A 72,089-nucleotide genomic window follows, 5' to 3' on the forward strand; every position below is an offset into this window, starting at 1 on the left:
GGTGCATTTGATGAAGAGGGTGGATTTATCACTCGTACATCATCTTCATCATCTTTAGGCTTGATGTCTCCAACCGTAATGTTCTTCATAGCCTCCCTCAATGGTTCATCACCTACATCATCAAGATTCTCATGTGCTCCTTGGGAGTCATTAGATTCATCAAATTCTACATCATATGTTTCTTCACCAAGCCGGTGGCATGATTAAATACTCTATATGCTTTGGACTTTGATAAGTAACCAACAAGAAAACCAATATCACAACATCTTTGGAACTTCCCTAGGTGTTGCTGCTTCTTGTAGATGTAGCATTTGCAACCAAACACCCTAAAGAAGGAGATGTCCGGCTTCTTCCCATTGAGCAACTCATAAGGTGTCTTGCCAAGGAACTTTTGAAGGAATAGGCGGTTGGATGCATAACATGCGGTGTTGATTGCTTCCGCCCATAGAGCTTCGGGGGTGTTGTACTCATCTAGCATTGTCCTTGCAAGAGTGATCGAAGTCTAGTTCTTCCTCTCAACTACACCATTTTGTTGAGGAGTATAAGTTGCGGAGACTTCATGTTTGATTCTAACTTCATCACAATAAGCTTCAATGTTTGTGTTGTCAAACTCTTTGCCATTATCACTTCTAATTTTCTTGAGCTTCACTTCAAATTTATTTGGTGCTCTCTTGGCAAACTTTTTGAAGCAAGATGCAACGTCGGATTTGTCATGAAGGAAGAACACCCATGTATACCTTGAATAGTCATCCACAATCACAAGACAATAGAGATTCCCTCCCAAACTCTTGTATGTTGTTGGTCCAAATAAATCCATGTGTAGGAGTTCTAGCACTCTTGTGGTTGACATGAAGGCTTTGGTTGGATGAGTGTTTGCAACTTGCTTGTCGGCTTGACATGCACTACAAAGCTTGTCCTTCTCAAACTTCACATCCTTCAACCCTCTCACCAAATCATTCTTTATAAGCTTCTTGAGTGAGCTCATCCCAACATGAGCAAGTCTTCTATGCCATAGCCACCCAAGTGTTGTTTTGGTGAATAGGCAAGTCTTCAAATTTGCATCTTCGGAGGTGAAGTCAACTAGATATAAGTTGTTGTATCTAAATCCATTGAATATCACTTGATTGTCATCTACCTTGGATACAACAACCTCCTTCTCGGTGAACAAGCATTGGAAGCCAAGATCACACAATTGCCCAACGGATAGCAAGTTGAAGCTCAATGAAGCAACATAGAGCACATTGGAGATGGAATGATCATTTGATATTGCCACTTTGCCCAATCCTTTAACCTTGCCCTTTGAGTTATCTCCAAATGTTATTTTCTCTTGTCCATCTACCTCTTCATCTAGTGAGGTGAACATACGAGGATCACCGGTCATATGTTGAGTGCAACCACTATCAATAACCCAATGACTTCCACCGGTCTTGTAGTTCACCTACACACAAGAGATTCAAGCTTTAGGAATCCAAACTTGTTGAGGGCCGTTCATCTTCTCAATAAGTGACTTAGCCACCCAAATTTTCTTAGGCCTATTCTTGTTAGGGGGACCTAAGAACATGACTTTCATCTTTCCACTAGAGTCCTTTCTAAGCATGTAGTGAGCATTGAAGGTAAAGGGTCTAGCATGCTTGGGCAAGGGTTGTGGCGGTAGAGTTTGACACTCATGAGCAAAGTGGCCTTCTTGTCCATACTCAAAACATCTCTTTGGCTTTGGCTTTGACTTTGATTGTTGTTGTTGAACTTGAGCCTTCTTCTTCTCTATACTTGCCACATATCCAATGCCACTTCTATCCATCTTCATGACGGTGTTCATGAGTAGCTCACTTTAGAGATGCTTGCCTCTAGCAAACTTGCTCAATCCCACCTTGAGATGTTCTTTCTCTATCTTGAGCTTCTTGTTCTCTTCCTTGAGAACATCATTGTTATTTTCTTCCTTGAGCTTCTTGTTTTCTTCTTTGAGCTTCTTATTCTCAAGGATCAATTCTTTGTCATGATCAAGAGTTTCTAGCACAATGATGTTGTGGCTTTTCATCTCTTCAAGATCTTTCATGAGCTTCTCATTATCACTCTTGAGCTTAACATACTCATCATAGTCATTGCACTCAACCACTTGCTTGCCTTTGCCACTATATCCTTGCTCAATGCTCTCATCAATCAAATCATCACATGATGTAGCTATATCAATCTTAACAACATAGTTAGTAGCATCATGTGGCTCATTTGGTAAGAATTCTTGAGCAATAACAAGAGTATCATGATTGATCTTAAGAGTTGTATACTCATCTTTTAGCTTGTTGTGACTAGTGATGAGCTCATTGTGCACCCACTCAAGTTTATCATGTTTATCCTTAAGCTCTTTCTTAGAAGATTTGAGCTCCTTGAGTTTGGATGACATAGCATCATTTGCTTCTTTAAGCTCAACATTAGCCTTTTCTATTGTATCACATTTGCTAAAAGTGAATCATTCTTAGCATCTAGTTTTTCATTTTTAGCTCTACTCTTTCTAATGATCTTAGTGTATTGTCTTAATATTTTAACAAGATCATCATATGAAGGTGAATCATCATCATCATCGCTATCGCTATCATCATCACTAGCTTGCTCATCATCACTACTATCATCATTATTAGTTACCTTGCGTTCACCCTTGGTCATAAGGCATAGGTATGTAGAGGATGATGGCGGTGGTGGCGGTGAAGATGAGAGATAAATAGCTATGGCGGTCACCTTCTCATTGTCACTATCATCATCGGATGATCCACTAGACGAATCAATGTCCGTGAGCCAATCACCGACAATATAGGCCTTTCCACTCTTCTTCTTGTGGAAGTCTCTCTTCTTGCCATCTCTCTTCTTATATGGCTTGTTCTTCTTCTTTTCATCTTCTTCTTCATTGCTTGAGTCATCTTTCTTGCCCTTGTTCTTGTTCTTGAACTTGACTTTCTTGGGCTTTGTGCATTGATGAGCAAGATGGCCAAGTTTGCCACAATTGTAGCAATCCATCTCAGAGATTGGCTTTCTTCTTGAGCTAGTGAAGAACTTCTTCTTCTTGCCATCAAACTTGATGCCACTTTTGTTTAGCTTCTTTAGCATCTTGGCGGTCTTCTTCACCATGAGGGCAAGACTTTCTTCATCATCTTCTTCATCACTTGAGCTCTCATACTCAAGTCTTGCTTTGCCCTTATCTTGGCTAGCTTTGAATGCTAAGTCCTTCCCTTTCTTCTTTGTAGAGGATGAGCCATCTTGTGGGGTGATGTGCATGTACATCTCATGAGCATTGATCTTTCCCAAGATTTGTGTCGGTGTAGTGGCGGAAAGATCACCTTGATGTAGCATGGTCACGATGTGCCTATATTTGTCAATGGGGAGGACACTCAAGATCTTTCTCACAACGTCGGATGGTGACATTTGAGTAAGTCCAAGCCCATTGACTTCCTCTACAAGAACATTTAAACGAGAATACATCTCATTAGCACAAGCTCATTATTATTCATAGTGGGTTTGCTCTCCGGCCAATTAGATCTGTCAGCCCCAGCAAATAAGACAAGTAGGGGCGGATATGCTCTCCGGCTGCTACCACAAGCTCATTATTATTCATAGTAAAGGAATCATAGTTTTGCTTTGCTAGACAATGTTTTTGCTCATGGACATTTCTTGTGCCGTCATGGAGCTCTTGGAGTTTTAACCAAATTTCATGTGCCGTATTTAAAGTGAATACTTGGTTAAAAACATCCATACTAAGTGATTCAAACAAGCAATTTTTACCTCTAGCATTGAAGTGCATTCCTTTTTCATCACTCTTTGTGGGTTTTTCGAGATTTTTGATGGGTTTCATCCCATCACGAGTGACTCTCCATACACCCAAATCAACCGCCTCAAGGTGGCAAGCCATTCTAGCTTTATAGTATGGGAAGTTAGTGCCGTCAAAGTGCGGAGGCCTAGCGGTATCCATCCCAACCACTCTAAATAGCATCGGCTCAACGGCGGTTAAGCCAAAGGTCCAAATTGAGCCAACCGTCTCTGATACCAATTGAAGGGACCATGACGCCTAAGAGGGGGGGTGAATTAGGCAACTTAAAAATTCTAACTCTTAACTATGGCCTCTTTTTCTAACCTTAGCAAAACCTATGCAAAAGATAAACTATCTAAATGTGCAACTACGGTTTTGCTAGTGTATTGCTATCTCTACCGCAAACGTAGTAAAGTAATCAATGTAAATGCGGAAGCTAAAGAGCAAGGTAGAGATATGCAAACTCTCATCGATGACTCCGGTATTTTTACCAAGGTATCGAGAAGCGCGCAAGCTTCCCCCTAGTCCTCGTTGGAGCCCCTCGCAAGGAATCCCTCGCAAGGGCCAAGCTCCCGGTCAGGTAACTCCATGGATAGCCTCAGGCCTTCCCCACGCGCAAGTGGGTCTCTGACATACCTTCCGGCAAGCCTCTCCCGGAGCTCCCTACCGTCTTCACTATCAAGCTTCCGGCCAAAACGCCGCAGGCCTTGTTCCCTCCGGTACACGGTGACGGCCACACCACACACGCGGTTGGTGTGATCTCACAAGACTTCAAGCCCCTCCGATGTACAACAATGGTGCTCGCAAGCACCGGGTGGTAAGAGGTATGCAAACCTCACTAAACACTAGTCCTAAACCTAGAGCAAGCGCATAAGCGGTGGTCTAATCAACCTAAGCACTTCGCAAAGCACCTACGCTAATCACCTAATGAAACACTAAGCACTATGCAAGTGGAGATCACTAAAATGGTGTATCAACACCCTTGGTATGTTTCCTTAGCTCCACTACGCTCAAATGGCCGGTTGGGGGTTGTATTTATAAGCCCCACTGAGAAAGTAGTCGTTGGGGTTGAACTCCTGCAATTCTGCTACTGACCGGACGCATCTGGTCATCCCAACCATTGAGCCGGCAATATACTGGTCGGACGCTGGCCAGCGTCCGGTCGCCTGCCACAGGACGCGTCCGGTCACAGATTTGCCGCTCTGGAACCTTACTGTACTCGATCGGACGCTGCTGTCCTACGTTCGGTCGGTTGCCGCCAGCATCCGTTCAGTATCTGGTCTCCTATCTGCCGAGCCACTTGCCTAGCGTCTGGTCATAGCGTCCGGTCACTTGTCTAGCGTCCGGTCCAGCGTCTGGTCACCACAGTGAGCTCATCTCTTCACGATCTTGCATATGGCTTGGTTCCAATCTTCATGCTTCGACTTTGCTTAATATCTTGAGTCTTCTCTTGTGCTTCTAAGGTCTTTCTTAAGGTGTTGATCATCGGATCACCACGTCGCCTTCGTCCAAGTCACGTCTTGCACCCTATTGAACTACAAAATAAACACTTGCAAATTCATTAGTCTAATTTGGTTGTGTTAGTCATCAAACACCAAAATCCAAAGTAAATGGGCCAAGGGTCCATTTTCCTTACAAATATTGTGAGAAAGAATATGACCACATGTCTAGGTTTGTAGCTTGTTTTGTCCTACAGACATGTAGTCTGCTCAATTGAAATACACACGATCTTTACCAATACTATCATGCAAAAGATTAGTACTAATAAGAAATATATGCTCCCTTTCTTTGGATTCCACTTGTGTTCGAAAAGCAAAACTAGAGGAATATGGCATAACCACAGTGTTGATTTTACTGTCCTCTAGTTGGTCATTACTTTGCACAACAAAAGGAGAATTCGGATTTGTACAAATGTAAACTCGTTGTATTACATATTGTTCTTGGTTGTTATATTTGACAAAAACATGATATCTATGTCTAGAGAACTATGACAAATCAGCATATGCATAAGTTTCTCCTCTAAAGAACTAAGATTACATGGAACACCAAATTCAATGTAACCCAAAGTATTTAAAGAAGACAATAATTTTAGCTCATCAACTTCACTAGCATTATGAATAACAAGTTTATTGTCAGCACAAGTGTTCGATTTCAGCACACATATAGCATGATCATTCTTCAATGATTGCATGGGTATAACATAAATATCATCATGCAAGTCATCTTTGTCACAAGGAACATCAAGCAAATCATCTTGTGACAAAGGTAAATCAAGCGAAGGCTCTACTAAAATTTGCTCTATCATAGCATGATTGGTGGAAAAATTCAGCACATCAAGAGAACTCTCACCTTACATGAGTTTAGCATCATGGGCATTACCTTTGCTCTCATGTTCAGTAGGAGTAATAGTTGATGGTTCTGAATTGTCACATGAGGCTGTGAGCATCTCATTTTCTGTCTCGTCATCCTCGCTCTTTTGTACATTGCCCTACAAAAGGTTAGGGATAGCAGGAGGAATAACAAGAGATTGATCTAGTTGATGCACCTCATTATTTGAATTAATTACAAGAGATGGATTAACAAAATTTTCTCTCATAAGATCTTTCGTATCATTCCATGTGTGAGGTTTATCTAAAAAACTTAAAGACTCTCACCAAGTTGATGCAGATTGTCTCAAAACACCAGTTGTATTTTTAATTTTCCTCCATTCGCACATATAACTTTGTGCAAAAATATTAACTATTTTAGTTTCCCACTCAATGTACTCATCAGCATCAATACCATCATAAGTAGGCGGGGAAGAAAGAATAGATTGACCTGCGGGAGGAGGTGTAGCAGCAATAGTGCGTGGCTCATACATTATTGATGTCTCATATCGGTACCTGTTGTAACCTGTCATTATTAGCATCAAACAAGAAAACACACAAGTATGTATTTTCCTATCAGCTACTATAGGATGTAGTCAAGGAGTAAAGTCACACACTCTCAAGCGTCTTACCACAGTCTTACAAGTGTTCTTACCAAAGCAATAGGCGGTGCAATCGGTCGGTGACTGTGATACCATTATAGCTTGAGTGTAATAGTTGCAAGGCGAACCTGTACTTGGTTAGAAGAAAATGGAGCTTGGACAGGCATAATATAGTAGCAAGGAATAGCAATATTGGCAACTGAATAGCAAAGCTGAATAAGTATCCCGAGTGCTTGTCTTAGTTGCTAGCCTATTAACGTTCCAAGTACCAGATGTATCAAGTGATGTGAACAGTAGGAATATGATTAGAAACAAGGCGGAAATCAGCACACGCAAACATAGCTCAAATGGCGCTCTCTATGTGCTCCTCTAGATATTGTTCCACTTTTGCCCCTCTCTTTTTTTCTCTATTTTTGGGCTGTTGTTGTTTTTTTGGGATTCTTTGACTTTTTCTTTTTATTTTTTTGATCTTTTTTTCACTTAGGAGCACAAAAGAAGTAACCACAGAAAATATGAGCTTAAACAAGTGAAAGCGTGGCCTGTGAAAAATTCAGAAGACATGCTCAAAATTGACAAAAAGCTTGTGACCACGAAAAGAGGATCTTGTAATCAGTTTTTGACCAAAATAAAATTTTCCAAACCTGGCAAAGCCAGGGACGAACAGATCCAAAAAAAATTCTGATCAATTTTGATATATGGAACATCGAAATCCGAGTTTGTATGCGAAAACTAGACCAGTTTTGAGAACTGACTCCGAATTAGAGGATAAAACGGGAACAATGCGCGCAAAATTTATTGCGGCGGCTATGGATAGATGCAAATAGTGAAGATAAGTGTAACAAATTAGATGGCATGGACTAGGGTTTGATGGATACAATGGAAACACAACAAGATTTGAGGGTGTTCACGGATTATGATGAACAACAAAGGAAAAGACACAAACTAGACTAAAAACAATCTAAAACCAGCAACCAGAACTTACCCTAGGACACACACTCAACAGCGTGAAACAGAGACAAAATTGCACGGCACAACGAGGCTATTGGAGGTGGTGTATATATATATATTTTGCTTTTTGTGGACTATAGATAAAACAAAAATAGTAAACAATCTAAAAGGGAAAATAAAAGTATACCTAACGGGCAACAAGGTCTCTGATACCATTTGATGTAGACAAGGCCTGATCTTCCGATAGGTACGATAGCGTCGGTTGGTGGAGACTCTGTAGGATCTACAGGAAGATAAAGGAGGCCTAGAGGGGGTGAATAGGCCTGTAAAAATTCAACTTAAAATTTGTCAGAACAGAGGGCGGCACCATCGGCCTGCAGGGCGGCACTGCCGCTCTTCGAAAATAAATCTAACACAGCTGAGATTTTATAGAGATGAATCTGACCCCATTAGCTGCTTAATCCTGCAATAGAAAGATAAGATCCAGTTCGAAGACTGAATACCACAGAAACTCCACACACGAGTGGATCGAGCAACCAAACCCAAACACTAGCTACCAAAGAGCTAAACCAGCAAGTAAACAAGATAAAGCACACGAGACACAAGATTTATCCCATGGTTCAGCTCACTACAAAGGTTTACCTAAGTCCACATTGTTGAGGAAGCCACAAAAGGCTTGGGCTTGCCACAAAGGCTTGCCTTACCCTCGTTCTCAAATCAAGAGGATGAACTCTTGAAGTGAGAGGTGATTTCTTAGCTCTGAGAATGAGGTTACAAACCTCCCAAGGCTACCACACGAGTTGGCAAGTCCAAGGGCGACGCCTAGTCGGCTAGGAGCAAGCTCCAAGAGTAACAAACCCTAGAACCGCTGGCCAAACATGAACCAAATGCTCTTAGACTTTGGAAATCAGTGGATCTGCTCTCCAATCAAGTTTTGCTGCCATTTCTCTCAAGTTTTGATGGTTGGAATCAAGGATTTGCTTGAGGGATGGAGGAGCAACAATGGAGGAGAGAGGGTGAGCTTTGGTTCTGTTCTATTTTGAGCAGAATGACTGAGTGAAGTAGATGACCGTTGTGGGCTGGGCCTGAAGGGTATAAATACTCCTTGGGTCCAACGGTCAGTTAAGGGCGGCACTAACGCTCTTAACAGGGCGACACTACCGCCCTAGCCAAAATAGGTAAGTTAAGGTGAAATTTGGCTGGCTATTTTGACTAGGTGAGAGGATGTAAATCTGAGAATTTGAGCATCTGGTTCAACAGTTGACCGACTGTCCTAAAATCTCTCTTAATAGTACGGCTTTCCCTAAACTCAATTTCAAAACATAAAAGAATTTAAATCTCCTTTGAGCTAGGTCTAGTCACCTTTTATAATTAGGACACCTGCAACTTGTACATCATCCTCATTTTTTGATTTCCTGCTTGTCATCTCAATAAATCTCATTAGTCCTCTAATTTGGTGGTCATCTATGCCAAAACCCATAATAGGACTTGATTGCACTTATAATCTCTCCCTTTTTGGTGATTGATGACAACTCAATTAGAGCTTACAAAAGATATGAAATCTAAACTGAGATTTTCGAACTATGGGTGTAGGAGCCTCCCCCTAAATATGTGAATAGAGATTTGAATTCTCAATTTAGCATGAAAGGCCATGATTCACATTTTAGGTGTGATGGGAACTTCCCCCTACATCCATGCCTGCTGTGGGGTGCTGAACAAAGTGTCACAGGAATAAACGTGATGCATATGACAGGTTATATCAGTTCAAGCACATAAGACCCTGGCTGATACAGCATAGGGTGGCACTGCCATCCTAACTATATCGATCAGGTAGCAATCAGGTTCCTACAGCAGATCATATGAATATAACACAATCTAAACTCAGAATATGACAAGCTAAAACAGTAACCATGAATACATGTCCATATCTGAAACAAATTAAGTCATAAAGTAGCTTATTTCATAAAATAGAGTTTTGAGCGACTCTCAAACTCACAACCTAACAACTACTCTCATAGGATCTGGACATAAAGCGTAGCTGCAGAGAACTCATGGTGTCAAAAATCTGTTGACCCCTCTAATTTTCTCCCCCTTTGGCATCAAGTACCAAAAAAAGAAGAAAAAGAAGAAAAGTCACTCTTCACTGTCGGAGTCAACGTGGGCACATCCTGCGACGTGGGTGTGTGAAGTGAAGCGTGCTGAACGTCATGGAGGAGATGCACCAGCAGAAGTAGAAGGACCTGGCTGATCCGTCGAAGGACGCGGTCTCCTAGAATATGTGCAAAACAAGGCTGCCTGAACCTGTGGATCGGCCTCTGTGGAGTGAATCTCTGCACCAAGGTCCTGCTGCCTTGGGGGCTGCTCAAAATGCTGCCCCTGTGGGTACCCATAGTACTGACTGAATGACTCATATGAGTGCCCATACTGCTGATCATCTGGCTATTCATAATGGTACTTATGTGGCTGATCCTGCTCCTCATCAGAGGAAGAAAGGCGAGGTAAGTTAGGAAACTATGGTGGTGACTGCACTGGTGGAAGGGGTGGTAGCCCCACCATTTCCCTAGCATGCCTCATTGCTTCCCTATTTTTCATTCTATCCTCATAAGCAGTCTGTGAAGCATATGCACAATGAGCAAAGATTGCCTTCATCCATGCACTCATCTTCCCCCACTTTGACCTTTTCTTTTGTTCCCTAGCCCTGGATGGCTTAGGAATATCTCTATGTGCAGCTCCAGAAGAGTGAAAGCCTGCTGCCCCACTATCTCCATGTCCTCCAGAACAAGTGCGCTAAGTAGCTGACCCAAGTCCCCCTAAGCCACCATGGGCCTTTTTGATCTTGTAAACAGTGTGCTCACAATCCTTAGGGAACCACATGCTAGTCACTCTCTCAATCACAAACATGAGGTAAGGAGCATAGGGCAAAGATCTCTTCCCATCATCCATGGCATATGCTAGCTCAATCCAAATAAACCTTGGAATATTAAACTTTTCATTACTGGGAAACCTAGACAACACATTAGTGATGCAGCCATTCAAATCTGTTGCATTATCTTTGGGGTTAAGAGTGATCCTAAAAAGATTATTCATGATGTAATAGAAGCTCTTGAGCTTGGTCCTTGACCAATCAGGAACTGCAAGATTTTGATTCTCCCACATGAAGCTTACTTCCACTGGCTTAAGATACGTACATTATGAATCCTCTCATATCCCCTGTGGATGTGTCCAAAACCAAGAATACGACAGAAGGTGAAAAAATCAATGCGATAATGTCGCCCATCAGTCATCCAATGAAGCTCATCCACTTCCCTGTTTCAATAGTAAGTGGCATGGAACTATGCAAGAATCTCCTTGTTCCAATCATGCCTCAAACTCATGATATCTGTCATCTCAAAGCGGTCACAGGTCTTGATGGCTGCAGCAAACTCATGATCATCCCTGCTCTGCAAGTTACCAAAATCAATGTACTGCATCTTGCTGATCTTGCCCTTTGGCTTAGACAGGATGGCTGTGGCATAAAAATCAGATTGGAAAGCATTCCAAAATCTATAATCAATGCCACTGGACCTATTAGAGGAGTAAGGATCAATCTCTCTAGCTTCACCTGTCTTCTTCCAACTCATGGAATAATCAAGAACTATATGATTGTCACTATTTTGGGGAGGATTGAGGTTGAACCCATCAGTGTTTTCTCTCATGTAGCTGCTATCAGACTCTAAAATGTGTAGATGAGAATCAGGCCACACATGAATGGTCCTTCCCATCCTCTGAATTCTTTCTTCTTCAGCAAGGTCTTCATCAAGATTTCTGTCACTGGGAATATAGCTTGCCTGTCCTTAGCCTCTCTTGACCTTTTGCTTAGTTGACATCACCTTCCTTTTTCCTTGGTCCATCTTGCTTCCAAAATGATGGAATGGAGGGAGAAGAGGAGAAAGGGCTCGGCCAGGAGCTACCTACAGGGGGCCAGTGATGAGGAGACTTAGCCAGCTGCAGGGGCGGCACTACCGGGGTGGCAGACCGCAAAGAACGGCGATGGTGCATGCTTGAGAGAGAAAGAGAGAGATGCACGGGCGTCGACGTCGGCTGGGAGAGAAGGAAAGAGTTGGGTCGGGGGCCAGAGAATGGAATAGATAGAAGAAAATGGGCCCCGCAACCCAGTCAAAATTCAGAGTGCGGCACTGCCGACCATTATGGGCGGCACTGCCACCTTACCAATTTTGTAGGGATTACGCTAAAACTTTACGACCTCCTTTATTTCAGATATGGATATATATTATCTAAATATCATGACCAGTAAGCAATCAACAATAAAGACAATGGTCATGACACTTAGTTGGCCTTTTGAAATGGTTTTGAAACACAATATAATATCTTTTTAAATCATTTTCCTATGTCGCTAGGTTGTCAAACCGAGGTGTGCCATATTTCAAACCATGTTATGAGAATCAAGTATATTTAGCTCACTACGTAAAGCATAAAACCTTGACTCATCGAGAGGCTTAGTGAAGATATCGGCTAGTTGTTTTTCGGTGCTCACATGACGAATTTCGATATCTCCTTTGGTTTCGTGGTCTCTAAGGAAGTGATGTCGGATGTCTATATGTTTGGTTCTTGAGTGGCTTACGGGATTGTTTGCAAGCTTTATAGCACTTTCATTGTCACACAAGAGTGGGATTTTGGTGAATTGACATCCGAAATCATGAAGGGTTTGCCTCATCCAAAGTAGTTGAGCACAACATGCACCGGCTGCAACATACTCGGCCTCAGTGGTGGAAAGGGCTACACAATTTTGCTTCTTTGAACTCCAAGACACTAAGGACCGTCCAAGGAATTGACATGTCCCCAAAGTGCTTTTTCTATCTACCTTGCAACCGGCATAATCGGAATCCAAATAGCCAAGTAGATTGAACTTGAAGCCCTTGGGATACCACAAGCCAAGGTTAGGAGTGTGTACTAAATATCTTAAGATTCTTTTAACAGCCACTAAATGACACTCTTTCGGGTTGGCTTAAAATCTAGCACACATGCACACACTAAGCATTATGTCTAGCCTAGATGCATATAAGTAAAGTAGAGAGTTGATCATGGAGCGATATACCTTCATGTCCACGGCTTTTCCTTCTTCATTTAGATCAAGATGTCCATTGGTTGGCATGGGAGTTTTGATAGGCTTGGCATTCACCATGTCAAACTTTTTTAGCATATCATGGGTGTACTTGGTTTGGCTAATGAATGTCCCTTCCTTCATTTGCTTGATTTGAAATCCAAGGAAGAACTTCATCTCACCCATTATGGACATCTCAAATCTCTTAGTCATGATCCTACTAAACTCCTCACAATACACATGGTTAGTACTACCAAATATTATGTCATCGACATATATTTGGCACACAAATATATCATTTCCAACTTTGTGAGTAAAGAGTGTAGGGTCAGCTTTGCCTATTTCAAAGCCTTATTTAAGCAAGAATTCCTTAAGGCATTCATACCATGCTCTTGGTGCTTGCTTAAGCCCATAGAGCGCCTTTTGAAGTTTATAGACATGGTTGGGGAACTTGAGATCTTCAAACCCCGGTGGCTGCTCCACATACACCAACTCTTGTATTGGGCCGTTAAGGAATGCACTCTTGACATCCATTTGGTACAGCTTGAAGTCATGATGGGCAGCAAAGGCTAGAAGCATTCGAATTGCTTCAAGTCTTGCCACCGGTGCATATGTTTCTTCAAAGTCCAAGCCCTCTACTTGAGTGAAGCCTTGGGCCACCAATCTTGCCTTGTTCCTTGTCACCACGCCATTTTCATCTTGCTTGTTGTGGAAGACTCACTTGGTACCAATGACATTGGTATTGGGCCTTTCCACCAAGTTCCACACTTAATTTCTCTCAAAGTTGTTGAGCTCTTCTTGCATGGCCATGACCTAATCCGGATCTCCAAGTGCTTGTTCTACCTTGAGAGGTTCCAAAGAGGAAACAAACGAGTAACATTGATAAAAATTTGCTAAATATGAACGAGTTGTTACCCCCTTTCGAATGCTCCCAAAGATGTTGTCAACGGGGTGATCCCGTTGTATAGTTTGACGTAGCCTTGGATGCTCAACACCTCCTTGTTCTTCTTCTAGACATTTAGCTTCTTCTTGTTCAAAGATAGGCTCCAAGTTGAGCCCTTGAAGTGGTGGAGTAGGAGCTGAAGGAGCTGCTGCTGAGGTGGATGGGGTGGCACTGCCGCCCTCAGGGGTGGCATTGCCGCCCTGTTGATTTTCAGCAGGTGAGTGTTGCCCTTGTCGATGGAGTACGTCAGTGGAAATTTGTGCAGCAATGGCCTGAGGATCCTCATCGTCAGTGGCTCGATCATCTTGTGGCCTAATGTCGCCTATAGCCATTTGCTTGATTGCCTCACATGGTGGATCCTCCTTTTCTACAACACTTGAATCAACTTGCTCCACTTGAGAGCCATTAGATTCATCAAATGTCACATCTACAGTGACTTCAACTCTACCCATGGTTTTGTTGAAGACACGATAGGCATGCTCATTTGATCCATAACCAAGAAGAATGCCTTTATCAACTTTAGGTGTGAATTTAGAGGTTTTGGATCTTTTGTTAAGTATAAAACACCTGCACCCAAACACTCTAAAGTATGACACCTTTGGTTTGTTACCGGTTAGAAGCTCATATGAAGTCTTCTTGAGTTTCTTATGTAAGTAGAGGCGGTTGATGGCATGGCAAGCAGTGTTGATAGCGTCACTCCAAAAGAGGTCCGACGTCTTGTACTCATCTAGCATTGTCCTTGCCATATCAAGAAGTGTATGGTTCTTCCTCTCTACTACACCATTTTGTTGAGGGGTGTAAGGAGTTAAAAACTCATGCTTGATGCCCTCATCATCAAGAAACTCTTCAACTAGAGTGTTCTTGAATTCAGTCCCACTGTCACTTCTTATCTTCTTGATAGGAAGACCGAACTTCATTTGTGCCCTTCTCACAAATATCTTGACTTTCTCTTGCACCTAGGACTTATCATAAACAAAGAACACCCAAGTGAAACGGGAATAATTATCAACAATAACTAGACCATATTTATTAGCCCTGATGCTTAGGTAGGCGACCGGTCCAAAGAGATCCATGTGAATCAACTCCAACGGTTGTGTGGTGGTCATGATGCTCTTTGGTGGGTGAGGTACACCTACTTGCTTTCCGGCTTGGCAAGCACTACAAATCCTGTCTTTCTCAAATTGAATATTGGTTAGTCCAAGGATGTGGTTGTCTTTTAGAAGTTTGGCCAAGTTCCTTGTCCCAACATGAGCTAGTCGGCGATGCCATAGCCAACCCATACTAGATTTTGCCACTAAATAGGTCTCAAGCTTAGCTTTACTTTTGCTGAAATCAACTAGGTAAAGCTTGTTCTTGAGGCGATCCGTAAAGACAATAGAGGAATCCTCCCTCTTAGAGACTTCCACACCCTTATCCGTGAAGAGACATTTGTAGCCCATCTCATATAATTAAGAGACGGATAGCAGATTGAACTTCAAGGAATCAACATGTAAGACATTTGTAATTGAATGATCAAGTGTAATAGCTACTTTACCAAGTCTGATCACACCCTCTTTTGAATTGTCACCAAATATGATATTCTCATCTGAATTTATAGTTGGGGAGTATGATGAGAACATACTCCTTTCTCCAATCATATGATTTGTACAGCCGCTGTCAAGTACCCAACTTGACCCACCGGAGGAGTATGCCTACAACACAAGTTTAGTTCCTAGTTTTAGGTCCCCAAATATTATTGGGGCCTTGCACGTTAGTCATAAGAACTTTAGAAACCCAAATGAAAGTATTAAGATAAATATTTCGACCATTGCCAACAAACTTGGCAAACACTTCCCCTTGCTGTTGTGCTGCAAAACAAAGTTAGAATTCAAATATTGTTGAGGTGTTTTTGCCTTTGGTTGATAAGCATATCTATTTGGAGTGACCCAGATAGATTTCTTTGGTTTCTGGACAACCTACTCAGGATGAGACACCTTCTTGGGCTTGACATGAGCAGAGGAGGAGGAGGTGGTCTTCCCTTTTCTGTGGGGGTGCTGCTCTAGGCTGGCTTTGTGCCACCATTTGTGCAGACCTATCTATACATTCCTGCCCTTTGCTCATGAACTGAACACACTCATATCCATTGATTACCTTTCTCCCATTGGTTTTACCTTCATGAGTGTGCCCAAGCCCATCCTTGATGTGTGGATTTCTTCCATCTTTGTATTGCGGCCTCTTTGGTTGTTCAACTTTGCCACCAGTAGATTTCTTGCCTTCCATGCACCTTTTGCCTAACATAGCATTGAGCCTAGCAATCTCCTTTTTCATAACCTCCATATTTGCAAGGTTAGTGGAATAAACATTTAAGTCAAGATTATAGCATTTTCCACACCCTTGGCTAATGGAGGGAATAGAAATGTCATTTGTGTTAGAGGGCAGTGGGGTGCTCTCCCATAGAAGATTATATTGCTCCTCAAGTTTGTTGTGCTTTTCAACTAAGACACAATACTTGTCATTGAGTGCAATATTTGCCTTCTTTGGGAGAGCATGTTCTCTTTGTTCTTTGGCCAAGGCCTTGTTCAAAGAGTCCACCTCACTCCTCTCTAACTCAAGAGCTTTCTTGTAGCCAATATACATCTTTTTGGTTTCCTCAAGATTTTCATCTCTATCAGCTAGCTCGGCTTTGACACTTTCTAATTCCTCCATTAGATTTGTGATGAAGAGCTTGGTTTTAGGATCCAAATTTTTAGTCAATTTAGCATATTTCTCAACATCACTAGTTTCATCATTACTAGAATCACTAAGTTCACTACTAGAGATGTCACTAGACGGTGGAGGAGATTTGGCTCTTCATTTTACCTTCTCACCCTTTGCCATAAGACAAATGTGAATGGAGTGGTGGTCATCATCATCGGACATGTTGTTGAAGAGCCTTGGTGTAGAGGATGGCTTTTGAATGGCCACAATTGCAACCTTCACATCCTCATCACTTGACTCCTTAGTTGAGTCCCATTCATGCCCAATGTGTGCCTCTCCCATTTGCTTATATCTCTTTTTGTGTCATGCTTGCCTTCATTGTTGTCCCTCTTGTTTTTGTTGTCTTTTTTCTCATAGGGACACTTAGCAATGAAATGTTTGGTGCTGCCACAATTGTAGCAAGTCCTCTTCTTCTTGTTTGGAAACCTTCTTTGCACTATTTTATACCCATTCCTTTTCAGCCCCTTGTGATAGTTCTTCATGAACAAAGCCACGTCATCAATCTTCATGTAATCAGCCCTATCATCTTCATCTTCACTTGAGGATAAACTTTGATCATCATTTTGTGGAGTTGACTTGATTTCCTTGGGCAGACTTGTTGATGCTTGCTTGCTGCCCTTCGCCTTGTTGGAAATGCCTTGATTGCTTGATTTATTGGCCTTGAGAGCTACTTTCTTGATTTTCAAGCCTTCTAGCTTGGCTTGCAACTCACCAAGTCTTCTCCTCTCATTGGCTTCTTCTCTTTGCATGTCAAATGTCAACAATCTTCCAAGCACATCATTTGGTGTGAAGTGTTCAAACTTCTTCTTATCTCTAATCAAGGTAACTACGGTCTCATTTCTTGGTGAGTAGGCTTCCAACATAACCTTCACCACTTTGTGATCATCAAGCTCATCACATCCATAGCCTCTAATCTTGCCCACCAAGGTCATCAATCTATCAAACATCTCTTGTGGCCCCTCTCCATCAACAAACACAAACCTATTGAGCTTAGCCATCAATAAATCAATCTTTGCTTTCCTCACTTTATCAACACCTTCACGTGCTAGATGTAAAGTGTCCCAAATCTGCTTTGCAACATTGACATTCATCACTCGGTTGTACTCATTTCCATCCAAGGCACTAAGAAGAATGCTTGTGGCTTGGCCATTGAGATGGACAGCAGCTAACTCATCATTTGTTGGCTCTTCGGGATTTTCCGGTGGCTGCAATCCATTCACCACAATCTCCCAAAGACCGGGGTGAAGACCTACAAGATAGGCACTCATCAAGTGCTTCCACTTGGCAAAGTTTGTCCTATCAAAATGAGGCAACTTGCCCACAGGTACATTGATAAAGGACTTTTTGTTATGGTTAGACAAATAAGAATAATTGAAGGATACGACGGAATATTTATTCTTGTTGTTGTTGCTGCCCTTGTCCTTGCTATCCTTCTTTTTGTCCTTGCTCTTCACCTTCTTGCTATCTTTTGAAGCATGGTATGACACATCATCATCTCCATCATCCGAGCTACTAGAGAGCTCACTAGATGATGCATCATACTCATTCTTCTCTTGCTCTTGAGCTCTTGCTGCCCTTCTCTTGACTCTTGCCTCTCTTATGATTCTTCTAGCTTCTTTTCTCTTCTTCTTGTCCTTGAGCCGCTGCTCTTCCTTCTTCTTTTCTCTAGCTTCTCTTGTTGCAATCTTGGTGGCTTTTCTTTCTTTTCTTGTCTTTCTTCTTTCGGCATCAGTGGTCTTGGCTTCTTTAATGGTGGCATCACTTGCTATCGACATGGACAGCTCACTGCTGCTGCCGACATCCTCGATGTGCACACCACTTGAGTTCACATCATGAACGGTCCTCGAACCTCTTCCTTCTTCCATACTTCATGCGGTGAAGTGTATACGAAGCAACCTCGCTCCGATACCACTTGTAGGATCTACAGGAAGATAAAGGAGGCCTAGAGGGGGGTGAATAGGCCTGCAAAAATTCAACTTAAAAATCTATCACAACAGAGGGCGGCACCGCCGGCCTGCAGGGCGGCACTACCGCTCTTCGAAAATAAATCTAACACAACTGAGATTTTACAGAGATGAACCTGACCCCATTAGCTGCTTAATCCTGCAATAGAAAGATAAGATCCAGTTCAAAGACTGAATACCACAGAAACTCCACACACGAGTGGATCGAGCAACCAAACCCAAACACTAGCTACCAAAGAGCTAAACCAGCAAGTAAACAAGATGAAGCACACGAGACACAAGATTTATCCTGTGGTTTAGCTCACTACAAAGGTTTACCTAAGTCCACGTTGTTGAGGAAGCCACAAAAGGCTTGGGCTTGCCACAAAGGCTTGCCTTACCCTCGTTCTCAAATCAAGAGGATGAACTCTTGAAGTGAGAGGTGATTTCTTAGCTCTGAGAATGAGGTTACAAACCTCCTAAGGCTGCCACACGAGTTGGCAAGTCCAAGGGCGATGCCTAGCTGGCTAGGAGCAAGCTCCAAGAGTAACAAACCCTAGAACCACCGGCCAAACATGAATCAAATGCTCTTAGACTTTGGGAATCAGTGGATCTGCTCTCCAATCGAGTTTTGCTGCCTTTTCTCTCAAGTTTTGATGGTTGGAATCAAGGATTTGCTTGAGGGATGGAGGAGCAACAATGGAGGAGAGAGGGTGAGCTTTGGTTCTGTTCTGTTTCGAGCAGAATGACTGAGTGAAGTAGATGACCGTTGTGGGCTAGGCCTAAAGGGTATAAATACCCCTTGGGTCCAACGGTCAGTTAAGGGCAGCACTGCCACTCTTAATAGGGCGGCACTGTCGCCCTAGCCAAAATAGGTAAGTTGAGGTGAAATTTCGTTGGTTGTTTTGACTAGGTGAGAGCATGTAAATCTGAGAATTTGAGCATCTGGTTCAACAGTTGACCAACTGTCCTAAAATCCCTCTTAATAGTACGGCTTTCCCTAAACTCAATTTCAAAATATAAAAGAATTTAAACCTCCTTTGAGCTAGGTCTAGCCACCTTTTGTAATTAGGACACCTGCAACCTGTACATCATCCTCATTTTTCGATTCCCTGCTTGTCATCTCGATAAATCTCATTAGTCCTCTAATATGGTGGTCATCTATGCTAAAACCTACAATAGGACTTGATTGCACTTACAGACTCAACGTTCACGATCTAGGCTTCGAACCAAGACTGATTCGGACCCTCGCAACCGTTACACCACTACTCCGTTGGTTATCAACCACGCGAACGCGATTAACCTCGCCGAGAAGGCTTTCCTATAAGCGAATTGAGATCACAAGCAAGAACGGGATGAACGCAATCTGAAATTACAAATAAATATGAGGCTTATGATAACGAGAAGGAGTTCAAGTCTTTATTCGAAAGGACTAATTGCCACGGGCGAACAAGATCAAGAACAGGGGCCCTAGTTCACAGCAAGCGGCCTTGGTGGCACAGTTACAGCAAAACGACGTCTGTTTCACGAGGAAATCAAGAACTAAATAAAACCCCCAACCCTAAGGAGAGTGACGGCTGCAAATTATAGAGCCCCGGATGTCACCCCCTGGACGCGCCCCATAATGGGCTCTAAGACGATACACGGCCCAACGGACCAAAAGACGGTGTCGCAGCACCCTGGAAGATTCTGGATGCTGACTTGTTTTGACGATTCCTGTTGATTCCGAAGGGCTTTTGACATGAGACCACTTGCATTGGCTTCCTTATCTAATTAGCTTTCCATCCATATGTGGATCGTCGAAAACAGAGCCCGGACGCGCCCGTGTGACCAGTTTTATGACGTACTGGTCCTAGAACCCGAGATGGGCTCGAACTTGATTTGAGCCTCCACCTTGGTGACTCGAACCGGATGAGCTTTGAGCCTTCTTCTCGGTTAGGACACCCTCGCTGATCTCCTCATCCTCTATCTCCAAGCATGGTCATATGCATAGAGCTCATGTCCTCATTAGGTGGACACCGCACGGTCGACCGACCTGACCTGTGCATGAAGGGACGGGGCCAGAAGAATCGGAGCGAGAGAGGCAAGCGGAGCCAGACCTAGAGTTGGGGCGGGTGTGGGCAGCGAGGCCTCCACAGGCTGCTGGCGCTGCAACGGGGGTGCGGCGGCACGTACCTGGTGGCGTAGCATGTGGAGGCGACGACGACGAGCTCAACTGCGTCAGGGGAGCGGGGCAGAGAGGCAACAGCGCCGGTGGGGAGATTCTCTACGTCCGGCCACTCGCCTGATGATTTGGGGCACATTTGTGAGAACTGACCGGGATCTGGTCTAGAGCGACGGAGAGAATGTGAGATTGCGTATTGGTGCCGACGTCGGACATCGAATTCACGGCATCGGCTGCGAGGAAGATGGACGGCCAATCAATGGTTGCGGGGAGGACAGGGCAGCGGCGGCGGCGACAGGGCGATGCAGGTTGCGGAAGGGGAGCGGATGACAAGGCATGTTGCCGCACAAAACAAGGGAGGGGGGATCCACGGATGGAGGCGCGTGCCAAGAGAGAGCATGGGTCACATGGTGGTGCCAAAAAATCGTAGGGAAGGCGTTAGGCGCTGCGGCTTCACCACCAAGAGTGAACGGGTCCGGTTTGTTCTTTTTAGGAGTAGAGATAACTATGGATCGGGTTGCATCAACTAACGCTAGCCCAATCAGTGGTTATAGGCCCTTCAGTCCTTTTCTTTTACCCGATCGTTTGTTTAACAGTAGGGCTAGCATTCAAACACACAGCTCCGACGTCTGCAACCATTTCGCATCGGACGCCCCCTATGCTCGCATCAAATCCCACGCCAGCGAATCGTATCCGACCACCCACGATCGATCCCGTGCCAATGACCGCGTTCGACCATCCGTGACTCGATCCTCATCCTGGTTGCGTCCCCGGCGTCAAGCCCGCCGTGCTCCTCCCCTCTCCACGATGCCATCCCTACCCCCCCCCCCCCCCCGTCCTCCACCGCGCTCTGTCTAGGCCGCGCCTCTTCCCTTGTCCTAACATTTCATCTCCTCTGTAACATCCATCCGACTGTTGCAACATATGCAATATACTATTGAAATGTACTTGTATATTCATTGCAACATCTAGATGAGACACATGAAACATGCGTCTAAAACAGCTAAAACATTTGGAACATATATTTGCAACATATGTCTAAAACATATGGAACATACACTTGAAACATACATGTGTAGCCATTGCAACATATGAAACATCAAATCCTTTTGCAATATCAAGATAAAACACATAAAACATACAGATGAAACACATGAAACATATAGATGAAACGCGTGAAACATATGTCTAAAACAACTGATACACTTGAACATATACTTACAACATATAGATGAAACACTTGAAAACAACTTCTGAAACACACCTGGTGGGGAACTACGGTAGCCAGCAAGCGGCGCTCGGGTGCAGTGGAGAGGGAGGATGACGGTAGGCAAGCGGCTGGGCATGGTGAAGAACACCACGCCGGAGCAGTCGCCCGTGGACCACGCTGCGTCGGCTTGAAGAACTCGGTGGCGAGTGGTGAGTGGCGGTAGGGAGACAGGAAAGCAGGTGGCAGCTCTCGGGCGTAGTGCAGCACGCCGCTGCATTACGGCCATGGCAGTGCGGGTGGCAGCAGCGCTGTCGTGGTGGAGCAAGCTGCAGCGATGCGGACACAGAGAGTTGGTTCGAGAATGGATGGGGAAATAGTGGCGATTTGAGAAGAAGGTGAGAGCAGCGATTTTTTATTTTTATTTGCACGCAGATGTTAGTGTTGTCTATTGGACCGTTCAGGCGTCGAGGCCCATCAACACACATTCGGACGAAACAGACGTCCTACCCTCAGCATTATCGTTTGTTTAATTCCGCTCTAGGAAAATGACATATTTTATGCGTAAAGTTCTTTTCTCTCTTCCTCACATGCTTTAGAGACACACTATAGGAGTTCCTCCCTCGGATTGGTGGTTAGCTTATAAATAACTAATTTACTTTATTATTAATGGCAAATATATCCGTACTTAAAATTGAACTAATAGACGTCGGTCTTACTGTTTTTATAGTAAATCTAAAACCATCCAACATAGTTTTTTCTTTCATCACATGCCATGTTTTTTTTAGAGTAATCCATATAGCGTTAGGAATCAATCCACCTCGAAATGGCTAAAAATCATTTAACGAATGCAATTATCAGAAATATTAAACTTTCCAATCCCTTTTACTGGTAACCATTTCAACGTCAATACGGATAACAAGAAATAAAATTGTTTTCGACAATCGTTGACCTAAATATCTTATGCAAGTTCTATATAGGACCCACTGGCTTTAGTTCTTGCCCAATTGACAAGCGCTTATAGGGGGGCTTGCTGAAGTTTAGAGATAGTGATAATGCGACTCCTTGCGTCCTATGGATGACCTTCGTTACTGAGAATTAGGTGTTGAGTTGTTGTTCTTGTCTTAAAAAAACTTTGTTTGCCTTGAGGGGTTAGGTTGTAATAATTTAATCTGATTCCTCTTAATGGGATGAAGCTAGAGACTTCTTCCAATATCTAAAAAGTAAATATATATCTGTGTTGCAACAGGGAAAAACACTAACATACACAAACCGAATAAACATGGTCTAAAACTTATTTTTGTGGAAAAAATCATCATAGTTGGGCAACAGTACTTATCTATCTATATCTCTTATAAAGATAAACCCCATTAGCAATTTATCTTGCTATGCAAAGTGTCCACATCAGCATCCACTAACACATCCAACTAAGACATGCCATTATGCCTATTCAAACTATTCACATTAGCAAACCACGACATTTACTAATATATATTTAGTTGTCCACATCAAAATGCTAAAAATGATCCATTAACATGTATTATGATATTTATTCAATCATATTAGTAAATATAAGTAGTATAATTTCACCAGCAATTCCCGTAGCAACACGCGGGGCATTCTTCTAGTTTGTATATATTGGCAAATTTCTTGTATGAATATATTAGCAAACATGCCACGACAAATCTAGGCATGGATATCGACGCAACGACTATCACATCCCTGGTCTCGACGTGCATCCCCAACAACGCTGTTGTGACTAGGAGGTCAAATGTAAACCCATTGGGCGTGGTGGTACCTTTCAGTGTTTGACACAATCGACAAGAACAAAGTCCAATGTGCTCTCCGCTCACCCTGGCTACCTCTACCATCCTATCGATGCTGCCCTTTTCGTCACTTCGCCGCCACCAACGACTCTCTCTTTCTTGTGCTACTCAGCATCCTGCCCATATAGTATATTCCGTGTAGAAATCTGCTAGCAACCACGTCAACCCTTAGTGACCTTGTCCAAGAAGATGATGTGTCCATTGGAACACCGCTGTTGTCGACACCCTCTGTCTTCTACTTACACACTATGGCGTGTGCATAAGTCAGCAACCACCGCATTGACCACATCCACCAAGAATATGATGTGTCCATTGGAACACCGCTGTTGTCGACACCCTCTGTCTTCTACTTACACACTATGGCGTGTGCATAAGTCAGCAACCACCGCATTGACCACCTCCACCGAACTGGCGACCTTGCCCGAGAAGGCACCTGCCCTTGCCGCCACCTCTTACTCCCCAACAAGGTTCACCTCGCAACTGTCTATGCCAGCTAGCATGTTCCTCTCCCACGTTGTCATTAGAGCAGGCATGCAAGAGCGTGCAGATGGAGCGTAGTTGGTGGAGCTATTGAGAGGGAATTTGATAGGCAATTGGCTAGAGGGTATCAACAACACGAGGTGGACATGTCACATGGGTCCACAAGTCTGAGAAATGTACCGTACGATGCGCGGAAGAATCATTCATGCTTTTAATTTTGTGGAATGTTTGGTTCGAGGAATCAACTCATTCCAGATAGGATAATGCACCGTGAGTCCATTTATCTAATTTAGTACTAATTATTAGCTTACAAGGAATGATGTAGGTGATGGACCAACCCATTTTATTCACAAAACAAACAAAAAACTAGAGTGAGATGATGACGGACTACTTCATTCCATAAATCAAACACCCTCTTAGTGTATGAACATATAATATATAAAAATTACTTTGCTTCCTTGGCTACTCGTATTTGTTTTCCAACTGTCACAGTATCCCCTTAATTGGCAATTAACCCTCTATAGCTAGAATATGACCGTGTGTTGACAAATACTCGGAAATATCCCAACAGAAATCTTAAATCTTCGGACCCGTATTCAGACATCACCAAAATGACAGGATAGGAAAGGATATTGGAACGTTCACCAAAATGACAGGATAGGAAAGGAAGGTTCGGCTGGAGTTCGTACTATTTGTTTGGCCGGTCTGATCTTTTGCAGAATGTACGACATCCGATCCAGACCTCTAGCTCAGACTAGCTAGGGTGTTGACTTGCCACTCCCGGTGCCACACAAGCAGGATTGGGAAGCTAACGCTGACACGGCACGACAGATCAGGAGGAACGTGGAAGAAAAAGTGCACGGTCTCTCGCTTTTCTCTTCGCAGCTAAGACGAATTCGGGCCCATTAGCTTGAACCGCTTTTCAGCCGAGTCAGTCTATTTCAGCTTATTCTCTCTCACAAAATACTATTAAATTAGCCAAAACCAGCCGGCTTATGTACCAGCCGGATAATGCGGTACGCTGCGTCGACGTGGACGCAGCAAGTCGCACACGCACCCTTCAGCCCCTTCCCTATCAACGATAAGCCGAAAGCGATCGGCATCGACCCTGAAAGCCGTCAGGCCGGGCCATCCAAAAATCAAGAGCCTGAATTCCTTAACCAGACATTGACGCCAGCTACAGGATTTATACATGTTAGATACACGCATTGACGCGAGGGATATGGCCGGCCGAATCTATCTATGTACGTATGAGGCCCGTAGCTAGACGACGCGGCGCACCGCACAGCTAGCGCCGAACACCATGCACAGTTCAGTTCATCACGGAAGGTTGTGATGATGTGATCCATGTACGTATCACCGCAGGGCCGTCCCGGCGAGATACGAGGCTCTGTACAAAGCTAAAAAAAAAATGAGGCCTACTGGTTTAGAAAAAAAATCTCTATTCTTTGTTTTTTCTTATGCTTTTGTGAACTCGATTCAAAATTTTTAGACCGATTTGTAGAAGATATGGCTTCAATCTTCAAACACTGGTCCACTAGGCGAGTATAGATAAAAAGAACAAAAATTAGAGATTGATCCGCTACTCGCTATAGTTCAATGTGAATGAATTGAAAAAAAAAGAAATATGAAAATTAGTATTACCTTGAGCCTTCAGGGCCTTGCCTCTGTGCCTCGCCGTTGCTGTCACTCGCGATACATGGCCGATAGGAGACGGACAGGTTTGGGATCACAGGAGACGGGAGACAAAACGACGCCGTGCGGTCTCCGGAAAACCATTTTTTTATTAAGCTTGATACTGGGTGATCCTGTTTTGGGTCAACGAAACAAAATCTACTTTTAGCTATATGGGTTATGGTACTTGAAAATTGGAGGCCTATCAGAACTGGAGGCCCTGCGCCGTCGCCCTGGCTGCACGCCCGCAGGGACGGCCCTGATTCACCGGTGACCAGGACGCCAGGAAAACCACCCGACGACGACGACGACGGCCGCCGGCCGCGGCGGGTAGCGTGACAGCGAGAGCGGCAGCTAGCGTTTGCCGCAAAGCGCCACCTCAGCGGCGAACCGATCCGTCCCTCTGCGACGGCGACTCGCCGGCGGCTGGGCCGGACGTGACGTGAGCAGCAGCAGAGGATAGCGGCGAGATGTTACGGGTATGGTGATTATTAGCCCGCGCAGGCATGTGTTCCGTGCGTGCCAAAGGACGCGCGCCGCGCGATCGGTGAAGTCACTGGGGTCCGGGGTGTGAGGATAAGGCGCGTGGGGTGTGTGGGTTGCGGCGGGCCGTGCGGGCGAGAAGGCGAGGGAGGGGAGTCGATGCCGGACACATCGACAGGGACGGTACGGGGAGAAACTGCGAGCGACCGGCGGAGGAGATCAGGACGGGTGTCGCCTCGCCGGATAGTTGGCAGGCGCCGGCCGGCCGGACGCAGCCCGAACCTGGTCATGGTCCAGAAGCCTGGCGCGTCCATGTGGCCTAGACCGGACTCTCCGGGGACCAGGAGGCCTGTAATTTTGTTGCTGCCGTTGTTAATAAGCAGATTACACGGTTAGAAATTCACTGTTAGAAAATATCGGCTTTTATATCCTTGTGTTCGGCTAAGAGATTTTGCATCAGCACCTACGCCCCAAGCTGGTGAACAGTGACTGTAAGCTTTTTTGTGAACAGTGGCTGTAAAGTTGGAAACTTGGAACTATGGTGAGACTGGGGGAAAATATCTCCCAGAGGTGATGGTGTTGGTGGGGTGTCAAAAAAAAAAAAAGTGGTGGTGGAGCCTTTGGTCGGAGATGAAATTAGCCATCACACCAGCCAGATCAAGTGGGCTGGACCAGGTGGGACTAAGACATACAGACGTCTTATAATTTAAAATGGACGGAGTATACAAGAAAAAAAAATCCAATTCTGGTCCATCATTTACATGAGCTCTCACCAAACTTTTAGCCCTTCACAAAGATGGTTACTTCGGAACTATTTGTCCTCTTAAAAACCCAACCGAAATCTACTATGCACATGAGAGGAACCCAAATTTGACAGATTAATTTAATCCTCATTAGCCCCAACAAAAAGATATGAGAGCCCCTGGTTTCGTTTCCACTTGTGAAAAACTTCTAATTCTTGATGTGTTTTTATTTGTAAGTTGTGGTGCCACACCCATCTATCCATCTACTATGTTAATTAAGCAATATAACCAATGAATGAGGATGCCTTTTATTTTGAGTATTCAGGCCTTGAATTCCAATAGTTTTGTCGTGTCGACAAATGATGTTCAATTTAGTTAGTGCTATAGGCCCCGTTTGCTTCGCTGAAAAAACAAACCGAAACACTGTTCCGACTAATTTGTTGTGAGAAAAAAACATTATTTCAGTTAAAAAATAAGCTAAAAAGTACGAATTATAAGACAGACGAACAGGACCATATACTCTCTCTTTAGATAATTACCGCTAGAAACATCTAGATCTATAATAGTGTAACATTTCTAGAACACTACCGGATAGACAGTAGTGTGATACTAGTAGTTCAACCTGTTAAATTAGACCAGTCTTTCACTGTAGGACAAATGTTTTAGGCTCTATTCGTTTGAACTTATCAGCCCAATTTATCAGTTATGGTATAGTATTTTTTTCTAACAACAAAACGGCATCAGCCTTTTAGATTTCGTATAGCCGAAAGCGCTTGACTTTAATTCCGTAAAACAAACACACTCTTAGGGCCTGTTTGGAACGTAGGAATTTCACAGAAATCACACAGAAATTTCACTGAAATCAGTTCAATTTCACAGAAAAAATACAAGAATAGAAAAAAAATCGCGCGTTCCAAAAACAGGCCCTTACTGAGAACCCCGATCCGACTTGCACGGCTACACCTCCAGCTACAGCTATGGCCCCCGCCCCAATGCCCGCCCCCACGCGGACGACACGTGCGCTTGGCTAGTAAGCAGCCAGCGCTGAAAGTACTGGCTGATTTGGTCCTGTTCGTTTATCTTATGATCTGTTATTTTCAGGTTGTTTTTTTAGTTTGAATAGTTTTTTTCTCTCACAACAAATTAGCTGGAACAGTATTTCGATTTATTTTTCAATGAAATATTTTTATTATAAGAGAAAAATACTGTTCGTTAACTAAAAAAATACGGCTTATCAGCCACGCTACGGGACGATGGTCGCCCCCGTCTCTGCGCCGCAACCGCACAGCTAGCAGCAGACCAGCAGTTCATTCACCTGCCCTTCTTCACCCCCCGAGATCACACGCAAATTCCACATGTGCGGCGCGTGGACGGGCGGGGGAAGCGTCCAGGTCCCGTCCGGCGTGCTCGGCACCCACCGACCTCATCCCCACCGTCCGATGCCCCGGGAAAGCGCTGGAGCCCGGACGCGGGCCTCCCTTTCCTTGTCCGGGCTGACCCGTACAAAACAAAACCCATGTTGGATTCTGGTGGCGGCGTCGCGCCCATCTTTTGCCCTCGGGCAGCCGTCCGCTCGCGTTCGCCCGCGATATTTTCTCATCGCCTGCGTGGCTGCGTCGCGTCAGTGTCACCAGCTTTGCTGCTTTCCAAATAAGGCATTCCCACCAAATTTCACACCAAACTATCACACCGAATCTTACGACACATGTATGGAGTATTAAATATAAACAAAAAAAAACTAATTACACAGTTTGGTTGGAAATCACGAGACGAATGTTTTAAGACTAATTAGTCCATGATTAGCCATAAGTGCTACCGTAACTAACATGCCCTAATGATTGATTAATTAGGTTTAATAAATTCGTCTCGCAGTTTTCAGGCGAGCTATGTAATTAGTTTTTTTTATTAGTATTCAAAAACCACTTCCGACGTCCCCGAAACATTCAATATGACATCCAGAAAATTTTATTTTGCGAACTAAACGGTCCCTAAATAAATAAAAAGCTTTGCTGCTTTTGGGCGGGTGGGGCCAGGGTGCCATGGTGCTCTAGTGGGGGGCGCGCGATGCACGAGCTCGTCCCACGGCCACGGCGTTTAGCTGCCAATCACACGGTTAGTGTTAGTGGTGATTTTGCTGCCTTTGGAGTCTTTAGCATTTTCTTTTAGGACCCCAGTCTTCTTAAGAAAATAGTTGGCGCTGCACAAAATCCGTTTTACACCTTATGCACACACTAATACTAGCTACGATCTCATGAAGTTGCAGTTAATGACACTTTGTATTTTGTCCAAATGATGTAATTTTTAATTGTTTTGTATAAAAAATTGTAAGGATAGTCTCTGCCCGAAACCTATGATGGTTTGGTATTAATTACGTATCAACTAATTTAAAATCTCTATTCCTATATATAAATATAAATAAAACAATGTAAAGGAGCTTATAGAGTACTAATACTAATTTAAAATATCTATTACTGTACGTTTCATACCAAACAATGTTCAAATAAAAAATATCAAAAGTACACTTGTTATGGGCATAATAATTTTATATTCCAACGGAGTATGTTGTACTCCTACCACAAATAAAAATATTGAAACAATTAAATCAACAATAATCCTAATTTTGTAATGGTATAAAGACTTTTGATTGGCTTTTACAAATTACAACATGGTTGCGATTATTGGCTTTTACAAATTACAACATGGTTGCGATTATTGACTTCGCACGCAGTCACCACACAAGTCGGCCGGTTCACGAGCAGCGTGGGGAGACCAGCACGCCCATCCGGATCCTTAAATAAAAGCGGCCCCAACGCTTTCCCTTCGTTTCCTCGCATTTGGCCGGCCGCCTCCTGCGCGCTGCTATTTCCACACCTCCCCCGTGCGGTGGTGACCCAACCAAAGGCCAGGCCAGCCGGGGGCGCTCGAGGGCCTCGTCCGACACCGCAGCGGAACAAGGTCATGGGCTTCCAGGTGGCCGCCGTGGCACCGTCGCCGTGCGCGCGCTCCTCCTCCGCCTCGTCGTCGCCCTCGACCTCCTCGCGGCCGTCACCCCTAGCCTGGGGAACCGGTGTGATGGCGCGTCGGCCGCGCCTGGCTCGGATGCCAGCGAGGTGCGCGCTGAGCGCGAGTTTGGATGGGATGGGTGGCGGGGACGCGGAGTTCATGAAGAGGATCGAGGAGCTCGCGGCGGCGGTCGGGGTGCACCCGGCGGGCGCGGCGGGTTGCGGGTGGCCCGCGAGCGTGGAGCGGAGCGCGAGCAACGTCGGGCTGCCGCTGTCGCTGCGGATGCTGAAGCGGAAAAAGCAGCAACAGCAGGCGGCGGCGGCGCGGCATTCGCGCTGGGACGAGGGGCTGCTGCTGGGCTCCGCCGGGGAGTCGGTGGGCCGCGCCTTCTTCTATATGGTGCTCATCGTGCGGGAGCTGCAGAGCTTCGCGCTGCAGCAGATGCACGACGCGCTGCTCTGCGACGACCTGCAGGGCGTGCTGGCTCGCGTGCAGGGCGAGATGCACGCCTCCTTCGTCTGGCTCTTCCAGCACATCTTCGCCGGCACGCCGGCGCTCATGGTCTCCCTCATGCTCCTCCTCGCCAACTTCACCGTCCAATCGATGGGCCACAGCGTCGCCGCTGCGGCCGCCACCATCCCGCCCACTCCGCCTGCTGTCGCCCTGGTCAACACCCAGCGCGCGGAGCCGTCACGACCGCCGCGGTTCGACGCGGCTTCGGTGAAGACGTTCTCCGTCGGCCGGACGGCCTCGGTCGGCGGGAACAGCGGCGGTGGCGGCAAGACGCCGCCTGTCGCGGGCGCCACCGGCGACGGCCGGTGGGACGAGTCCTTGTATCGGCTAAGCCGTGTGGCGCCGCAGCAGCCGTCGGCGCCCCCTGGGGCTGAGGTCGCCGCCCAAGACGCTGCGAACGCGGACGAGCAGGCCATTTGGGAAATGATGCTCGCGGAGGCCTCCAAGATGCAGGCCAGCGCACGCGCCGAGGAGCTGAGCGACTCGGACGTGCTAAGAAGCCTCGTCGCGCCGGTGGAGGCGGAGCTGGAGACTGAGGACCACGCCGAGCACACGCTGACGCAGCAGAGGTACGAGCAGGCCGTCGCCGCTGAGCCCAACAACTCGCTCATCCTCGCCAACTTCGCGCAGTTCCTCTACCTCGTGCAGAACGACAATGACCGGTAGGTCCCCTTGTCCACGCCCACACACTGTTCGACGAGTTGCCAACGCAGCCGCAGTTATTCATCAATACTAGCTCTCACTCATCTGTTTGCAGGGCGGAGCACTACTTCGAGAGGGCTGTGCGCGCTGAACCGGCGGACTCGGAGGCGCTGAGCTGGTACGCTACCTTTCTGTGGAAGGCGCGGAACGACCTCGCCGGCGCGGAGGACACCTACCAGGAGGCCATCGCGGCCGACCCCGGGAACGCTCACCACGCCGCGGCCTACGCGCACTTCCTCTGGAACACCGGAGGTGAGGAAACATGCTACCCACTCGATTGACGCGCGCACGGTCACACGATCCGACCGGCCAAAAGAACTACAAAAGAAAACAAAAGAATTCAAGAAGTAAAGTTCTTGCAGCATGCACGGAGGCGGCGGCCACGCGGCGAGACGCCTAGACCACGACATCGCACCATGCATGGCACGGGCGGGCGGTGGAGTGGAGCTGACACATGATCATTAGATGATGAGTGCGTGGGTGCGTGCCGTGGGCAGTGCAGCGAGCCTGTTCGCTCGCTCGTAAACGATCGTAAATTTCCAGCCGGAAACAGTGTTTTTCTCTCACACCAAACCAGCTAGCAGTAAATAAATCACGATACGATACGGCCTCCTGAACAGGCTTGTGATCCAAGAGGACATGGTGGTGGTGGTGCTTCTTCCCCCGCTCCGGGAACCCGGGCAAATGGAGGTTTTGACCCGGCAGGGGAGGACGAGGGGCCTCTCGGGTCCCGACGAGCTTGTCGGGGCCAATCGGCGGCCGCCAGGAGGCATGGACGGCTGGCTGTAGAAATGTGGTAGAGCGCAGAGTCGCCGAGGGCGACGAGGTGGCATGGATCATGGATGGATGTTCTATGGCTATATTGAGTACTAGTGTATAGCAGCAACTCGCATCCTGTAATTATGTAGATGTGGAAAAATAATATCCGAATAAGAAGATCGTGGTAATCCCGGTGCAATCTACCTCGGATCTTGCGTGTTTCTAAAACACACACACACACCCCCCCACACACCAACCCCCACCAATACTCCCCGGAGGCTTTTACTCGTGTGCTATTAAAAAAATTCGAAATTACGCACACGCTATTAAAAAAGTTGGACTCTTATGAGTGCCATCGTTTTAAACTTCGCTGCTCTCTAAGTCATTCCGTCTGCTTTTCTATTTAACGGTGTCAAACAGATATGTGGAATAACCATTTTACCCTACGATTGGGTCCGTTTGTTAGCCACCCAAACTTTCTCTTTCTCTTGCACCTCCGTCCCGCGCTCCCCGTGCTCTTGCTCGTCGTCACGACACTGGCGGTGTGGGCAACGATGCCCGAGGCCTGCGGGGAGCACACGCGCGACGGCTGGCGCCACGAGCACCAGCACCAGAAGCAGCGACGCAGCCACCGGTGGTCGGCATCCACGTCCACGGGGCGGGGGCTGGGGTCGGCGTCGTCGTCCCTGCCCGCGGCGGCTGCGACGGCGATGGAGAAGGAGCGTCGGCTGCGTCGGTCCCCTCCCATGGAGGCGCGGCGGGAGCGGGAGTGGCGGCGAGCGCAGGAGCAGCCGCGGTGCGGGGAGGTGGCGGGCGGGACGGCGGCCGAGTGCGTTGCGGCGTGCTGTTGCTTCCCCTGCGCGGTGGTGAAGCTCGTCGTGCTCGCGGCCGTGGGCGTGCCCGCCGCACGCTCCGCGCCCGGGAGAGGTGTTGGCGCGCCTCTTGCGCCGTCGCGGCCAAGAAGAAGGAGATGGCGAGGATCCTCGCATCGGGCGTCGCCTCCCCGACCGCGGCGGTGGCCAAGGACAGCAATGGCGACAATGGCGACATGGCGAGCGGAACCAAGCGGTGTGTGGTGGTCGTCGACGAGAGCGTGGCCACCGCGGAGGTGGTGGTGAAGGCGGTGATGGACAGGGTGAGCAAAGGGGAGCAGTAGCGGCACGAGCGGCTCAAGAACCCCAAGTTTGTGTCCCTGTCGGCAGCGTCTTTCCAGTGGAAGCCGAGGGAGGTGCTCCGCTCGGCCGCCGCGAGCACGAGTGCGGGCGAGCGAGCTCCGCCCCGGCGTGGGCCAGCGAGCTCCACCCCAGCATCGGCGCGGCGCGAGGCTGGCGTGCGGCGAGGAGAAAGGTGGAGCCGGGTCGATGATAGTTTGGCCCCACTAGATAGAGAGAGAAAGAAGCAAGAGGATAAGACAAGAGAAGTGTATTTTGGACGTTTACACTGACCGGGTCCATAGGTAAGGGTTGCCAAACGGTAAAAACCAACAGAACACATACATAATAGCTTGGAGAGCAAAGAAGTTTAGAACAATAGCATTCGTGGGAGCTCAACTTTTTTAAAGGCTAGCACAAAGTTAAAAGCCTCTACTCCTTGGGACTGCTATCGTCGGCGATGGCAATCTTGCTCCGTGTTTCCAGGTGGAAAGTGATAATGTCGTCTGCGCACCGAGCACCAATTCACGATATCTGGTTCAGCTCATACACCGGCATCACTCTGGGCATAATTAACCGAAGACCGAAGACCGAACTGAAAAGACCGAGACCGAGACCGAAAAGACCGAGACCGAAAAGTTCGGTCATGAGTTCGGTCCTGGCTCCCAACTAACCGAAGTAACCGATAGAAGTTCGGTCATATGTGTCGGTTAACCGAAGTGACCGAACTGACCGATGTGTGGTTTGTTTTATATATTGTGTTGTTATTTTTTTGCCTTCAAATAGCAAGCATGCTGTTGAAAATTGCTATAGATTCTGCTATTGTTTGTGGCTGCTACTCAGGTCCGGTTAGTTTGGTCGTGACCGAGACCGAACCGAACTAACCGAGACCGAACTTTCTCGGTCTTCGTTTTTTTTTTGTAAAGACCGATCGGTCCCAGGTTTCTTATGACCGAACTGACCGAGAACCGATCGGTCTGACCGAATGCCCAGGTGACACAGGCAAGTCCTTCACTACACTACGCGCAGTTTCAGAGGTCGTGACCACGTACTGCACTAGCCCCCTCTAGCCTTTGCCTTTGCCTAGCAGCAGTAGCCACGCATTATCATCTTTTCTGGAAAAGATATTTTTACCAGATTTTCACGGGCGCTTCGTGCCACAGTCGTTGTCACCGAACAGCCTTTTTGACTGTTACACTACACACTGGAGCCTGGAGAGAAGAGGCCCAGCGCCCTCCCCGGCGTTGACACGGAACCTATGCCGTCGCACTCGTCCACCGACCTGCTCACTGCCCGATATTCTTCGCCGGGCTCCGGCTCACGGAAAAGAGTACAAACCGGGGTGGCCTTCCGCGCGACATGCACAGTACGTTTACAGAGTGCATTATTATCCTGTCAGGTCAGATGCGGCACGGATAATAATGCTAATGCACCAGGGGGGCGCGTCCAAACCCGGCATGGGGCGTGCGGAGAGACGGCGGCGTACGTGATGCTGATGAGCGATCCGGTGGCGTGGTTTGCTCGACAAAATGCGGGGTTTCGATGGTTCGGGTCCTGGCCGTGCACGATGCACGTACGTGACGCGACCGGCATGGGGATGGGGCCTTGCAGGGACGTCGGCACGAGCTTGACGGGGGGCAGCGGCACATGCCTTCGCGATTCGCTGCTGGAGCTGGACAAATGCGTTCTGTATGCTTGCGCCTGAACCCATCGACGAGTTTGATGTTCCCGGTCGTGTCAGCCTCGTCAGGATCAAGCTTTGATGCGAGCCTGTCCGTGCTGATTGATCCGGTGTGCTCTGGGAGCCCAATGATTCGTAGTGATGTCCAAGAGAAAAGTGCTACGATGCTAGTTTCAATAATGTGTGTTCTTCTAGTGGGAACTAGTATAATGTCTGTACTAATGCAGCGGATTTATCTTGAAGACGCACATCAAAACAATCAATGTTTTTTTCCCATAGTTCAACTTTTACACAATATCTTTGAGCTGGTAACTGATCACCATTGGGTGGAAAACATTGTCATTGTCAAAGTTGCAACATGGATTGCAAAAATGAAAAATACAAAGATGGCACCCGGAGTTGCCGTTGCATTGAACAAATTGTGGCTTGTCAGGCTGTTGGGCACACAAGAAGTATGAGAGGTCGGTTGTCTTGTACGGACATAATTATAATTTTTACGTAGCCAATCCGTGTTGTTTTCCGAGCACACATTTTCCTTGTCCTCAGCATCTGATGCTTGGAGCATACCTGAACACACTCCATATGGTGCTTGTTGACCTATCATCATTCAAGGAGTAAGATCAACATTGAAAAAAAACAAAGGAAGCATTATTAAAAAAATAAGCAATACCATGATCAGACCCTATAGTATGCGTCGATGACTCTGTCCTCTTCAATACTCGTTGTTCCCGACGCCTTTTATTCCTCTCTTCTCTCTGCTCGTCAGTTTCGTTAGCCTTTATACTCTGCCACAGCCCATGAAGCGCTCGTACCTGTGTTGTTGTTTGTTATGTCATCTAAAGTATTGTGATCTGCTTTCTGGTTTGACATGGCCTTTTTTTGTTTTTAATTAACCACAGTAGAATTCATGTAGATCCGTAGGAATCTGAAAGTGCAAATATCAGGACGTTGCATTGCTATCTCTATCCAGCTACCACATCCGCATTGCCACCTTCTCTATGCAGTTTCAAATATTATAGAATAATTTTTTTTCTTAATCAATTAATCTGACATGGGATGACATTTGTGAGAGGAATCGACAGCTGACTGCAATGCATTGCACGTGTGTTAGTTTCCTCAGCAAGCAAGTACCTGGATGCTGAAGATGAGGGCCAGAATGTATGCTCAGCCGAAGACGGAGATGATGCTGATGCTGCAGAATGTCTCCTCCGTCAGGTGGGCCGCCACGTCGTACCCGTTCATCGAGGTTTAGGGTTCAGGCGTCTTATAATTTGGGATCATATTTTTTGAATAAGACGAGTGGTCAAACTTGTGATTAAAATTAAAGGGGAACTAAATGATTACTAAATACATAAGCCATGTAAATTAAGTCAACCAAATCATGCTGCAGAGAGGTTCTAGCTAAACATGACAGAGACTGCAGCATCAACAAAACTTCAGTCATGCCTAACCAATTGGCAAAAAAATTCTGTTCAAGCACTTTCAGATCATTATGTCATTATGGCCATGATTTCATTGCATTCTGGTCATATATACTCCAATGCAAGAATACCAAGGGATTTGACAATAAGATGTTTATCTACAGTACACCGGTAGTGATGGTCATCTACCTTTTCAGCCTGTCTCTGCAAAGAGACAGCACTCTGCTCGCTAAGCGAACTGAAATTTAGAACAGGAAAATGTATAATCAAATACTAAAACTGAACTCAGATATGTCATATATAGATATAAACTGAAGCAAGAGTCTAACTTGTAGCTAGAGAGCCTACCATTATTATCTTTTCGTAGCTTACTGTAATTTACATGCTACCTTGTGGATGAGGACATGATTACTTTAGAAGAATCAACAAAAATAATACTTACAGAAGCAATCACGTATTTTAGTAGGGCTAGTACCCATTGAAGCAGAATATGTAAGTCACATTTATCAATATAAGTAAATAAATGGCAGTAAAAAAATAGATCACTAAAGCTGAGATATGTATGAACTTCCAAAATCTGGTATTATTTTCTGAATGGTAGGTACAAAACGTACCGGAGGCAGAAGAGACATTCTGAAAGAGGCATTCACACATATTCAGATCATCCACAATAAAACCATCTACAAAAAATTAGATTATAATTTCCCAAGCATCCATATCCGAAATCATGAGACCAATTCATTTGTGCAAACAGAAATTAACCGACGAAGACCTATCTCACCAACAAATTTGAATTTGTTTGCTCGTCGTCTTCATAGATGTGGCTCATAACCTCATGGCCTCCTGCCTGTGACCAGGCATCGGATGAACGAAGCCTGTCACCAGGCATCGGATGAACGAACATCTCTGACACCATCGCAGCAACCTCGGTGCACAGCCGCTTGAGATAGCACAGATACGATACAATAGAGAGATCGTGGCCAAAGGCAAGAGAAAGGGGACGAACCAGGAGTCGCCCCCGCTTTATCCGGAGGTGAAGGACGCGCCCAAGGACACCGGCAGCATGATCGACGGGCGCAGATCCTCCCCGCCTGGGAGACGAAGTTCTTGGTACAACCGGCGCCTCTTCTTCAACCCGCGGCGTCGTTCCCGGCCCTATACGCCCGGCTCCGTGCACCCGGCGTCCGCGTCGAGGGCTTTCCGGGCACTGCGTTCCAAGCGTCCTCCACACTCCGGCGACCGCGATCTCTGCCGCGGACGCTCGAGGGTGCGGACGCTGGGGTGGAGCGGTGAAGTGGGGAGATCGGGGGTGGGAGATCCAAAGAATATCGACCGTCGGATGTGGTTGAGCAAGGAGAGAGAACGAATGAGAGTTAATTTGGTGCGTACGTTTTTAATGTCATCTTTTTTTGGGTGCGTTTTGTGGGGTGAATGTAGTTTAGGTCGTGACTGTAGAGGTGTGATTTGTTTGGTGGCTGTAGAATAATTTGAAGTGGTGTATTATAGGGGTAGAGATAGAGATAGAGATTACTGTCCTACATGCGCCTTTCAGATTCAGACGATGAACAGCAGCCCGCTCCCCCTCCCAACTGTTGGCCGCCTCCCATCCCTGGTAGCGTCTCATCCGCTGCCCCTCGCCATGCTAATCAGGCGTCGCCAGGTCGTTCCCGTGGCTCTGCCCTCGTCCGTTTGGCCGGCCTGCCTAAGACCCTTTCTGGGCCCGCAACAATTCTCAAACCCGAACCGCATTAGGAGAGCGGCATTTATAGGAAATGTCTTTTTAATATATACTAGCAAATATGTACATGTGTTGCAAGAAACTCATATAACTTAGAACCCAACTCTTTATTATCGTGAGTTGTCTAATTCATATAAACACATGTCCTGAATTTGGGTCACATAAGAGACGTGTTTTAAATATATACTAGGCGCCTATAGTATTGTGTAGCTTCTTATTATTCTATCCGGCTCAAGATCAATCGCTCAAGGTACTGACTGTATGAGACGACCTCGTAGGGTTGAAAGCTTGATAGAGGAGTGACGAACCGAGAGCTTGCCTCAACATGGACTAAGGGCGACCGGCAAGTTACCGATACCACAGAAATACATCTTGTGTGGTACATCTTAAATTCATTTCAATTCTTGCACTTACTTTGTGTTGTTTACTTTTCTAGAATTTAATTGCTTGCTTTTGTCACCCTAGGACACAAACCTCTACCTAGAAGTAGCAATATTACGGTCTTTCGTGTTTCTAATCAAATTTGTTAGTGGCTTTGATTTTTTAGTGGTCGCTGACTATTCACCCCTCTAGTCGGTTCCTAGATTTTTTTAGGTATACGTACGATACACCGGGGAAGGCAATGATCTTAATATGCTAAGAGCAACTCTAGCAGGACCCCTACTTGAGACTCCATAGCTAAATATGGGGTCTCACGCAAAAAAAACGTGCTCCAGCGGGGTCCCTACTAGAGCCCCGGGATTTGGGTGGACACCAAAATTCACCCTCCAGACCCTATTCCTGTTGGCCCAACAATCCGGCCCCCATCCTCTCTTTCTCCCCACGCCTGTACAGAGCGCGCGGCCTCCCTCCCCTGGCAACCGAGCGGCGACTCCTCCCCTGCTCTGGCGAGCGCACCACCCTCCCCTCCAGTGAGCACTGCTCCCTCCTCCTCGACGCTCCGTCTCCATCTTTCTAGCCAGGCACGGCTGTCGTGCTCCCTCTCCTTCTCACCGGCGCGGCTGCCCTGCTCCCTCCCTTTCTCACTGGCCGGCGTCGCTGCCTCATCCCTTCCCTTCTCACCGGGTGGTACCGCTGCTCCCTGCTCCCTCCTGAAGGGGACCGTGACGCCTAAGAGGGGAGGGGTGAATTAGGCAACTTAAAATTCTAACTCTAAACTATGGCCTCTTTTTTTAAACCTAGCAAAACCTATGCAATAGATAAACTATCTAAGTTTGTAACTACGGTTTTGCTAGTGTGTTGCTATCTTTACCGCAAAAGGAGTAATACAAATAATGTAAATGCGGAAGCTCAAGAGCAAGATAGAGATATGCAAACTCCCGTCGATGACTCCGGTATTTTTATCGAGGTATCGAGAAGCACGCAAGCTTCCCCCTAGTCCTCGTTGGAGCCCCTCGCAAGGAATCCCTCGCAAGGGCCAAGCTCTCGGTCGGGTAACTCCGTAGATAGCCTTGGGCCTTCCCCACGCGCAAGTGGGTCTCCGACGTGCCTTTCGGCAAGCCTCTCTCGAATGCTCCCCACCGTCTTCACTATCAAGCTTCCGGCCGAAACGCCGCGGGCCTTGTTCCCACCGGTACACGGTGGCGGCCACACCATAAACGCGGTTGGTGTGATCTCGCAAGACTACAAGCCCCCCCGTTGTGCAACAATGGTGCGCGCAAAGCACCGAGTGGTAAGAGGTATGCAAACCTCACTAAACACTAGGCCTAAACTGTAACAGAACCGACCAATTATACGAAATTAAGTAAGAAAATCATTCGCCAGAGCAGACGATTTAGCAAACTTAAGCCCGTATAACTCGGTAGTCCGTGAAATCACGAAGGATTTCAAACCAACTCACATCCCAGCCAAGATCGTAATAAGTTTAGCGGTCACCATCACATATTACATAAAAGTTCGCATCTCAGATACATCAGAGTTTAAACATAGTTATTATAAAACAAGTTCAAATAGAAGTAGCGAAAGCCATTTGTTCAAAACCACACACACTCATATGGAGTTCAAATACAGTGCCAGCTAATGATCATCTCCAACAAAAGCATTAGACGAGACGTACGGAATGACCATGCCCATGGTCCTAAGCATCACCCATCGCAGGATAAAGGCAGTTGATACAGTAGCCGTAATACATCTGCCCATCTGCAACAAGTGGGAATAAAACCCTGAGTACGAGAAGGTACTCAGCCAGACTTACCCGACATAACTGAAAATAAGTGACACCAAGGATTATGAAGGGCTTTATAGTAGGGTAGCTGACTCATTTGCAAAGGAAGCATTTTTAGCATTTCAAGAACCTTTCCAAAAGCATTATTGCCAAGTTAATTATTATTAACCTGTCGACTAGATTTGCACCTACACTAGAGCAACCAAGTGATTAAGCCAATAATGATAACCCATGATCATCAACAACTTCCATATTGTCATATTCATTATAACTGTCCAAGTGTTCCATCAACATTACTACAATAAAGTAACTCAAGTCAAGTGCTCACTATCCGGGAGCGATGGCGATTCGAATCGATTCTTAACCAGCTGGTGATTTATTCCTTACACAAACCTCACTCACCCGCTAAAGTGAGGTATCGGTCACCGAGTCAACTATCTAGGAATCTTGAGTTTGCTAGGAACCACATGTACTCGGGGGCCGACCGACTGCACTTTGGTCTTATCATCTCGCCCCCCGTGTCCTACCACACCTGCTCCGGCACAGTGCGCTGTGGGTAATCTACTCGGCCCGAATAATCTCCCAGCTTCACGGTCGAAAGGTACTTTATTCGGCCAGCTAAATGTAAGGCATGCGTTCAACATGACTCGAGGCCCAACAACGGTCGGTCCTTAATCGACACAGACAGAAAGCACTACAGTCCAAAACTCTATAAGTCTCCGTCCGGTCTCAACTTCATTTAACACTTAGTTATACCATGACTACATAGTTATCCAAGCAGATCTAGGTAACCACCTATAGCTCGCAGGTGACAGGAAATCACCCGACTTCTACCGGTCTAAGCCAGCTAAGCATTGACTCGACTGCGGATACCCAGGTAACAAGGATATAGTATAACAAAGGTAGACAAGGTATAATGCAGCAACGGTTGTAAACAACTCCTGAACGTAATGCATCAATTAAAGTAAAGCAGTTAATTAACAATTGCAAACCGGGGAGAAAATGCTCCGGGGCTTGCCTCTCTCGAAGGAGCTCGGGCGGTGATCGGGGCACTCCGGAAGTTCCTCAACGTCCTCCTCGTCGGCTTCGGTCACTTCCTGCGGCTGCACCTCGAGCTGCTCCTCGGGCTCCTCGGGTATGACGATTGGATTCTCGGTTTGCGATCCTGTATGATGCAATGTGCGTAAGTGCTTATGCAATCGATGCATCGGATGAGATGAATACAATGGATATGCTTGAATGCAAGGTAGTCAACATCATCCAAGAACATATACTACAAGCACATGTCATCTACTGCATTCTCTTCTATTACTAATATGCTAAGTCAACACATCTCATTAAATGCTTCAAAGATACACCAAAGCTTCACTAATTTCTTAATCACACATAAAGCAACACTTGATTAAACCCTAATTAATAATAGGTTTGAATAGCAACATCTATTTTTATTGCTTAGAAAAATCTTATAAAATTACCATAGCACAGTACTACCCTAAGTAGTCTACCATCAGATTTTTATGGTATTTGAAAGAGTGGATTAGCCTACACAAAAATAACAAGCTATGACATGATTATGAACATGAAAATACTTTGTACTATGAAAAGTGTCAAATACCAGATGAAATATTTTTTCTATGTTCTACACAACAAATAATCACTGTACAAAAATTATCACATGCATGTTTTATACAAATTTTGCTTTCTAACAAAATAACAAAAATCAGCCATTAAAGGCACTTGAACTACACCTCATAATTTTTCTATAGTACATGCATGATACATATTTTTCCTAGGAAGTACATTACACAAGAAGAGTAACAAACTTGGAATCATATTTTTCTGATACATATAGGATTTACTAACCATTTTACAAGATATCAGCAATATCAAGAATTAATTAAAGCTCTACAGAAAAGTATCTCAAAAATGACATGCAATATTTTTATCATATAGATCTGGTGACAAGGAACCTAGAAAAATTTGTTTCAACAAATTTAGAGCAAATTTGAGTACACAAACATTTTCCAAAGCATTTAAGTAGAAATCTGAAAAATCATTTTTGAAATCCTTTAAACTTCAGCTGACAAAATTGTTGGGTGCACCCGGTGCTGTGCACCCAGAGGGGCTGCCAGGCGGGACCCAGCAGGTCAACCGGCCCCACTGGCCAGTCACCCGGAGCCCTCACCAGCCACTGCGGCTAGGCCCTGCGGGTCAGCGACCCGAGAGCAAGGGAGGAGCTCCGCCGGCCGGTGCTCACCGGCGGTGAGCCCTTCCGGTGGCGTGGGTGGTGCCAGCGTGCATGCCACGCCAAGCCGCACCGGCTGGGAGGGTGGAGGTGGCTCGGCGGCGTGACGAACCACACGGCCGCGGCAGCGCGCTCGCCGGAGAGGAAGGAGGCGGCCAAGCTCGGTCCTTACCTCGACGACGGCAGCCGCAAGCGAGCGCAAGCGAGGCAGGGAGGCTAGGCGTAGCTGCTGGCGGCGGGAATCGAGGAATGGAGGCATGGGAGGGGGTATGTCGCCGGAGAGGTGCGGCGCGCGGTGGCGGAGCTCATGGCGTGCGCGGGAGCTGCTGCTGAGTGAGTGAGGGAGTGGAGTGGAGAGCGCAGCGCTGTGGGCGGAAGAAGGCACGTGCGTGGAGGGCGAGGCAGGCCGTGGCTGCCGCGCGGCGGGCGTCGCCGGCGCATGGTCGCCACGCGACGGTCGCGCTCTGGCGCGATCGGGACGCGACGCGCGGGAACGGTGCGGCGCAGCGCAGCGCAGGCCAGACGCGGGAGCTAGGCTGGGCCGAACACGGGGCGCGCGAGCGGCGGGCGCGACGGCAGGTTGGGTCGGCTTCGGCCATGGGCTGAGAAAGGAGGCGACGCCCCGCGAAAGGAGAAAACATTTTTCTCAATTTCTATTTTAAGAAATTTTCAAATACCAGTTTTCAAATATCATTTTGAGCAAGAAAATGACTTCTTTTGAAAATGGCCCAAAAATAAAAGTTGCTTAGAATTTAATCCTCTACAACTCTGCTTTTATGACCAAAGTCCAATTCTTGCTAGATTTTGAATTATAAAATTAAAGTCAATTTTAACTCAAAACCCTAATTTTGTAGAATTATTTTTAAAGCAAAATTTAGCAATAATTTTAATACAAACTTTGCTCCAAAAATTGTGCTAAATAATTCTAGATAATACAATCATAGCCAAACATGTTTTACTAACCTAGCAAGCATAATTTGGGCAAAAACAACTCTTAACGGGTGTATGCAACATTCATGTTTCGCGAGCATGTTTCATATGTTTTGAAGCAGGGTTTCTGTTATTATTTACATGATTAGGCATGTATGATTAGGATGCTTGATGATGCATAATATGCATGATTTGCAGTGCCTAAATGTTGGCATAACACCAGAGTGTTACATAAACCTAGAGCAAGCTTATAAGCGATGGTCTAATCAACCTAAGCACTTCGCAAAACACCAACGCTAATCACCTAATAAAACACTAAGCACTATGCAAGTGGAGATCACTAAAATGGTGTATCCACACCTTTGATATGTTTTCTCAGCTCCACTTATCATATTTGGCCGGTTAGGGGTTGTATTTATAAGTCCCATTGAGAAAGTAGCCGTTGGGGACGAAATCCTGCTTTTTTGCTACTGACCGGACGCTGATCACGTCCCGACCGGACGCGTTCGGTCGTCTCGACCGTTGGAGCCGCGAACAACTGATCGGACGCTGCCACCATCCGGTCACTTGCCACCGGACGCGTCCGGTCGCAAGTTCGCCACTCTGGAACCTCTCTGTACTTGATCGGACGCTGTTGTCCTGCGTCCGATCGGTTTGCCACCAGCGTTCGGTCACTTACTGAGTGTGTTGTCGGACTGATGAACAGTGCCATCAGTGCGTCCGGTCGATTCACTTGTTCAGCGTCCGGTCGCTGCTGCTGACGCCTGCTGTTGCCGAGCTACTAATCGGAGCGTCCGGTCACTTTCTTCCAGCGTCCGGTCCAGCGTCCGGTCGCTTCTGTGAGCTCGTTTCTTCGTGATTTTGCGTGCGGCTTGGTTCCTATCTTCATGCTTGGACTTTGCTTGATATCTTGGGTTGCTCCTAAGGTCTTGCTTGAGGTGTTGATCATCGGATCATCACGTCGCCTTTGTCCAAGTCACGTCTTGCACCCTATTGAACTACAAAATAAACACTTGCAAATTCATTAGTCCAATTTGGTTGTGTTGGTTATCAAACACTAAAATCCAAAGTAAATGGGCCTAGGGTCCATTTTCCTTACACCTCCCCTTCTCATCGGCTGGCGCCGCTACCTTGCTCCTTCCCTCTCACCGCCAAATCACGGACAGGAGGCGCGCAACGCGTGGAGGCGGCTCCTCCGCTCCCCGGTCCCCTCCCCCTCCCAGCGCGGATCTTTTCCTGCCCGCCCCTTTCCCGGTCGAAGCTCCCTAGGCCGCTGGGCACACGGCTCCTTCGGTGGTGGGCTCATGGGTCCCTCCCCATGGACGATAGCTCAGATGGCAGGAGGTTGAAAATGACGAGCGGGCCCTGTTTGTTGGTGTCTGTGGAATGAATTTGGGGGCTTAAATTTGAGTGCTACTGCTGGAGTTGAAGTAAACAAAGTGAGCCAACAAAAGTAGAGGGAGTACCCAAATCAAAAGTAGGAGCCCTGATTTGGGTGCCCCTGCTGAAGTTGCTCTAATAGATCTTATTTTCCTAAGGTCAATGAAAATATGTCAAAGGAAACTACATCACCTCATAATACTATCTATACAAAACAATTGGACGAATATGATTGACATGAAGATGATATGTTCTTTCTAAAAGAGAAGATGGTGTGCCATATTTTTGACTACGAGGTACTCCCTCCGTCTTGTAATATAGTGCATTCTAGAAATTTTAGGATAGATTAAAAGAGAACACAAAAGATGTATGTACCCTCACTTTATTTCATAATAAGACGCTATCATTGACACAATTAGTGGTGATTGGTTGATAAATGAAAAGTATTTAATGCAAAACTTGTTTCTGTCTTCGAGAATGCCTTATATTTGAGGACAAATTTTGAATGCTAGACTACGCTATATTATAGGACGGAGGAAGTAGACGATATGCACAACTACCAACCAAAATTTCTTAACACTTTGGCATCCAACGGTCTATGGCTACATGTGTTAAAGTTGAAGGTTGGCTGCTTGACCATATTAATAGTTATATGTAATAAACTAAACTGAAGGTTTGAATATAATTTAGAATTGCTCCATATTTTTTAAGTGACATGATTATCTTGTTTTAGCTACATATTTCCAGATATAGTGGTCACAACAAAATATTGAATGAGTATGTAATAGTGAATGATTGGCTACCAACAAAATATTGTGTCACAGCATATATTCAAACTTAAATTATCACACTATTATATTTCCCGTTGCAATCCCATTTTAAAGGATATGCATTACCATTACACATGTTTGTTTCTTATTTTCTGTAATCAGTATTACCTGTTTCCATTTCTATTTTCAAACCCCGATCGCAATTTTTTTTTCTATTTTCAAATAAAAAGATCACAATCAAACATTCCAGCACCCATTACAGTGTAATTCGATTTCATTTCCTTTGCGTTACCACTCGCTGAACCAAACACCACCGAGGCACCGAACCAATCAACCATCTCTCGCCTTACGGCGTGAACTCAGTCCAGGGCCGCCGCCTCGCTGCCTCAGCGTGGGTTTGTACAATGGCGGAGGACTACGGCGCCATCCTCCGCCACATCTCCTCCCTCAAGGATATGGTCGACAAGGTCTAGCATCCACCAATCTCCCCTCTTATGTACACTTGTGTGCTTCCGTTCTCTCTACTCGCCGGTGTAGAATGAATTGATTGAGGGGGCAGTGACGTCGCTGCGCCGCCCAACCCGGCCCGGCTGGACTCCTCCTGGATGAATCGCCTCGCGTGGGGTCTGCTGGAATCTCCACCAGCGAATAAGCGAATTACAACTGCGTTAGGGTTTGGACTCGACTCGAGCTGCAGAGAAACGGGTTGGGGGTCTTGGGGGTAATATTTGAGAGTTCAGACTAAAGTTGAGTTGAGTAAAGCTACATTGCTGGCTGCTGCCTTTTAGCTGCTGTGTGCATCTGACATCTCTGCTCTCTGGTGTTACGGGCCGTGATGCCTTTGGTGGATGTTACGTATTACTTTGCCGTTGAAAACTTGTATAAATTTTCAGGATTCTGATGCTGCTATAGCTTTCTAATCAACACCTGATTGCCTTGCCTAGGCATGTTTGGTGCACTGAACGGTTTTGGTGATATGATTGGTGTCATATCATATACTTTCATTTAGCATACAAGGGAAGCCTTGTGGGTCACATTAGTTTGCTTGTTAATCACAGGATTACTTTTTTAAATCAAAATTTTGGTTCCACCAGTAAGTTTCTAGTTATTGCTGAAGTAACATACATCTCATTGCATGGGAATGGGTAATTAAACTACAAACTGGACAGCTCAAAATTGTATGTGAATGGATGATCAAACTGTTAACTGTCCTGTGTATGGTGCATCTGATTGAGCACGTCTTGCTCATGCTTTACCTTGTATTATGTCGTCCTGAGTGATTATGTTTTCATGTATAAAACTGAATGATGTTATGCTTTAGAAGGAGAGTCATCTGGTCCTTGCCGTTTTGTGAATACAATGTAACACAGCTGGCATGGATGATGGGGCCTGTGCCTTTATGATAAATCATCCGAGTTTAACACAAGCTACAACAATATGAATGGTATGATGTAAGGGTAACTGATGTGGTTTGTGTTGTATTGTTTCTATGAAAGCAAATATATACCTTCTTGCTGTGAATTAACAGTAATGACTTGCTTGTAGAGAGCTGGATTTTCTATTTTCTTGATCCATGTTGAATACTCCCTCCGTTTCTTTTTATAAGTCTTGCATGCATTTTGGGATACAAATTTTAAAATATTTGACCAAAATTTAACTTTAGAATTTTTCTTATTGTGGAATACAACTTTAGTATCATTGGATTCATATTTGAGAGCCCTTTCGCATGGTGTTGATCTTATAGTTATGAACTAACAAGATATATTAGTGGCCTAGTTCAGTGTTTGGGAATGCACCAAGTCAAACCACACCTTATATTTTGAAACGGAGGGAATACATGCTTGGTTTTTATATTCAACTTCTTTTGACACTTACCATGCTGTAACATTCATTATATCCCCTGAATTAGGTCAATGAAGAGATTGAGCAAAACATACAAAAGACCAGGGAAATAGAATCAGAGATAGTGCAGCATTCTGAAACCGAAAAGCAATATCTCAACAAGGAGTCTGAGTTGACAAAAGAAATATCAGTTATTGAGTTTGAACTCAATGGCCTTATCCATGTGGCTGGTAATTATTCCTTTGTTTTCCATTTTCAGCATTGCACACATTTGGAAAATAATCCTCTATCTTTAATGTTTTCTCATTGTTGGTCAACTTTCCTTCATGCGCCGGTATCTATGGGCCTGTTCGGCTGGTATTAAAGCCGGCTGAAGCTGTTTTGTTGTGAGAGAAAAACACTGTAGATTCTAGCTGATAAGCCGGCTGATAAGTTCAAGCGAACAGGCCCTATGTCATTTTTTCAACAAAGATAGGTCTAAAGTTCCTAAAATGCTACTTCCTGTGTTCACCAAGATGTTTTGCACAATTGACATGGGCAACATGCGACTTCAATTATTACTTTTTATTTGAGTGAAAAAATAATGTTACTTTTCACAACAAGTATAGCGACTAACAGTTTAACATGACTAAACAAAGAGCTTTTCTTATAGCCACTGGTGAAAGGTAGAGAAGTTTTACTGCACGCCATGGTTTCAAAGGCGACAAGGCAAGCTGGGTACGCCTTATCGCCTAGGCGACAAGGTGTAACTAGACCCCCAAGGCGACCTGGGTCCACCTGGATGCCTAGGTGATGCCTTTGAAACAGAGCTGCATGCTCTCTAAACTTCCATTAATCTCAGAACAAGGGGGCTACCTTTTATCTTTTATAGACAACATATTATTATTCCTTTTTATCAAGTTCACAAATACTGTCATATTCATGTTTAGAAGGTGTATGTAGCACAGTGGCAGGGAATTTTTTGAACGCAACACAGTGGTAGCCTGGTAGGGAATACGATGTCCATCCTGAGTTCAACTCCCCTCATAAAAACAAGCCACTCGCTGTGCAATTTTCAGTGAAATGCATGGTCCATTGATGGTTGCAGCATAATACGTGGGTGCTACAGGAGCATCCTCGCTGTTAGCGGCACATCCTGAATAGCTGGGATTCGGGGCCTTTTCTCAACCACGCGGAAGAGAATCAATCTTGTTGATGCAATGACTCAGGAGAGGTGTTTCCCCAGGGTTCAAGTTTTCTATTCATGTCCATCTTTGTTCAGTAGCTAAATGGTAGTCTTCAGTGATTCAAGCCTTGAAATTCTTCTACTATTGCTGCTACTATTTGTTGACCGGTGACTAGTCTGTTACTTGCTAATATTGTAGCTCAGTGCAGAATTCATAATGTATCTTTCTAATATAAGTTATGATATTCTCTATCACCCTACAGAATTCGAACTTAAAACTCAACTTGTACATGAAGAAACAAAAACGAGAAATCTTGTTAAGTGGTAGATTGGATCAATTGGAAGAACAAGAGAGAACACAAAGTTATTTTACGGAGTTAGCCGGGCAAATTTCCTCTGTGTGTGTGTGTGTGTGGGGTGGGGGGGGGGGGGGGGGGGGGGAGTAATTTGGACTTTTTTTGGGATGCCATGTATCTTTCTGTTGCATATGCGTTGTGGTGAATGGTGAATGATCTTAATATTGGGCTCTTGCAATTATCTTTGGATTTTCTTTCAATAATCTGTTTTCAACTTTTTAAACAGCTGCTGAATCAGATTTACTTAAAGTGGCTGAGGGAAATTTGGAGTTCCAGAAAGTTGCTCAGGATAGGATTCGAAAAAGATTGTCTGATAAGATGTATGGTTTACATTCAAACTACTGCAGACCTCATAGGCTTTACTGTGCATAGAATCATCTTGAAAATTTGTGCCTTTTTTTCCCTCAAAAAACGCAGGAGAGCTGTGCATCATTATATTAAGAAAATTTGTGCCTTATTATTGGATTATGAAACATTTTCTTGTTTAGTCGAAAACCCTTTTGTAGTCTTCAGTGTGTAAGATGGACAAGTATGGTTTGAATTATTGTTGTTTGACTCTCACTACAGTGACATATTTTGAAATTTATATTTAATTGGAGTGGACTCTGTAAACTTACTCTAAAGACCGAGTGCAAATATATTTTTTTTATTCCCTCCGTCTCAAAATATAAGGCGCGATTTGACTTGGTGCGGTCTTGAAAAACATATTTTGACCTATAATTTCTCTTATAATATATAATTTATAGGAACAAAAGATTGATCATTACTTTATTAGGAAGTATTTCTAAATGCAAATCTAATTTAACTACTTTTGTAGTGTATAAACTTTCATATCATTTTGGGCTAATTGTTAGTCAAAGATAACAAGTTTGAATATTGAAATACATACAGGCCTTATATTTCATGGAGGGAGTAGTTGTGTGTATTGTCTGACTGTTGATGTTCTGTGTCGTCAGGGAAAAATTCATCAATGAATCTATGGGGTTTCAAGCCAATATGCTCAGAAGTTTGAGTGAGCATTTTGTTCTCTTACTGAATGAAAAAAGTTCACTGGAGGATGAAAGTGCGAAATTGAAAATGAAGATAGACACTATACATAGTTCATCCAAGGAATACATTGCAGAGATTCTTGAGGAAGTAAGTACAGAAAATTCAGGTTAGTGGTAAAAGTTTTTTTTAACCTGAAAAGTTAGACTTTGTTATTTACATTCCAGTCAGTGGCGGACGCAGGAATTGAAAATTGGGTGTACAGGCTACATATATACACATACAGAACCAAACCATCGTGGCATATGTAAAGCTAAATGTCCATCAATTCAAAGCAAACAGTACTAGAGCAGAGTACATTAGTACAATTAATTAATACTTGCAATATTTGTGAAGTCTCAACTAATAAAGGAACATTACAAATTTATTCGACGAGACGGCTTTTGGAATCGAGAGATGATGTCTTCATCAGCAACACGTAGAAAAGATTGCTTCTCAATGAATGTAACCAATCAATCATTCAAGTACTGATCCCCAATGCTATTTCTTAGCTTGTTCTTTAATGAAGTTCATCAAATGCTCTTTCGACACTTGCAGTCTACCAATCAATTACAAATTTGCAACAACCAATCAAAGATGAACTACTACTGTCTACTGAGGGCTAGATGTCTAGAACACCAACCTGTGGTGGCTCTCAACTTGCTGTTTGAACTGTTGCCGCTGCGTCTGCGTGTGGGCCGTGCCGCCTACTGGTGCCGGCTGTGCCCCAATGCCGGCCAAATCAAACCCCAGGCGGCGGCGCGGTGCAGGTGGGGAACGAGACTTTTTGGTCGATTGGGAAAGGTGAGTCGAAGCAGGCGGGGGCGAGCCCTGGAGGCGCCGTCACGGACGGGCAGAGGGCATCGCTCCTGGTTGGCTGGTTCCCTCCGTGTGTTTGATTCTTGGGCTAGGCTAGCAGGCCGGCCCAGCTGGATGGTGGACGGTAGGAGGCAACAAACGTGGCCTTTTTACTCTTGCTTGGATCAAATATATACAGAGTTTGGTCTATTTATATGTATAATACATGTATATGCATAGTACCTGTAATTTTTTTCTCAAAATTATTGGGTGTACATCTGTACACCCATGTCCACATACTGCGTCCGCCCATGATTCCAGTTTGTTTTACTGCTGCATTTTGTTTGTGTCCAACGTTCTGCTATATGTTAGTTGTATTTCTTTGATTTCATTCAATTGTGGTCACCAGCTTCTTACCAAGTGATCCATTTTTTGGTCATCTGATAATTTGAGTGTGCAATGTTTTGAACTTTCTGGAATTTCCATGACTTTATCTGTGCCTTTTAGTTATTATAAGATATCTAGGGTGAGATGTGATAACCATCTAAATATATTTGATCTATTGTCTAGTTATTGTGGCTCAGAATTTATTGTTTCATGGGACTCATCACTTATACTACCAACTTGTCTGAGGAGAGAACAAAAGGTTATTAAACTTGTGTCCTATTCTGTGCACAAATCTAGTGAAGTTCATATATGTTCACTAGTTCATAGACGAAATAGCTGGTTATTTGACTTTGAACTATAGTTATCTTACTTGTTCTCATAAAATTCTGATTTTTTTACCGCTAAGTCGCTAACAACTTCCCAAATCCGAATCCTTAACCTTGCAACTGAATTTCACGTTTCTGTTTTTTCCTTACCCTTGTGTCAAGGCTCACCTGATTTGTTCTCGCAAAAAGTATGGCCAAACTCATTTGACTAAGAGGGGTTTATCAGATTTTCCTTTGGGGGGCATTATAATATACCCTCTAGCCAGAATATAGATCATATGCACACTGTTGCTTGGATTCTACTTGATCATGACACGTGCCATCAAGGTTGTTGATATTATTCAACCGAACAATGAACATCATGACGTCTAACTAGTACATCTATGGTCGAAAGGTGAGGAGGTCTTAATTGGATTTTCTTCCCCTCTAGGTAGTCTGAAGGTTTGTAGCAACTCTGAAGCCCTGGCTCCATATTTCAGTCAAGATGCTGCTGAGACATTGAGGAAAGAAAGAGAGCGCTTGGCTAGAGGGGGTTTATTCTTTGGAGAGAGTGTTTCCTTTTCCTGGTCCCCCCCCCCCCCCCCCCCCCCCCCCCCCCGGGTGTGTTTCCTTGGTTTTTGCTTGTACATAAACAACTCTATTTTCCCCTACCTTAGTTGAAAGGCAGAGCTCCTGCCAAATCTTTAAAAAAAAAATCAAGATGCTGCTGGTTAGTTCGGCAGCTGTGAGGCTCCAGTAGGATTGGGCAAGCCATCTGGGTGACTGGGTGAGGACAGTGAACTTAGTAAAATGCCATGGATTTGGCAGGCCGATGATTGCGCTTTGGTCATTTGTTTGTTCAATGTAGCTGCTTGTCAGATGGCATGAAGAATGAGGACTCATAGATGCCCTCAGAAGCAGGAAGATACTGGTATGCTTTGATGGTGAAATTGGGCTCTGGGACAAGAAGCTTTAGTCATGGTCTCATGAAGCTTTGCCAACATAGTGAAAGATGGTAAAGCTGACGGGGAAGAAAATGTGGAGTGCAGAATTTATAGGTCAACCAAAGAAATTAAACTTTCCATAACGGCAAAAAAAAAGTTACATATTTTTTCAACTACAAATAAACTATATGACATGTGTACCCACAGTGCTCCAACCAAGGTTTCATATCCTTGTGTATTTGTTCTGTTAATAACTTGCCATTCAAGTCAATACATTTGACTACCATATATATTCTACCTAAAGTTTAGCCTCATGTGTTCTTGACTGCTGCAGTTCTGGAGTCTGAGCTACGGTACATGATTTCAGAATATAAGGATGTTCAAAAGGATATAAACAACCTGAAGGTTCTGTTTAGTTCCAGCAATTCATAGGACAGGTTCGCGTTACTGCAGGTATATTTAATCTGGCTTGGCAACTGGCCTTCGAGCAGAGCGCCCTAATTTTTTGTTTGATTGTGTTTTTTCCTATTGAGGTAACCTACCTGTAATGACGAAAATACATACAAGATTGCTACTGACATCAAGATGACTGGAATAAATGCTAAATTCTTCGGTAGCTTGATAGGAATGGCTTGTACAGGCTTAATTTATGGGAACTTAAACAAGAGTCTTCTATGGACAGCGAAGGCTTGAATTTCCATCATTAAACTATGTCGTGTTACTATTATGTTGTACTTTGCCTGTTGGAGTTTAATAATCTACATAAGAACCTTTGGTTTGCATAAGACTTTACCTGTTTCACTTTGTTTGCTGTGCATCTCATGATCTTGCCTGATTGTAAACCTGTGATTGGTTGAGCTTGGGTTTTCTTGCATTTCCAAGGGGCAGGCATGCATGTTTGATTTTGTTTTGAAACCTATTGTGAAAATAAGCATGTGGGCAGGCGTTGGCCAAGCACCGGGTTTCAACCAAAGCTTGGCGTCTGCTAGCAGTAGCAGCTTGATTGTACACCTGTGGTGAGTGGTGACCAAACCACCTTCATGCGTTCGGTTCAGTCAGGGTCAGACAACATTTGGCACCTGAAGCATGGAGTCCCCTCCACTCCCCTTGTTGATGAGGCCATGCAGTTTGTCTGAATCATGGCGGGTCTGGACCGGCAGAGTGCTAGCTGCGTCCCCAATTCTGAAGCGGCACGGCGGCACCATCATTGAGTGTCGGGAAGACGGCTGGCATGCCCCTATAACACAGACACACAGTCGCCCAAATGCAGCACTGTTGCGTCCTGCAAGTCCTGCATCGATCCCCCAGGTGCAGACAAGAAGGGAACAGGCGAAGGCACAGCAGCAGCAGGCGGTCCATGCACGCCGCACGCGCCTGTCCGTCAGCGTTGAGTATTGGCGACCCCTGGGCCGGAATCGAGTTTCTTCTTGTAACTTCATCAATCAGCCGCACTGCCGTTGGACGCGAGGAGAAAGTGCGCCGACTGCCGATGCGGTGACAGCGGCCATGTCCTACTGTAGCATAGAGGCTGCGGAACTAGCCGCCGCGGATGGTGCGTTCTGCAGTCCAACTTCGCCGAGAAACGTGTGAGACCTTCAGTCTCAGGTTAGGTGGGCGAGAAAATGGCGAAACCCAGCAAGTTCCACAACCTCGGTCTCAGCAAGAGTCGAAGAGAGTCATCACTCATGAGGCCATGACCCGGCCATCAGCCTCAGGCTCAGCCACGCCCACGTACTCGACCGTAGCAGTACTCCGTATATGCCAGTGATCACACGGATTTTCTAGCTCTCGAGCATGCAAGCAGCAATACTGGTGCATTACTACTCACGACAAGACTGTTTGGAAAATGCTTCTTCTGTAATGCAGATCGCCAACCAAACAAAAAGGGGGCAGCTAGCGCCGGGACGTCCAGCCGCAGGTCGTGTTCGAACATTCCTCCCAGTCCCAGCCCGCGCATACGCGGGATTCGCTCGCACAGGCGCCACTAACGCCGCTCTGTTTCTCGCGCTGCGCCCGCTCCGCTTCCCGTGCGTACGCAGGGCCAGCCCACGCCTGCTCCGTTTCGCGCACGCAGGAGTCCATGCGCCCACCGGTGGATGCGCACCACACATACATCACGGTGACACACAGCGGTGCCCCAGCGTCAGATGGGTTTCATTGCAACATATGCAACATTAGATTTACTTCTGCAACATCAAGATAAAACACTTGCAGCATACGTCCGAAACAGCTGAAACAACTAAAACATTAGTCTGAACACACTTGCAAAACACTTGAAAAGCCATGGCAAGTATATGCAACATCCAGATGAAACACTTGCAACATAATATGAAACGTCTGAAACACTTGAAAAACATACGCTTGCAACATGCATGTTATGCAACATCCAGATCTACTTCTGCAACATCCAAATGAAACACTTGAAACATATACATTTGAAACACCTAAAACATATACTTGTACCATGAAACATATGCTTGCAACATGTGTATATAGACAATACAACATACACAACATCCAAATGAAACACTTAAAAACATATGTCTGAAACACTTGAAACACGATATCACCAGCGGCCACGGCTATCTGGTGGGGAACTGCGGTAGCCAACAAGTGGCGCTCGGGGTGCAGTGGAGAAGGAGAATGGCCGCAGGCGGGCAAGCCAGAGCAGTCGCCGTGGACCACACCGCATCGCCGTGGAGAACTCGGTGGCAGGAACGGGAGCGCCACCAGGTGAGCGGAGACGGTGGTCACAGGAGCGGGAGCGCTACACGCGCACGACGCGACGGTGGGTCCAAGCGCCGTGGCACGAACCACGTGGTGGTTGAACCGGCCAGCGTGGAAGCCATCGCCGGTGACGAGCTTGGTCGGGGTGCATCGAGTGGAGCTCCGGTGCGTACGAGTGTACGACCATGGGTGGGGGCAGACCGGAGCTCACTCAACCACGCTGTGGAAGGCAGCCACAGCTCGCCGTGCCAGAAGCCAAGAAACAGCTCAGCAGCGACGAACGGCGGTGTGCATGCCTTGTCCATCAGCGACGCAGGATAAGGTAGGAGAGAAATAATAAAGTAAGCCTAAGGACGGAGGCATCCGAGCTCACTTGTGAGAGCCTTGCTTGTGGGTCTGTTGAGCGTCCGAACGTACGGACACAAACGTTCCGAAAAAAAAAGATAAAATCCAAAGCTACTTTTTAGAAACAAATACTTCCATGTAGTACAATTACGGCTAATAGCGCTTACCATCACTTAGCGCTAAAAGTGAAATATCCTAGACTGGGTCCTCCCAGACGCTACTATATCTGGCTGTAGCGTGCTATAGCCGAATATTTAAAACCTTATTTAGGACAAAAACTAATGTGGTACGTAAAATAGAATTAAGGGATTGTATAGTAAGACGTTTGGATAACAGATAGAGTAGTAAGGCGTTTTAGTACGTAAAATAGAATGAAGGGGTCTTACTGTTTGGATAACAGATAGAGTAGTAAGTTAGGGAAAGGCGATGAGCGGTGCCATTGCGAAACCTATCGATTGCAACCATACACACAAAGCAAGCTAGCACCGGCCGGTAGCAATGAGCTATGGAAGCAAGTGGTGTTTTACTTTAATGTGCTATTAATCGGCAATTAGACTCGCCTCTACTAAACGTAGCTGTCTTCAGGCTCGGCGGACGGCGGTCAGATCTATCTGCCGCCTAATCATTGCAGCTAGGATCGTTGGAGTGGACTTCCGCCGCTCCCAAACGCCAAACTCCTAACTTTTTGCCGATCGTTTCACGCCATGTGCGGGCGCGCGCACGGGTGGCCTGTTCTCGGCCGTCTGCTTCTTTCTCGAGTGCCAGCCACCGATGACGTGCGTTCGATCCGGCGATTGCCGATGGACGTGTTTTGTACCACCGCCAGATGCCGACGAATTAGCCTCGTTCAGGATTTGTTTGGATACGCTCGTATATACCTTATTTTAAAATTATATGTGTTAAGTGGATTAGGATGTAAATGAAATTAAGTTTTACCTTAATCCACTCTAATACATAGATTAAGGTAAATACGAGGTATCACCGAGTTGTCCTATGTGCCCATATGAGACATGACATGTCGCATGATTACGCTACCTCTATAGTCTTATTATGTGCAGTGATATGATGTAAAACTCTAAATAAAGCCAGTAGCTAGACCGGAAGATTTAGGGTTAAGGTGCAATTCTTGTTTATTACTCTCTCTCCTAAAATATAAGGTATCCAACTATTCAAATTATCCTAAATTATACGTATTCGTGGTAAAACTTAGTCTAACTCAATTTTAAAAGGCTACATTCACATTTAATCCTATTATTAATTGTAACACCCAAAATTTTGCATCATTTTAAAATAGCTGAAATTGATGTTTAGTGCAATTTTGTGAGCATGTCAATATAGTAAAATAAATAACTTTGTGAAACTAAAATTTATCCTAAGCTTAGGAACAGGTTGCTGCATACATGCTGATGCATATTTTATTATGTTTGACTGGTTTTTGTAGCTTTTGAAAAGAGTTTCAAATTCCTTTTGAAAAGGTTGATTCAAAATTCTGGAAAATAAAAAGAAAAGGATAAAACCTCACCTCTCTCACTCTCTTGGTTTTTGGCCCAGCAAGTAGCCAAGCCCAGCTCACCATGCTGAGCAGGCCCGCTCCTCCTCTCTTCTTCCTGGGCCGAATGGCCGAGGCCCAGCAGCGAGGCCAGCCCGCGCGCGCAGCGTCAGCTCTCTGCAGCCCACAGCGGCAGCAGCCCTCCTCCTCTCTCTCTGTCTCGCTGACGAAGCTGGCCCACATGTCAGCGGCGTCTTCCTCCTCGAACCGGACTCGGGTCGGACATGGCACCGACCGAGCCACGCGTTTTCTCGCGTCCTGGTGCAACCCGCACGTCCGCGCGTCCATAAATAGTGCGCACGTTCGCGTTCGCACGCCCCTGCAACAAAAACCGAGCACCAGCGCCTTGTTCCCGAGCTCCAGCGCCGCCGCGAACCCTAGACGCCGCCGCACCGTCGATTCCGTCGTATCGCCGCTCAATTGACGCCGTATGCATGTTGCCGAGCTTCGCGTCGTGTCTGCGAAGCCGTCGAGCCTTCCTATTCTCTTTTTTCCCGCTTTGAATTACGCTCTAACCCTCGCCGTACTTTGCAGTGCAAAGCCGTCCACCGTTCGAAGCCACACACTCGACCCAGCTCACCTCTGCCTCCATCTTCGTGCCAAGTGAGATCCCTATTCCTTCCCGGTTCGATCCGTACTGGTCTCGTGGAAAATGGTGCCCGGGATCGCCCTATCCGTGAGCTCCGGCGAGCTCGGTCGCCGCCGGCGATGGCCGCCGCCGTTTTGGTCGTCTTCCCCGGCGAGCCGGTTCTTTCTCTCCCTCCCGATCTAATCTGATCCGTCCGGATTGGATCCAACGGTCCATAACGCACCGTACCCCTTTGGCCGTCAATTTTGCTAAAGAGCCCTTGGGTTTCTCAGTTTTCGAACCCGCAGTCCAAAACGTATTCCCTGGTTTACACTTTTGTCTCTGGAAAACGTATTTCCCAATTTGCAGATTCAAATTAAAGATCCATCTAATTACGGTTTTGCCACTACCTTTAATTGCTCATAACTTCTTCATTTTAACTCCAAATTGACCCGTTCAACTTGCGTTAGATTCGTCTTTTCGAGATCTGCATGTTCATATAATTTGTCATCATGTTTTAAACTTTAAAATTCGAGTTTAGATTTAATCTATTTCTTTAATAGGAAAACTTGCTTTATCCATAACTTTCTCGTTATAGCTTCGTTTTTCGTGATCTCCACGTCTGTGTGATCATAGCAACGTGTAGAATAGTTTTATAAACTTTTCAAAACTGTTTGTCTCTGTTGGTGTACTGTTCTAATTAAATCTATTTGTTTGCCTCGTGTATGATTGCTCGGATGATTGTATGTTGCTGCTTGATGATGTTGATCGGGTATAGACGGTGAGGTTTTCATTGGTGATCAAGAGTTCATCTACGATCAGCAAGACCAGCAGGATCTTTAGGAGCCCTTTGATCAAGGCAAGTATAGCTAAGGACCTCCCTTGTTGTCCTATTCATGATGCTCACTAAAATACATATGCATGTGTCTTCCTTGCAACCTATGGTAGGATTTCCTAGATTTTGAATACTCTATTACCTTGTTACCCTGGGAGGTTTGCATTGGGTAGTTCTATTGCTAGTGCAACAATCATGATCTTGAAACTTAATTAATGAATATGCTATAAACATAAACAAGATGACTTTTTAGCAACAGAAGGACTTGTCTTGTAACTGATTATCTGGGATTAACGTACAACTGTGAGGGCTATATGGCTCTGGCTCTAGTTGTTTGAGAAACCCTTTTCTAGCTGGTTAGAGGTCTGCGAGTTGGGTATAGGATAGCCTCTGTCCTGTTGAGCCTAGCTATGGAAGCGGCCTTTTATATTATTAGAGGGGGGGTTCCTATATCTGATGACCCTACGGCCCTAGCCAGTTAGACGAGCTCTTAGGTGGCTTTATATGATTTCCGGTGTTTTGGACCTTGCAAACCCATACATTTGGAAATCATGACTCACAGTGAAAGTGTATACCTCTGCGTAGAGTTAACAAACTGGTATACTAGCCATGCTCACGGATACGAGCGACCTTAGAACACTTACATTAAGGGATAATGACTTTTACTTGTTAAGATGATCATTTATGTTAATTGTTTAAGATATTGATTATTCATGTTCATTGATCATGTGTGATGGGATTATTGCTACCTTGATGTTAATAAATGCTAAACTTGATGATGACTTAAATGCTAACCGCAGTAAACCAGTGTTAGCTATTTGAGCCTCATGAACCCTTAGTTATCTTGTTAAGTACGACATGTACTTATGCCTTGCTTTATCTTTTATGTTGGAAAAATCCCGGATGGGTAATAGATTAAGATTGGATTGAAGATTATCGTGATGAGTATTAGGCTTGGTGTTCACCAGTTGACGTCCCTGTTGGAGCTTCCGCAAGAGAGTTATCTTAGCAGCTATTATATCTATGTTTGAGACTATGTGCTGAATATTTATTCGCTATGTAATAAACATTGTGTTGATACAATTCACAATTTGTCCACTTATGTGTGCGACCGTTCCTAGGGTGCACATAAGACTTTTATACATCCTCTTTTGTTTTTAAAATTGGGTGTGATAGATTGGTATCAGAGCTAGGTTTCGATCCTGGGACCTGTGGGTTATGGGCCCACCACGCTTCCGCTGCGCGACTCTAATAGCTCAATCCCCAGCACGTGTGGAGGCCATTGACTTGACCAAGGATGATGAAGATGAAGTACTCCAGCCACTGCCTCGTATAGGTTGGACTGACAAGTTAAGCATCAAGAAGCCTAATGACAATGCCTTCTACCATGACTTGCTGACCATGATGTTGGAGTGCTATTATCTAGACCTACAAGCCACTCTGGAGTATCATACTATGGAGCACAGTCATCCTCTGATTGGTTCATCTTAGGATGCTCGGTTGCTGATCAAGACCCCAAATACTCGCAAGATAGATGCAGTTGTCACCCACCATGTAAGTCGAGCTACCGCGGAAAGAAGCATGGAGGATGCTGCTTCCATTGCACTTGCCTACTGCCGAGGCCATCTCTCTGATGATAAGAAGGACGATGGACTCTTGTATTACCCATGCTATCTTCCGAAGGAAAATAGTTGGACCATAGAGGTCGTGGTAAAAGGATCGAAGACTCTTGAGACCACCGTTGAGTTAAACCGTGAACTTACAAATAAGGTGGGAGCGTTAAAAGGAGAGCTAAAGAAGGCACAAGACATGATCAAAGAATACCAGAAAGAGATCGATGGCCTTAACGCCGAGTTAGGACGTCCCAAGCTATTTGGAAAGTTAGATGAGCCATCCACCAAGAAGAACGCCGCCCCTTAAGTTTATGAAACCATTGTAATAGTCACGTTTTTAGTATTGTGAGTCGAGTCGAGTCTTTTAAGTGTTTGTGAACTATCGGTGTGCTTGCTGGATGATTATTGTGATTTATGTGTGATTTGGATCTTTGTGATGAGTGCTGGAACTTTGTGGGCATGTCCACGAGTTCCTTAGCTAAAATATTAAGGTTAAAAGTGCTATAATAAATAGTTGGGTTGGTCTATCCTATCTCTTTGCTTGCTGTTTTCTGAAGCAGTCAGTGATGTTTTGGTTATAACTTTTCACCTGTTCAAGCAATGGTCATGAAATTTTACTAGGAGTATATAGACTTCTGTGTCTTTCCAATGGCACAAGAATCACCTTTTTATCTGTTCGTATCTGAGAGTTATGACTGTCACAATATGAACTTCTGTGCTGTCTGGAATCTAAAGACAGTTTCTGTTGTGGTCTGTTTTTGCTTAATGTAACGTCAGAATCAGAAAATGTGGTCTAAATGAAAGTTGTAGATAATTTCTTAAGATTTCCAACCGTATAAAGATCATCTTATTTGGATATCTGAAACTCGAGTTATGACAGTTTTTCTGACCTGCTGATTCTGCATCACGTCTAGAAATTTTCAGAATTGCTTATCTCTTACATATTGGTGATGTTTCATGTTGGATTACAGATGTCTAGCCATGGAAGAGGTAGGGGACGTGGGAGAGGTGCTCCACCACCCCCACCACCACCCATGACCGCAGCAGAGGTGTTGGCGATGCAAGGACAGTTCATGCAGTCCATGATGCAGTTCTTTCAAAACCAACCTATTGGAGCACCAGCACCTCCACCACCAAGAGATAAGCGGAGGGAATTCATGCAAGAACATCCTCTAGTTTTCTCTCATGCCGCTGACCCCTTGGAGGCAGATGATTGGCTACGCGCAGTGGGGAAACAACTCAACATCGCTCAGTGTGATGATCAACAAAAGGTGTTGTATGCATCGGGACAGCTTTAGGGAGCAGCTCAGACTTGGTGGGGGTCATATCAGTCTGCTTGTCCCAACAATGCTCCTACTATCACTTGGCTAGAATTTGTGAGGGATTTCAAGGCACACCATATTCCAGATGGTTTGATAGAGCTCAAGCAGGAGGAATTCAGATCTCTCAGGATGGGTTCTATGTCTGTCAGTGAGTATCACGACAAGTTTGCTCAGTTGGCTCGCTATGCTCCTAATGATGTGAGGGAGGATGCAGATAAGCAACGTCTCTTCCTCAAGGGAATTTACTATGATCTCAAGTTGCAGTTGGCTGGTAACACATATGCTAATTTCCAGCAGTTGGTGAATCGCGCTATTGTGCTTGACAATATGCGATTGGAGAGGGACAGGAAGAGAAAGATGAAGGGACAGGCCTCCGGAAGCAACATACGCCCGCGCTATAATAATCAGCAAAGGTATCAAGGTCCAGTCAGTCAGTGGAATCGTGGTTAGTTTCCACAACGCTCTCAGAACCAACAGTAGAATTGGAACCAGCGTACCCCACAGCAAATGGGCAATCAGACTCCACGCCAGGGAACGCCCAACAGTACCCTGATGAAGAGCAGTGCACCTAGTACTCCCAATAGGTGTTTTCGGTGTGGAGATGTGGGACACTATGCTAACCATTACCCTCAGAAGCCGAATAAACAGACACCTCAAAAGCAGAATAGCAACCAGAAGCCTACGTACAACACTGGAAGAGTGAACCATGTGGCGCCTGAGACTATGGTTGGAGCACTAGAAGTTATGATGGGTACGTTCAACATCAACTCTATCCCCGCTAATGTTCTTTTTTACTCTGGAGCTTCGCATTCCTTTATTTCACAAGCATTTGTTAGAACACATAGCATACCTTTAATTGCAATGAAGACCCAAATGCTAGTAAATTCACCGGGGGGATCAATACCTACTGCACATTGTTGCCCTTCAGCAAGTCTTACCTTAAGGGGGGTAGACTTCATAGTCAGTCCTATTGTGTTGAGAACTTTTGGGATCGATGTGATTCTAGGTATGGATTGGATGAAAGAACACCGAGCTATGATTCAGTGTTAGGAGAGAGTTGTAGCAGTGACAACACCAAAGGGAGATTGAATCAGTGTTGGCGTGACAATGCAACCACCACCAATAGCTACAGTGAATCAACTAGATGATGATGCTAATCCCCAGGACCATGTTGTGGAGGAGTTTCCAGATGTCTTCCCTGATGATTTGCCAGGTATGCCACCTGACCATGACATTGAGTTTATAATTGAATTATTACCTGGTACTGCACCTATAGCTAAGAGACCATATAGAATGGGGGTTAACGAATTAGAGGAACTTAAGAAACAGTTGAAAGAGTTGTCAGATAAAGGGTTCATACGTCCTAGTGCATCACCTTGGGGAGCGCCTGTGATCTTTGTTGACAAGAAGGATGGAACACAGCGTATGTGTGTGGATTATCGATCTCTTAATGAGGTAACTATCAAGAACAAGTACCCGTTGCCTAGAATCAATGACTTGTTTGATCAGTTGAGAGGTGCTTGTGTGTTTTCTAAAATTGATCTGCGTTCTGGTTATCATCAGTTGAAGATTCAGAGTACTGATATACCAAAAACAGCTTTTACTACGAGGTATGGGTTATATGAGTATACAGTTATGTCGTTTGGTTTGACCAATGCACCTGCCTACTTTATGTATATGATAAATAAGGTGTTTATGGAGTATCTTGATAAGTTTGTGGTAGTATTCATTGATGACATACTGGTATTCTCTAAGACTGAAGATGATCATGCTGAACATCTAAGATTGGTGCTATAGAAGCTTAGAGAGCATAAGCTATATGCTAAGCATAGTAAGTGTGAATTCTGGTTAAGAGAGGTCTCTTTTCTTGGACATGTTGTTTCTAATGGTGGTATAGCAGTGGATCCAGGCAAGGTGAAGGATGTACTGAATTGGAAGCCACCTACTGATGTAAGTGAGATCTGCAGTTTTCTTGGCTTAGCTGGTTATTATCGAAGATTCATTGAAGGTTTCTCCAAGCTTGCTAAACCCATGACAGCCCTGTTAGAGAAGAATGCTAAGTTTGAGTGGTCTAGTAAGTGTCAAGCTAGTTTTGAAGAATTAAAGAAGCGGTTGACAACAGCTCCAGTGCTAATTTTGCCTGATCTAAATAAGAAGTTCTCTATCTATTGTGATGTGTCTCGTCAAGGATTGGGATGTGTTCTTATGCAAGAGGGTAGAGTTGTTGCTTATGCATCTAGACAGCTGAGGAAACATGAGTTGAATTATTCTACTCATGATTTGGAGTTAGCAGCTGTGGTTCATGCCTTAAAAATCTGGAGACACTATCTGATTGGGCATAAGAGTGATATCTTTACCGATCATAAGAGTTTAAAGTACATATTCACTCAGACGGATCTGAATTTGAGACAACGTCGTTGGTTGGAACTGATCAAGGATTATGATCTAGAGGTGCACTATCATCCTGGTAAAGCGAATGTTGTGGCTGATGCACTTAGTAGGAAGAGGTATGCCAATGAGCTTGAGATGGCGCCTATGCCAAAGGAGTTATGGGAAGAGCTTCAGCACTTGAACCTTGGTATTGTTTATAATGCTATGGAGATAGAAGTGATACCTACACTAGAGCTTGAGATACGTAAGGGTTAGTTGGAGGATGAGAAACTAAGGGAGATAGCAGGTAATGTAGCACTTGGGAAAGCTCCAGGTTTCAGCATAGATGAGAATGGGACTCTATGGTTTGGAAAAAGAATCTGTGTGCCTGAAGTGAAAGCCATTCGTGATGCAATTCTACGTGAAGCACATGATTTAACTTATTCTATCCATCCTGGCAGTACTAAGATGTATCTAGATCTTAAAGAGAAGTATTGGTGGTATGGTCTGAAGAAAGATGTAGCTGAGTATGTTGCCATATGTGATACTTGTCAGAGAGTGAAAGCTGAGCATCAGCGACCTGCAGGATTGTTGCAACCTATGAAGATACCTGAGTGGAAGTGGGAAGAAGTTGGAATGGACTTCATAGTGGGGTTACCACGTACTTAGAAAGGTTATGATTCAATATGGGTGATTGTGGATCGTTTGACTAAAGTTGCTCACTTCTTACCTGTCAAGACCACTTATAGAGGACCAAAGTTAGCAGAACTATACATGGAAAGGATAGTGAGTTTGCATGGTGTTCCAAAGAAGATTGTGTCTGATAGAGGTTCGCAGTTCACTTCTCATTTTTGGAAATAGGTACACACTTCGCTGGGCACAAAGTTGAATTTTAGCATAGCCTACCATCCTCAGACTGATGGACAGACAGAGAGACTTAATTAGATTTTAGAAGACATGTTGAGAGCATGTGCATTGCAGTATGGTACTAGTTGGGATAAGAGTTTGTGTTATGCAGAGTTCCCATACAACAACAGCTATCAACAGAGTCTCAAGATGTCACCGTTTGAAGCTTTGTATGGGCGTAAGTGTAGAACACCCTTATTTTGGAATCAAACAGGTGAAAGTCAAGTGTTTGGACCAGATGTGCTTAGAAACGCTGAAGAGCAGGTGAGAAAGATTAGAGAGAACCTGAGAGTGGCACAAACCCGTTAGAAGAGCTATGCAGATAATCGAAGAAGAGACTTGGCATTTGAAGAAGGAGATTATGTCTATTTAAAAGTATCACCTATGAGAAGTGTGAAAAGGTTCAACATGAAAGGTAAACTAGCACCAAGGTATGTTGGTCCGTTTAAAGTTTTAAAGAGATGTGGAGAAGTGGCTTATCAATTAGAATTGTCTGAGAACCTGTCTAGTGTGCATGATGTGTTCCATGTGTCTCAACTTAAGAAGTGTTTACGTGTGCCTGAGGAGCAAATACCATTAGAGGAACTTGCTGTTAAAGATGATTTGACATATGAGGAGTTTCCAATTAAGATTTTGGATATGGCTGAGAAAGTTACGAGAAGCAGAACAATTAGGATGTGCAAGGTTCAGTGGAATCGGTATTCGAAAGCAGAGGCAACTTGGGAAAGAGAAGATGATTTGAGAAAGACATAGCCACAGTTGTTTGAGTAAGCATAGCCTAATCTCGAGGACGAGATTCTCTTAAGGGGGTAGATTTGTAACACCCAAAATTTTGCATCATTTTAAAATAGCTGAAATTGATGTTTAGTGCAATTTTATGAGCATGTCAATATAGTAAAATAAATAACTTTGTGAAACTAAAATTTATCCTAAGCTTAGGAACAGGTTGCTGCATACATGCTGATGCATATTTTATTATGTTTGACTGGTTTTTGTAGCTTTTGAAAAGAGTTTCAAATTCCTTTTGAAAAGGTTGATTCAAAATTCTAGAAAATAAAAAGAAAAGGATAAAACCTCACCTCTCTCACTCTCTTGGCTTTTGGCCCAGCAAGTAGCCAAGCCCAGCTCGCCATGCTGAGCAGGCCCGCTCCTCCTCTCTTCTTCCTGGGCCGGATGGCCGAGGCCCAGCAGCGAGGCCAGCCCGCGCGCGCAGCGTCAGCTCTCGGCAGCCCACAGCGGCAGCAGCCCTCCTCCTCTCTCTCTCTGTCTCGCTGATGAAGCTGGCCCACATGTCAGCGACGTCTTCCTCCTCGAACCGGACTCGGGTCGAACATGGCACCGACCGAGCCACACGTTTTCTTGTGTCCTGGTGCAACCCGTACGTCCGCGCGTCCATAAATAGTGCGCGCGTTCGCACGCCCCCGCAACAAAAACCGAGCACCAGCGCCTCGTTCCCGAGCTCTAGCGCCGCCGCGAACCCTAGACGCCGCCGCACCGTCGATTCTGCCGTATCGCCGCTCAATTGACGCCGTATGCAAGTTGTCGAGCTTCGCGTCATGTCTGCGAAGCCGTCGAGCCTTCCTATTCTCTTTTTTCTCGCTTTGAATCGCGCTCTAACCCTCGCCGTACTTTGCAATGCAAAGCCGTCCGCCGTTCGAAGCCGCACACTCGACCCAGCTCACCTCTGACTCCATCTTCGTGCCAGGTGAGATCCCTATTCCTTCCTGGTTCGATCCGTTCTGGTCCCGTGGAAAATGGTGCCCGGGATCGCCCTATCCGTGAGCTCCAGCGAGCTCGGTCGCCGCCAGCGATGGCCGCCGCCATTTTGGTCGTCTTCCCCGGCGAGCCGGTTCTTTCTCTCCCTCCCGATCTAATCTGATCCGTCCGGATTGGATCCAACGGTCCATAACGCACCGTACCCCTTTGGCCGTCAATTTTGCTAAAGAGCCCTTGGGTTTCTTAGTTTTCGAACCCGCAGTCCAAAACGTATTCCCTGGTTTACGCTTTCGTCTCTAGAAAACGTATTTCCCAATTTGCAGATTCAAATTAAAGATCCATCTAATTACGGTTTTGCTACTACCTTTAATTGCTCATAACTTCTTCATTTTAACTCCAAATTGACCCATTCAACTTGCGTTAGATTCGTCTTTTCGAGATCTACATGTTCATATAATTTGTCATCATGTTTTGAACTTTAAAATTCGAGTTTAGATTTAATCTATTTCTTTAATAGGAAAACTTGCTTTATCCATAACTTTCTCGTTATAGCTCCGTTTTTCGTGATCTTCGCGTCTGTGTGATCATAGCAACGTGTAGAATAGTTTTATAAACTTTTCAAAACTGTTTGTCTCTATTGGTGTACTGTTCTAATTAAATCTATTTGTTTGCCTCGTGTATGATTGCTCGGATGATTGTATGTTGCTGCTTGGTGATGTTGATCGGGTATAGACGGTGAGGTTTTCGTTGGTGATCAAGAGTTCATCTACGATCAGCAAGACCAGCAGGATCTTCAGGAGCCCTTTGATCAAGGCAAGTATAGCTAAGGACCTCCCTTGTTGTCCTATTCATGATGCTCACTAAAATACATATGCATGTGTCTTCCTTGCAACCTATGGTAGGATTTCCTAGATTTTGAATACTCTATTACCTTGTTACCCTGGGAGGTTTGCATCGGGTAGTTCTATTGCTAGTGCAACAATCATGATCTTGAAACTTGATTAATGAATATGCTATAAACATAAACAAGATGACTTTTTAGCAACAGAAGGACTTGTCTTGTAACTGATTATCCGGGATTAACGTACAGCTGTGAGGGCTATATGGCTCTGGCTCTAGTTGTTTGAGAAACCCTTTTCTAGCTAGTTAGAGGTCTGCGAGTTGGGTATAGGACAGCCTCTGTCCTGTTGAGCCTAGCTATGGAAGCGGCCTTTTATATTATTGGAAGGGGGGTTCCTATATCTGATGACCCTACGGCCCTGGCCGGTTAGACGAACTCTTAGGTGGCTTTATATGATTTTCGGTGTTTTGGACCTTGCAAACCCATACATTTGGAAATCATGACTCACAGTGAAAGTGTACACCTCTGCGCAGAGTTAACAAACTGGTATACTAGCCGTGCTCACGGATACGAGCGACCTTGGAACACTTACATTAAGGGATAATGACTTTTACTTGTTAAGATGATCATTTATGTTAATTGTTTAAGATATTGATTATTCATGTTCATTGATCATGTGTGATGGGATTATTGCTACCTTGATGTTAATAAATGCTAAACTTGATGATGACTTAAATGCTAACCGCAGTAAACCAGTGTCAGCTATTTGAGCCTCATGAACCCTTAGTTATCTTGTTAAGTACGACATGTACTTATGCCTTGCTTTATCTTTTATGTTGGAAAAATCCCGGATGGGTAACAGATCAAGATTGGATTGAAGATTATCGTGATGAGTATTAGGCTTGGTGTTCACCAGTTGACGTCCCTGTTGGAGCTTCCGCAAGAGAGTTATCTTAGCAGCTATTATATCTATGTTTGAGACTATGTGTTGAATATTTATTCGCTATGTAATAAACATTGTGTTGGTACAATTCATAATTTGTCCACTTATGTGTGCAACCGTTCCTGGGGTGCATATAAGACTTATATACATCCTCTTTTGTTCTTAAAATTGGGTGTGACAAATGTTTATTATCAACCCAAATATGGTAATCACAATGCTCTCCCACTATTAAGTGAGAATTATATACGTGATTTATCTTCCTCTATCATATATCGTAAAAATCCTATAGTACTTTATATTTCTAGATGTAGGAATAAGTTCTAAGAAAGAGAACAGAGCCAAAATACAGGGTGGTCGACTGCATTGTATTACACGAAAGATTATTACATATTTACATTAAGGATTTTACTATCCTTAGAGAACACAAAATTATATGAGGTGATATTAACATTTTAGTATCCATTTATTAAAATTTGGCATTCTCTAGTTATATAATACTAGTCCATTAACCCATGCTTCTGGATGGATAGAAATTTTAAGAGTTACTAAGTGTTAGACATTCATGGATAAATGTGAAGGCTAGTGCGAATTAAGTTGTTTATCCTTACTCTATCATGTATGCTCAGATCCTAACTTAATACACACATCGATGCTTCCTTATATATATCTTGTTGTAATAGATACTAGTTACCATTACCAATTATTTTATATGCTTTTCCACTGCCATCATATTTCTTCTCTCATTTGCTTCGCACCTCCATGTGTGCTTGACATATGTTTAATTTTTTGAACATGTGCTTGACATATGTTTATTTGAAATCTTAACTTGAGTTATGCGTGTTTGACATGACAATAAATATGTTCTTTGCTTCTTGCACACATATATGCCTTGTATGCATATTTGTTACACACTTATGCATGTATAATTTGAGCTAGTTTTTTTGTTGATATATAAGTGGATAATTCAGAAGCGTGTGTAGATAACTTTGGAATATTTTTAAATAGTGTGTAATATAGGTAATATAGATGCAGATTTAGATATTCTTTTATGTAATTTTCAATGATGATAGAGGTGGGTGATTTATATGCAGCTTAGAGGTTACTTTAAATTATTTTCATAATGGCATAGCTGGGTATTTTAGCTGTAGTTTTAGATGACTACTTAAAATTATTTTCGTAGTGGTATAGCTGGCTTTAGGGTTTTCTATGTCATTTTTAATAATCATGAGATAGGCACTTCATATGAAAATTTACATTAGATTATTTTTATTATGACATAAGATTTCATGGGCTACTTTCAAATACGTTAATATATTTGAAAGACATTTCTTCAGTCAAAACAAGCTTATCATTCCTGAGCGGAGGGAACACGTCTTAGCTCATCATGGACATCAAGCTTTTTTTAAAGGAAAATGCAGACATTATATGCGTTCAATGGGGGATATATGCCTATGGCTCCGATCGTGGAAGCTACTTGCGTAGACAAAACATAGCCATTACACGATGGTCACATTTGCACGTCGCTTTCCGTCAGGAGGCTGGCGAAAGTGTTGCTAGACATCTACTGCTCCTATCTGGAACCGATTCCGTCGAAAGGCTCTTGATAAGCCGGAGTGGAATTTAGGCAGGATCTGGGCCATATCGCAAATGCTTCTTTTATTTGGTTATATAGGCGTAGCCTGTGCTTACTGCTTAGTGCTTACTATAATGTCCTCGCCTTACATGACTATTCCCTCCCTGAAATACAAAACCTGAAGAATATTAGTACGTGCACTAGTATCACAGAGGGAGGTCTTCTTTTATATGTGTACCCGGAACTGTTTCACCCTAGATGAAATGCAAAACAGAACATTTTTGCTGTTCTTGCATGCTTGCATTTTCTCAGTCCACTCTGTGCGTGGTCACTAAATATACACATAGACATAGGTACGGTGTAGAGGACACTAGAGGACACAGATCTTAGCCACATGTCTAATCAGGCATTATGATGATGATGTTCGCCGGTATCTTTCCGTCTAATCCATCCGTGTGTGTAGCCTTTCGGAAATTCGAATCCAAAGCCTAGCTCGAGTGCTGCATGCTCTCAGTGCTCTCCACCGGAGCAGGCTCTCGTTGAGTCTTCGCCCGAAACCTTCCCGTGGCCCATGCCAAATCGCGAAGCATCACGCTCAAGTCATTCTCGTGTGGGGCGCTTCAGGCCGGCTCACCATCACAATGCGTTTCGTGGCTCATGTGTAGCCGTGCAGATATATATATATATATATATATATATATATATATATATATATATATATATATATATATATATATATATATATATATATATATATATATCCATGTCCATGGTGCGCTGCACCGTAAAAAGTAAGGGTGTGTTTAGTTCACGAAATGAAAATTTTTGGATGTTATATCGGATGTTTCAGGGATGTCGAAAGGGGTTTTTAGATACTAATAAAAAAACTAATTACATAGCTCGCCTGAAAACTGCGAGACGAATTTATTAAGCCTAATTAATCTATCATTAGCGTATGTTAGTTATTGTAGTACTTATGGCTAATCATGGACTAATTAGTCTTAAAACATTCGTCTCGTGATTTCCAACCAAACTGTGCAATTAGTTTTTATTTTCATCTATATTTAATACTCCATACATGTGCCGTAAAATTCGATGTGATAGTTTGGGTTGAAAATTTTTACGAACTAGACTAGGCCTAACCAGAAATGTATAATAAGGGCCTGTTTGGAACGCAGGAATTTTACAGGAATCACACAGGAATTTCATAGGAATTAGTTCAATTTTACAGAAAAAACACAGGAATGAAAAAAAAATCCCGCATCCTGAAAGATACATGTTCCTGAATTTGAGGCACGGGGTACACAAGCTTGTCACAAGACTTAAGGTGATTTCGGTCATGCCGCACAATGTATCGGACAGCTCATTCATTGACATGGACCACCACTGATGCGAGACTTAATTTGACACAGGCATGTTTGCTGATGGGTTTCTAGGCTGATTTGGATTGGTTGGTGCTGGTTTGTTGTGAGAGAAAAACACTGTTGTCTAGCTGGTTTGGGCTGGCTGAAACCAACGAGCGAACGGGGTGACAATCTTAATCTATATAGAAGATGACTGATTTGGTCTTTAATGTATTATTTTTTAAAGTCATTTTTATATCTTGTTGTCCATCTTTTATATACTACCGTCTTTATTTTTCTTGACATATATCAGATTTGAGGCACTATTTTGAGTGTCATTATTATAAAAAAAAGAGAAAAAATCTTCCTGTTTGACTTTGCTTCGTCATCATCCCCCCCACCCCACCCACACACTCATCAATCTCTTGCTCCCACCTCTCTCTTCCCCAACATACAAAATCTTAGCTAGCGCCACACCACTCATGTGACCGTCTAGCTAGCTAACCGGTCAAGCCCGTGCGCATGGCGACTCCACATAGCTCAGGACGAGCATGAGAGGGAAGGGTGGTTTACCTTCTACCTTTTTTAAGCTCACAATTGATATACATAATAGTCATCTATTTAAGTTGAGTCAATTCTAACGAATTTTCTCCCTCTACTTGTTCTCATTATTATTGTTATGGTTTTTTTTTCTACACAACATCCTAGTTGGTCTTCACAATACACGTAGCTAATTAATAATGTTAATTAGTGCTTGTCTTGTTATTTCTCCCTCTCTATTAATCGCCAATGGCATCTAGCTATATGGTTTAGGATTATCTTTGTTTTATCTTCTCCTCTCTTTTATTCTTGTTATTACAATGATTTTTTCTTATGAATTAATTATATTAGTCTGATGGAAATTAGAGACTTAGGTCTAGTATGTTTTTTTTATCCCTTTCTCTATAATTTTCAGCATTTTATAATTTTAGCATTCTTTTGTATCACAAAACAAATATTGATTTGGTTATTATCTATACTTTTGCCAACTCAATATATATATGCACGCGCATGCATATTTTATCACGTGTGATTATCATCGCCATTGACTAAACGACCCCCGGCCTATTGCTCAAATTCTGGTTTCGCCCTGATGATACCCATCGGCTA

The 72,089-nt window shown here is 44.7% G+C and overlaps 3 protein-coding genes and 1 pseudogene across 12 annotated transcripts; all 4 read left to right on the forward strand.

Moving 5' to 3' along the window:
* The first annotated feature begins 29,821 nt into the window (after positions 1-29,821).
* Positions 29,822-32,187, forward strand: LOC136516314 (uncharacterized). The gene is made up of 3 exons (XM_066509673.1): positions 29,822-31,187; positions 31,283-31,479; positions 31,590-32,187. The coding sequence occupies exons 1-3, from the start codon at positions 29,968-29,970 to the stop codon at positions 31,625-31,627; spliced, it is 1,455 nt and encodes a 484-aa protein (XP_066365770.1). The 5' UTR covers positions 29,822-29,967; the 3' UTR covers positions 31,628-32,187.
* Positions 32,188-32,396: 209 nt separating this feature from the next.
* LOC136515772 (uncharacterized) lies at positions 32,397-33,142 on the forward strand (annotated as a pseudogene).
* Positions 33,143-45,753: 12,611 nt separating this feature from the next.
* On the forward strand, positions 45,754-53,039 carry LOC136519022 (uncharacterized). 10 transcript variants are annotated; one of them, XM_066512692.1, is made up of 6 exons: positions 45,754-45,933; positions 47,376-47,538; positions 49,056-49,149; positions 49,786-49,985; positions 50,253-50,320; positions 50,414-51,874. In XM_066512692.1, exons 1-6 carry the CDS (start codon positions 45,871-45,873, stop codon positions 50,891-50,893), a joined length of 1,068 nt encoding a protein of 355 aa, XP_066368789.1. In that variant the 5' UTR covers positions 45,754-45,870; the 3' UTR covers positions 50,894-51,874. The 10 variants fall into 10 exon arrangements, 6 of the variants coding, with proteins under 6 accessions (XP_066368789.1, XP_066368790.1, XP_066368793.1 ...); XR_010774676.1 differs by having other exon boundaries at positions 45,756-45,933; positions 49,786-49,966; positions 50,044-50,340; positions 50,414-50,552; XR_010774675.1 differs by having other exon boundaries at positions 45,756-45,933; positions 49,786-49,966; positions 50,044-50,320; positions 50,414-50,492.
* An 11,869-nt stretch (positions 53,040-64,908) lies between these two features.
* On the forward strand, positions 64,909-65,277 carry LOC136515773 (uncharacterized). The gene has a single exon (XM_066509273.1). It carries the CDS (start codon positions 64,909-64,911, stop codon positions 65,275-65,277), a length of 369 nt encoding a protein of 122 aa, XP_066365370.1.
* Positions 65,278-72,089: the final 6,812 nt, after the last annotated feature.

This window comes from Miscanthus floridulus, chromosome 17 (assembly GCF_019320115.1).
Source record: "Miscanthus floridulus cultivar M001 chromosome 17, ASM1932011v1, whole genome shotgun sequence".
Classification (NCBI taxonomy): domain Eukaryota; kingdom Viridiplantae; phylum Streptophyta; class Magnoliopsida; order Poales; family Poaceae; genus Miscanthus; species Miscanthus floridulus.

Coding starts and splice junctions, on each gene's coding strand:
- LOC136516314 (XM_066509673.1), top strand. CDS start 29,968: ATGGGCTTCCAGGTGGCCGCCGTGGCACCGTCGCCGTGCGCGCGCTCC. Junction 31,188..31,282: donor GTGCAGAACGACAATGACCG/GTAGGTCCCCTT, acceptor ATCTGTTTGCAG/GGCGGAGCACTACTTCGAGA. Junction 31,480..31,589: donor CTTCCTCTGGAACACCGGAG/GTGAGGAAACAT, acceptor AAGTTCTTGCAG/CATGCACGGAGGCGGCGGCC.
- LOC136519022 (XM_066512692.1), top strand. CDS start 45,871: ATGGCGGAGGACTACGGCGCCATCCTCCGCCACATCTCCTCCCTCAAG. Junction 49,986..50,252: donor AGTAAGTACAGAAAATTCAG/GTTAGTGGTAAA, acceptor TTATTCGACGAG/ACGGCTTTTGGAATCGAGAG. Junction 50,321..50,413: donor AAGATTGCTTCTCAATGAAT/GTAACCAATCAA, acceptor CGACACTTGCAG/TCTACCAATCAATTACAAAT.
- LOC136515773 (XM_066509273.1), top strand. CDS start 64,909: ATGAGAAGTGTGAAAAGGTTCAACATGAAAGGTAAACTAGCACCAAGG.